Source organism: Solanum lycopersicum, chromosome 9, assembly GCF_036512215.1.
Source record: "Solanum lycopersicum chromosome 9, SLM_r2.1".
In the NCBI taxonomy this organism is placed as follows: Eukaryota; Viridiplantae; Streptophyta; class Magnoliopsida; order Solanales; family Solanaceae; genus Solanum; species Solanum lycopersicum.
Genome location: NC_090808.1, coordinates 12,456,699 through 12,528,787, shown reverse-complemented (window position 1 = coordinate 12,528,787; position 72,089 = coordinate 12,456,699).

The window sequence follows — 72,089 nt, the reverse complement described above, 5'->3', positions numbered from 1 at the left end:
ATTGAGACCCTTAGGACAAGGATCTCTGAAAACCATGACGACTGTGAAGGACGGACCGTCTTGGGTACGAAGGTCCATCATAGATGTCCGTCAGAGGACAATTAGGAAAAGTATGGAGACCCTTAGAAGAGGGGTCTTTGACCGTCATGATGGTTGTGCAGGACGGACCATCGAGGGTATGACGGTCCGTCGTATATGTCTGTTAGTGGACACTTAAAAAAAATAGAGACCCTTAGGACAAGGTTCTCTGACAACCATGACGATTGTGTAGGATGAACCGTTGTAGATGTATGTAAGAGGACACTTAGAAAAAGTTGGAGATCCTTAGGACTAGGGTCTGTGACAACCATAACGGTTGTGAAAGATGGATCGTCATTCCCACAACGGTCCGTGGCATATGTCAGTTGGTGTACACTTAGAGAAAATGAATAGTTGGGTGTTTGAAAAAACCCTATGACAGTCCGTCGTGGCTGTGACGGTCCATCGTTGGGGTTTCGTTTTGTCATTCAGTGACAAAACTGAGGATGCCAAAATCATCCTTTGTGACTCAAATGGAATACTTGATATTAACCTACAAGTTTCTAACCCAAATACCTAGCAAACTAGCAATGCTAAAACACAAATTTCGTGAGTTTTAACAAGGCAATTTGAGGGACTCTCAACCTACGCAAGCCAAAATTGGATTAAAGAGCAAAGACCCATCAAAAAGAAATAGGCAGTAGTAGTTGAAAAACAAAAATGCAGTGTAAATGGGTAGAGATCAGAGACACATACCTGAGAAGAGGAGAAAAACAACCAAGTGAGGCACTCAGCTATCAAGAGCAGAAACACAGCAGCATACTTCGACCAGTAGAAAGGAGATTTTGGGATTTGGGCATTTGGGGAAGTGCTGTGGATCAATTTATAGAGAAGAGAATGAAAAAGGCAGGAAGTTGGAAAGGGATGAAATGAGAGAAAGAGGGAAAGAAACAGTTTAAATGAAGTGGTGGGCAATTTAAAAGGTTGAAACATTTAAAATTCCCCAACCAGGTCAGGTAGGGTTTCTGGTTAATGATGCAACGAGTTTCCCATATGGTCCGTCGCGTATGAGATGGTCCATCATTGGTTGCGTCGTGGATGCCCTAATTTTGAAAAAAATTTAAAAACGTACCTCGCATGATGTACTCATGTGACGGTCCGTCGCAAGCGTGATGGTCCATGGATGTATCCGTCAATGCATATTGCGGAGAGATTTTCTGCAGAATTTCCTGGTGATGTGCCATGTATTGGGTTTCCTCCCAACCAGCACCTTATTTAACATCCCGACACGACTGAAAACAATTGATTACTTAGAGTCATAAAGATGGTATGCCTCGATGAATTCATTCTCCGATGCAGCATGCCCGAAATAGATCTTTATTCGTTGTCCATTCACCTTAAACCGCATACCGTCCTTGGTTTCCATCTCAACTGCTCCATTAGGGAATAGTTGGGTAATCAAGTAAGGGTCAGTCCATTTGGACTTGAGCTTCCCCGGAAACAAGCGCAACCTAGAATTGTATAAAAGCACCAAATCCCCAACTATAAACTCTCGTTTTTCAATTTTTAGGTCATGGTACTTCTTCATCTTTTCTTTGTAGAGGGCTGAGCTTTAATAAGCTTTCAGGCAAAATTCATCGAGTTCATTCAACCAAGTTAACCATTGTTCGGCAGCTTCGTTCCAATCCATTTTCAACATCTTCATAGCCCACGTGGCTTTATACTCTAATTCAATCGGAATATTACAAGCTCTCCCATATAAAAGTTTGTATGGGGACATACCTATGGGAATCTTATACGTTGTCCGGTAGACCTAAAGAGCATAATCAAGCCTTCTTGACCAATCCGTTCTACTAGCGTTCACTGTTTTTGACAATATCTGTTTGATCTCCCTATTTGACACTTCAACTTAACCATTAGTGTAAGGAAGGTAAGGAGTGTCAACATTATGGCGAACCCCATATTTCTTCAATAATACTTTGAACAATTTGTTTCAAATGGGTGATCCCCCATCACTAATAATTGCCCTTGGGGTACCAAATTTAGAGAATATATATATTTTTTCAAGAACGTAGTGACACTCTTCCCTTCATTGTTTGCGAGGGCGATAGCTTGCACCCATTTAGATACATAATCAACTGCTACTAAAATATACTTCATACCATGAGAACTAACAAAAGGACCCATAAAGTCAATACCCCTAACATCAAATAACTCAATCACAAGAATGGGGTTTAGAGGGAGCTCTTGCTTTCTTGAAATGTCGACATCTTTTTGGCATCTATTACATGCTTTGGAAAACTCATGAGCATATTGATGAATAGTTGGACAATACTAACCACATTATAATATCTTATGAGCGTTTCGGATACCACTAGATTGTCCATTAACGGGTGAGGAATGGCATGCCTCTAAAACACTCAACATCTCAACTTCTGGCACACAATGCCGAATAAGCCCATAGGTACAACTACTATATACGTATTGTTCATCCCAAAAGAACTTCTTCACATCATGCATGAACTTTTTTCTTTGGTGAAACGACAAGTCCGATGGAACAATATTGCTAGCCAGATAGTTGGACAAATCTGCGAACCATGGAATCAAGTCTTGTGAGGCAGCGAATACATGCTCATCAGGGAAAGTATCATCAATATAAGCATTATCCCCTAACGCTCTCATAGCTTTATCTTCTAGACGGGACAAGTGATCGGTAACTTGATTTTATGTCCCTTTTCTATACCTCACCTCAAAGTCAAATTCTTGTAGCAGTAATACCCAAAGGAACAACCTCGGTTTCGCATCCTTCTTTGCCATCAAATATCTCAATGCTGAATGGTTGATATGCATTATAACTCTAGTACCTAGGGCTTAAGTGTTCCCCACAGGTTCCTAACTTGATAATTCTAACTATAACAATTCTTTCCTAGTATCTTGCATGTAAGGTGATAAGTTATGTATCGCTAAATCCTTGGTCCGGCATATAGAAAATTTGACTCCTTACGGTTGTTCGGCTACGTGTGTTAATATACTAACTCTTACCTTTACATCATATTAAGCATTGTATCCGATATTTGACTAGGTTATTACCTCGTACAAACCGACTATAGCCTATAAGATAGTGTACACTAAATCTATGTTGATAATTCTTTTCCTACTATCTACTTCCTTGGTCTGCCAAGTAACATTAAGGCGAGTTCTAACGTTGGCCATCCATTAAAAGGACTTCTAAATGAAAGAATTATCAATACATGCAAGACACCATTCTAGAATTGCTATTTTAGTTAGATTTTACCTCATTATTCACCCATGGTTCCCACAATCCTCGTTATAAAGTTTAGTTACCCATGGTCATAATCACACTATTCATATATTTAATATAGGAATTAATGCACCTACATTAATGAGAAAGAATAAAATGCAGAAATTAACTTAATTACTCAACAAATGCACCAACAATCAATTCCTGAAAAAGTGTATCAATTACTGAAATTAATCCTTCAATACTTGAACAATAGAACTAAAGATTATCGAAAGGTCTAACAGTTTAACAAAAAGTCTAACCCCAAAACTGACTTTTTTTGAACTATTTATAATAAAAACAAAAACCTAATAAAAGAAGGATTTTAATTACTCAAAATTTGTACAAACGCGTTTGAGTCGATGGACCTCGTGACGGACTGTAGTGGTCATGACGGTCCGTCATGGCCTTTGTCGTCCCATACATCTCAAATTCTTCTGCTGCTTTCTTCATTACCCTCAACGAACAGGTATGACGAACCGTTCCAAGTACAACATTCCATCGAGGGTCTCCCTTCCATAATATTTTACCTTCTTGGAATTTCGATACGGGGTGGGACTACTCTCAAATCGTTACGACGAACCAGCAGGTTGAACTATCGTGCCTATGACGGTCCGTCATGGACTTCCGTAATCCCACACTAAGTCAGACTTCCCCATCATCCTTCAGCTGCTTTTCTTCTCACTACGATGCCCCCAACGGACCGTCACAGACTCGATGGACCGTCATAAGCTCCATAGGTGGTCTCTTCTGCATTTATTGCTCAAAAACTTCCGCGTTCATCTTTGGTCAAATTTCCTACAAATAAGGAGAAACTTACATAAAAATCAATACAAAAAGGCTTTTGGACATACACTAAACTTAAGGAAAAAGCGTTAAAAGTACCGTAAAACCACGGTACATCAATCATCAACTTGGAAACGCATAATATAACATTGAAGAAATTATTCACATTTTAAACCCACTTTACAGTAAGCCATATTCACAGTACAGTGAATTGTTTCACTGTAACAATATAATATTTTACCTTCCCTTCTAACACTTCCTAGCATGTGATTATCCCATTAAAAACTACCCTACGACTCACTAAAGTAACACAAAGAGAGACCTCCCATACAACCTCCCTAAGCATGCCTAAATGACCCTCAAGACTTACTTATAATGTGACACATACATACTTACAAAACATCAAAAATATGAGCACGAGATTTCCTCAACTAACGGTGATTCTAAGTCTGACTTGGGTGAGTTGTGAAGCAATCCCCCATATATTCCATTTCACACACACATATAGACTACCTAGGATAGAATCATTCTCACTTAACACAACAACATTTAGATAATATGACATTTTCCTTCCAAAAACTATCAAAAGACGAACTTAAGTAAATCAAGAAGATTACGTCCGTAATTGACCTCTTAAAGATAACCTAAGTAATCTTTAGGAATACCTAATTTTAGATCTTGTATACATATTCAATCATTTTCCCTAACTAGAGTCAATCTTAAAACTCATCTAGTTAAGATACGAAGTGATAATTCCTATGCCCCCTTAATGCATTAACTAGAAAACCCTTGACTACTCTAGATATGTACTTATTCATTTAAAATACTTTCTTAACTTAAGTCATTATTTCCATTAGTTCATTTAAGACTGATACATCACATAAAGGACATTCAAGTAATGGTCTTGGACAAGACCTAGGAACTCTCACTAACACCTTCAAAGCCTATTGTGTAATGTCTAGATAGCGTCTCATACCACCACCTGAACTTTATAGAACTTATATAATGCTATTAGGTATCCCATATTATGAGAATAGGCAATAAACGAAATAGACCATGATAGCGTGACATGGAATCCGGAGTTCTAACCTACTACGATGAGGGTGTTCTACTTGCAAATGGTAGGACTTAGATTCATCCCATGTAGGCACATGGTTAAGGAATATGAAGGGCATGATTTGTAATACAGTGTTATTCTTTAACTATAACTACTTCCTGTACCACACTTACTCAGTGCTAGCCTTTGTTCTCATAGAGTAGTTTACACAGAAGGCTCATATAAAGGGGTTCCATATAAAGTTCATAATCCAATCACATTGACCCTACCAAACAAAGGTCCACTAGGCCTACCTCACAATGTTGACAAGAAGCTCATCATGACTTTCCTAAGGTTTGATATGATATCGTTCTAGCCAATCAACCTTAAGTTTATCATTCCTCTACTTTGAAGGATACCATTACGACTTTCAACATCAACAGTCACAACCTTACCGCTAGGTTCAAGGTGTCACATAAAAGACCCTTAACATCATTTAAGGTCTCATGTCATTCATACCTACAATCCTAAGAGGCTTTAGCATCCTAAGTCAATACATCACATATTCACATTCATATATGCATCAAGTAAGGGACACAAGTTAACCAAGACAAGAAACATCATACTTCACCTTAACACATATTACATGTCATTTTAGAAACATATTGACCTAACCATATCCTCTTTAAGTAATTATATTCACTATCATATAATAATTATTATGACAATCATAGACTCACATAGTCAAGTAGGAATAACCATGTATAAACCCTAAGACTATACACGTAAAGCCATAGTCCTAGTTTAACATGATCATCTACTTAACATTAATAGAAGAACACATATAATTTCACATTACTTATCACGTAGATAGACATTGTCATACTTCACAGAATCATCATGATATTTCAACTAGTTTCCCACAAGGCCATGATCATCATATTACTTGAAATAACGCCGACAAGGCCACATTAATTGCAAGTAAAGAACATAACACCCCCAACATAAGTGGACTATAAGAATCAAAATATACTTGAAGTCTAGATAACATTAAAAAAGGAAATAAGGCAGAGTACGATCACTCCATCTTCAATACGTCAATTCAATGCTAATCAATCCAATTATATCAATAATCAATTAATCTAGGTTAATTCACTAAATAATAATAAATCTAACACAACTTATATAACAATTGAATACAATTCTTATATCACTAGATAGCCCAAACAAAACTACATAAGAATTCATAAACATTAGATCAATATAAAGTAACCCATAACTTAGTCAAAAACTAGGGTTCATCCAATTCCTGAGTTCATAGTTTAAATAAGTTTTGAAATCATCTAATTACTAAAATGCAATACATAATCAATGCTTAAAAACCATAAATGCAAGAACCCATAATAGATCATGAAATTTGTCAAGTTCAACTTTGAAAACTTTTGAAAACATCTTAGAAAGTTTGGCTCCTTTATGAAGAGAGTTTCAAGGATCAAAAATAATATCTCAATGAAGCTAAATCTTCAATTCATTTAGAATCTCCACTCAATTCTGCAATCCAATCCATTCATTGAGTTTTGGCTCAAATGGAGTTCTAGGGAATTCCAAAGGGATTTGGGGTTTTTGATCGGGAAGAATGAATTTTTTTAAGTGTCAAAGACTTATATGCACACTTAAAATACCTATATACGACTTAGGAACCACCAATAATCTTATTTGGAAGTGGGGTGAATTTACAAGTTCACCCCTCAACTTACATTGAACTGCACACACGGAGGTAGTCCACCAATGCTTGCCAAAATGACGGCTCGTCCCATGACCAACTGACTGTCCTATTTTACCGTGGTCTGCGACTGAGTCTGTTAATTGGAATCTCCTCTCACATGGATAATTTACAAACAAATATACCCCACCAATGGGCGTCGACTAATCCACTGCGAATTGATTGCCACCGTGGTTTGGGCTGTCTTGGGCAGCCTTGGGCACCTTTTTTTTGTCCTGGAGGGTCCTTGAGGATATTTTCCCGTACATTTCCAACCCAATCATGATCATATATGATTTTAGGACCTGTCACATGAATTTCACCCAAAATGAAAATGTAAAACTCGACGAAAGATGCTTAGACACACATGGTCGTTTCTAGGCAAACCTTTAGAACGTTGTGGATGTTCTTGGACGTTTGACCTCCAAACCTCACGAAACCTTACACACTGTATATTAAAGCCACAATAACTAATTTAAGGACCTGATAACCTCATGAATCACACATAAATACATAGAACCACATATGAGGGACATAGGTGACTTAGTGATCGAACAACTAAGTCGTCCCTTGTCGTTAGACTTCCAATGAACCTAAACTCTTAGACACTACCTCATTACAACATTATAGACACCATCATTTCCACCATTATAGGATCTATTTCACCAAAGTCATTTTTGAGGTCTTACATTCTCCCCCACTTTGACAACATTCGTCCTCGAATGACACGTGCAACTCTACGAACACTTCCAAGAATAGAGAATAAACTAGCAGCTAAGAACTATACAATATAATACATAATCAAGAAGAAAACATCAATTTTACATAGTCAAGAGATTCACCGCACAACAACAAACAAGAAGATAATTCTATGACTCATTATACTATAAAACTCACATGCTTCCAAATAGCAAAAACTTATTTTTTATTCCATATTATACTTATATACATCAGTTAAAACCACATTACAACAAATTTAGACAAAAAAATCAATTAGTCAAATTTTGAAAATTTTAACAGTGAGCAGACAGTACTTTACAGTGAATTGAGCAAATTTTTCAAAAATGCAACTTTTTGGCAATTAATGATATAAACATGCTAATATGCAAGCTAACATCATCTCAACATATCTTACAACATAATAATGGCTTCATAAAACGCATAATGCAAAAAGTTAATTAAAGTCAATTTCAACAAAACTCTAAAACACTATGCACATGCAACAACTTCTAGGACGTTCTATCCCATCTACTAACCATACTCCCCTGCTCAGAAGGAACTCATATCACTAGAAAGAGAAATGAAAGGACTTACCCTCATCATCACCACCATCATCTGGCTTCTCTCCTCTATTCCGGAGTGCATAGAAACGCCTCGTTGCTTTATCATCATCATTTAGAACACTAGGAGTAACTTTCTTACTCTTTCTTCCTCTAGAAGCAATGGTATAATAATCTTTCACCTTGTGTCCTTTACCACAACCAAAGCAACTCCCGGTACCCCTTAGACACTCACCACAATGCCTCTTTCAACAAGTGACACATGTAGGTTTGCCATTTTTAGAACCACCTTCTTTCTCCTATTTCACCTTAGCACTTCTACATTGTTCTTGAGTTTAAGCCCTCTTCTTAAACCTAGTTTTACCTTGGTCACTAGAACCACTCCTTTTCAAGTTTCTAGACATCATCTTATGTTTAGACTCTTCAATTGATTGGTCATACACCATGAGTCTATCTAGGGTAATATCATCATGTAGCATCGTCGTACGACTTTCTTCCCTCACTAAGTTGGTGACACCCATCACAAAATGACTCATTTCATCCCTTGGATTAGACACAGGGGATGGGGAATATCTAGATAACATTGAGAACTTCAAAGAGTATTCCTCAACGCTCATATTGTGTTTCTTGAGATTGATAAACTCCTCTACCTTAACTTCCTTCCTCTCACGGGAAAGTACTTGCGAAGAAAATCTTTCTTAAATTCTCTCCACTCAATAGAACCCGACTCCTCCGGCCTATTATCCTTCCTTTGTGTGTACGTTATTTTATAAACATTCCTCAATTGGTACGAAGCCGACTCCACCTTCTCCATAGATGTAACCCCCATGACACTCAAACCCTTGTACACTCCATCTAGAAACTTTTAGGGAATCCTCTCCCACCTTAGAGCCAAGAAAGATAGGTGGATTTATCCTCACAAAGTCTCTCAACCTAGATCTCATAGTGCTATTCGCAACATTCACCCTAGGCACCATACTCAAATTTGCTTGAGTAGTCATGGCTCGAGCTAAAGCAAGCAAAGCCTCTCTAATATCACTATTACTCAACTTCGGGGGAACCACCGAAACATAATTAGCTTGACCTCCTATAGGGACTTGATCACCTTGAACACCTTAAGCACCTTGAGCACTTTGAGGAACTTGCTCAACTTGAAGAAGAATTTCCTCTTGCACATCCTTCTCCTCAAATCTCCTAGCCGGTGTCCTCCTTGTATTCATCATCCTAGAAACACAACAAAAAACATAAGAAAAGAGTAGTAATAAATTTTAGTCTAAGTCACGACAAAGGAGTAGAAATTAAAGGAAAACTCTATCGTCCTATAGTCTCTCGCCCATAGATGTATCGGGACTCATACCAATGGTCAAAACTATACTAGACGTGACTTGATGACAATTTTTGATTGGTAAAACTACTTTCACAACCTATGTATGATACCAAGCTTGTCATATCCCAAGACCACACCCTAAAATTTAGGGACAATCTTGGATTTAAACTGGCGTACTTGACCTCTTGGAGGTCTATTACAAGACCTTACATATCATTAATCGCATATACATAGTGAAAAGTAGTGCAGAATTAAAAATTCTATCAAAACATATCATAGTCTTTAAAAACTCTTTGATATAAAGTCACATGAAATGCTAAGTCTCAATCTCATCAATCCTAGACACGAGAATAGTTGGGACACGTCCCATACACAATACGAATATAGAAATACTTAGTCAATTACAATACTTCAATAAGAAGCATAAAAGACATTTGTGCACTTGAGTCAAATAAGGACATGCTTCAACTTCTCTTGAACGATGCTACATTCCAAGTCTTACTTCCCAAATGCTACTCACCTGTTAACAACTGTAAGATAGATAAAAACATGGATTAGTACAACCACATGCACTAAGTATGGCGTAGTGCATGAAATCATGAAAACGTACATTTATTTGAAATATGCATTATTTCATTTAAATATCATAATATAATCATAAGAACAACATTTATCAACTTAGAAGCGCATAAGATAACATTTACAGTAATCCATATTTGCTGTAACAGTGAAGTATTTTACCTTCCCTTCAAATACTCCCTACAATGTGAGAATCCCACTAAAAACTACCCTAAGACTCACTTATGCAACATAAAGAGAGACCGCCCATACAATCTCCCTAAGCATGCCTAAATGACCCTCAAGACTTACTTATAATGAAACACATACAAACTTACAAAACATCAAACATATGAACACGAGATTTGCCTCACCAAAAGTCATTCTAAGTCTAACTTGAGTGAGTAGTGAAGCGACCGCCCATATAATCCCTTACATACACACTTCAGAGATCCTATAGACCAGCTAGGATAGAATCATTCTCACTCAATAAAACAACGTTTAGATAATATGACATTCTCCTTCCAAAGGCTATCAAAACACCAACTTAAGTAAATAAAGAATATAGTGTCCATAATTTACCTCTTCAAGATTACCTAAGTCATCTTTAAGACTACCTAAGTTTAGATCACGTATTTATATTCAATCATTTACCCTAACTAGAGTCATTCTTAAGACTTATCTAGGTAAGATACGAAGTGACCATTCTTATGCCCGCTTAACACCTTAACTAGACAACCCTTCACTACTCTAGATAGGTACTTATTCATTTAACATACTTTCTTAACTTATTTCATTATATTAATTAGTTCATTTAAGACTCATACATCACATAAAGGATATTCAAGTTATGGTCTTCGACAAGACCTAGGGACTCTCACTAAAACGTTCAAAGCCTATTGTGCAATGTCTAGATCACGTCCCATACAACCACCTAAACATCATAAAAATTCTCTAATGCTAGTAGGTGATGAGAAAAGGCAATAACCGACATAGACCATGATAGCAAGACCTGGAATCTGGAGTTCTAACCTACTTCGATGAGGGTGTTCTACTTTCAAATGGTAGAAGTTAGGCACATCCCATCGAGGCACATGATTAAACAAGATGAGGGGCATGATTTGTAATCTCATCACGTTCTTTTTCGAGAACTACTTACTTACTCTACTCACTCGGCGCTAGCCTTTGTTATCATACAGTAATTTACACTTAAGGTTCATATAAAGAGGTTCCATATAAAGTTCATAACCCAATCACATTTACCCTACCAAAGGATGGTCCACTAGGGCTACCTAACAATGGCGACAAGAAACTCATCAGGACATTCCTCAGGTGTGATATGATGTTGTTCCAGTCATTCAACCTTAAGTCTATCATTCCTCTACTTTGAAAGATACCATTACAACTTTCAACTTCAACATTCATAGCCTTGCGACTAGGTTCAATGTTTTAAATAAAAGAGTCTTAACATCTTTTAAGGTCCCATGTCATTCATATATACAAGACTAAGATACTTTAGCATCCTAAGTCAATACATCCCATATTCACATTTATACATGCATCATAAGGGACACAAGTCAACCAAGACAAGACACATCATACTTCATCTTAACACATATTACATGTCATTTTAGAAACACATACACATAACCATATCCTCTTAAATTAATGCTATAAACATTCGTACAATCATCATATGACTATCATAGGCATATATTCAAGTAGGAATAACCATGTATCAACCCTAAGACTATACACACAAGACATAGTCCTAGTCTAACATGATCATCTACTTAACATTAATATCAGAACACATACTTTCACATTACTTATCATGTATAGATACATTATTATATTTTACATAATCATAATAATACTTCAATTAGTTTCCGACACGGCCATGATAATAATATTACTTGAAATAATGCAGACAAGGTCACGTCAATTGCAAGTAAAGCACATAACACCACCATCAAAAGTGGACCATACGAATCACAATATAATTGAAGTATAAATAACGTAAATAATGGAAATAGGTCAGTGTACCAGCACTCCATCTTAAATACCTCAATTTAATGCTAAATCATCCCATTCGATATCATTAGGCCCTTACCCATGACCATAAACAACAATTCAATGCAATTATCTCAATAATCAATAAAATAGGTCAATTCACTACATATTAATCAATCTAACACAACCAAGATATTAATTAAATACAATTCTTAAATCACTAGATAGCACATAGAAAACTACACTAGAATTCATAATCATTAGATCAATATGAAGTAACCCACAACTTAGTCAAAAACTAGGGTTCATCCAATTCATGGGTTCATAGATTAATAAAGTTTAAAATAATATAATTACTTAAAATTCAATCAATAACGGTTAAAAACCATTAATGCAAGAACCCATGATTGATCAAGAAATTGGTCAAGTTCAACTTTGAAAACTTTAGAAAACGTCTTTGAAAGTTGGGCTCCATGATGAAGAGAGTTTCAAGGATAAAAAAATATAGCTCAATGAAGATAAATATATAATTTTATGAATAATATCCACTCAATTCTCCAATCCAAGCCCTTCCTTGTGTTTTGGCTACAATGGAGTTCTAGGGAATTTCTAAGGGATTTTGGGGTTTTGATTTGGAAGAATTAATTCTTCTAAGTGTTAAAGTCTTAGGAACCTCCAATAATATTATTTGGAAGTGGGGTGAATTTACCCCAAAAACGGACATCGACTGACCCACTGGGTGTTGATTGCCACCGTGGTTTGGGTTGTCTTGGGCAGCCTTGGCCACCAACTTGGATCCTTCTTCAAGGACCCTTGAATGGTTCTTGAGGATATTTTCCTAGAAGTTTCCGACCCAAACATGCTCGTCCTGAGTTTATGACCTCTCACATGAATTTCACCCAAAACGTAAACGTAAAACTCGATGAAACATGCTTAGACACAACGTCATTTCAAGGAGAACTTTTCGAACGTCATGGACGTTGTTGGACGTATGACCTTTCAACATTACAAAACTTTACACACTTCCTATTTAAACCACAATAAATCATTTAAGTACCTTATAACCTCATGAATACACATAAACAGACAGAACCACATATGAGGCACAGAGGTGACTTAGTCATCGATCGTCTTAGTCATGCCTTGACGTTTCACTTCCAATAAACTTAAACTCTTAGACACTTCCTCACATTATAGACCTATTTATGACCTTTGACTATAATGATATCCATTCTAGTCTCTACTTCACCTATGTCCTTTTTGAGGCCTTACAGACACTAATGATGACCTAGCACCACCGGTCACCACTATGCCTCATTTTGTGGAATCCATAAGTCTGACGCTCAAACGTGCAAGCATGTGCCCATCTTTTGCTTATCCTTATTTTCTTCTTCGACAGGGGAAGTACTTCCTATCGATAGCGTGCTTAAGGTAAAAACAACCATATTATCCTTACCTCGGTGGTAAAGAATACTCATGTCATAATCGTTGAGTAATTCCAACCACCTTCTTTGTCTGAGATTTAGTTCTTTCTGAGTTAACACATATTGTAAGCTCTTGTGGTTAGTGAACATATCAACATGACCTCCATACAAAGAGTAACGCCATATCTTCAAGCAAACACTATTACAGCCAATTTATGAGTTGGATAATTCTTCTGATGAATTTTCAACTTTCTGGAAGCATAATCTATGACCTTGCCATTTCACATTAATACACAGTCCAAGCCAACTCTTGACGCATCACAATACTCTACGAAACATTGATTACCCTCTGATAAGGTCAAAACTAGAGCAGTCCATCTCTTTTTCAATTCCAGAAAGCTTTTCTCACAAGCTTCTACCATTGAAACTTGATTGTCTTCTGAGTTAACTTGGTCAAAAGATAAGAGAGAGATGATAATCCTTCAAAAAATCTCTGATAATATCCAGCCCAGCACAAGAAACTCCTTATATATGTCTGAGATGTAAGTCTAGTCCAACTTCGAACTGGTTCAGTCTTCTGAGTGTAATCTCTAATAGCTTCACCAAAAATAATGTGGCCTAAGAATGCCACCAAATTTAGTCAAAACTTGCACTTGGAGAACTTGGCATATAACTCTTTATCTTTCAAAGTCTGAAGAAACGTCCTAAAGTTACTAGCATGATCTTCTTCATTCTGTTAATAAATTAGTATATCATCAATGAAGACGATAACAAACAGATATAAATAAGGTTTGAAGACTCTATTCGTAAGGTCCATGAACACTACGGGTGCATTAGTCAAACGAAAGGAGAAAACCAGACATTCATAATGCACATACCTTGTTCTAAAAGTTGTCTTGCGAATACCACATTTCCTAAACTTCAATTGATGATAGGGTGATCTAAGATCAATCTTGGAAAAGCAATAAACATCCTTAAGTTGATCGAAAATATCATCTATCCTTGGAAGAGGATATTTGTTCTTGATGGTCACCTTATTCAACTGATAATAATCTATACACATCCTAAGGGACCCATCATTCTTTATAACAAACAAGACCGGAGCGCCCCAAGGTGAGACACTTTGTCGAATGAAACCTTTATCTAACATATCATTCAGTTGTTCTTTTACTTCTTTAAACTCTGGTAGTTCCATTTTTTATGGTGGAATAGATATGAGATGAGTATTTTGGACGACGTTTATGCCGAAGTCTATCTGTCTTTCGGGACGGACTCGGGGTAAATCATCTGGAAAGTCTTCTGGAAACTCACTGACTATAGTAATTGATTGAAGGAAAGGTACCTTAACACCTGGGTCATTAACTCGGACTAAGGTATAGATACATATCATAGAAACTAACTTTCTCTCCTTAAGGTACAAAAGAAATGACCCTTGGGCACTGCTGATCGACTAACAAACTATTTGACTGGCTCATTTGGAATCTGAAACATGACCACACGAGTTCTACAATCTACTGATGCATAACAGCCGTGAAGTCAGTCCATACCTAGAATGACATCAAAATCTACCATGTCTAACTCTATTAAATCAGCCATTATACTCTTGTGACTGAAGAAAATACAATCCCGACAGACTCTTTCTTCTAGTATGGATTCACCAAAAGGTGTAGAAACACAGAAGGGTTCATAAAGCTTTTCAGCAAGAATTTCAAACCGATTTGCATTATAAGGAGTTACAAAGAATCGACTTGTTCCTGGGTCTAATAAAGCATAAACATCAAAATCAAAGACTTTGATTAAACTCGCGACAACATCTGGAGAGTTCTCTTGATTTTGACGGCTAGTGATTGGATAGAGCCGATTTGCCCCTACACGAGTACCAGAAGTGGATCCTCTAAGTGCTACCCTACTTGGTGGAGAAACTGATAAAGATTGGGCTCCTTTTCCCGAATTTTCACCCCCTTTCTTGTTATTAGGGTACTCTTTCATGAAGTGACCCTCTTAACCACATTTAAAGCAACATTTTTGGCCATCACGACATCGGTCGGATATGTCCCACCACATTTACCACACGTAGAAATCCCACTACTTCTTTGTGCCATACTACCCTTGAAAATTTGCGAGCTATGGCCACTATACTCACTTCTGTTTCTAGGCACAAGTGAACTAGAAAATGATACTGCATAACCCTTTGATTTCTGGATTGTAGTCAACTTGACTACCTTTTTGTTGGCCAGACTCATTCCCACTCTTTGCCTTCTTGTTTCTATACTCTGCTCTATCCTTCACCTTCTCTTCTTCAACTTGCTGAACATATACCATATGCCTTGATATTTGCATGTCACGTATCAACATGGCCTCCCTACCTTTCTTACTTGAAGCACAACCCAAACCCTGCAACAAACAGACTCATTCTATTCCTCATGTTTTTCATCATCTCTGGAGCATAGAGATATAGTTGGATGTACTTCATCCGGTACTCATGTACACTCATGGAGTATTGTTTCAAAATAAGGAAACCCCTCACCTTGGCTTCCTTCAGTTTGCGAGGAGAGAACCTCCCCAAGAAGGCTTCATCGAAGCAAGCCCAACATGAGTGTGGTCCATCCTCAGTTCTACCATGTTTCTATTAGTGAAACAAAGTTCTGGCCACACCCTTCAGTTGATATGCAACCAATTCAACCCTCTCCACATCAACCACACGCATCACTTCAAATACCTTCTTCAACTCTTCCCCGAAACTTTTTAGATCTTCAGTAGTTTCATCATAAGGAACTCATGAACTCTTTAAGTATTAACCTCTTCTTGTTGAGCACCTCTTTTTTGCGCGACTTGGTTGGTTACAACCTGACTCAACATCCGCAAGTTTCTAGGAATTGAGCATTGGTAACCTCTCCTTGAGGTTACACCTCCGGTGCATTAGGGACCTCTTGTTCCTAAACCTTTCTTCACGAACGAACTCTAACTGATATTCTTAGAGGAATGATTATCTAAAACAACGTGTAAGAACGAATTAGATTGATAGAGTTTTAAAGATAAAATCTTCACACGAAATAAAATGAAAGAAGTGAAAAGTTCAAAAATATCGTAGACTCCTAAAAATAGATTTGGCGCGCTTCACACTGATCACTAAGACCTCACAGACACGACTTCATAGACTCCCTAGGTTTCTTGAAACGTGGATATAACACCAAGTTTGTCAAGCCCTAAGTCTACACCCTAAGCAAAACCGACACTTGAAGACCATCGATGGTCCCCAAGCAAACCCTTGACCTGACATTCTTAACTCAACTGAAGACTAAATTCAACTTACTAAAAAAGTAAAAAAGGTTCAAAACAAATACATCATAAACACTGGACAAATGGCACTTAAGTCTCAACAAGGAAAATAACTTCAACTAAAATACTATTGTCTACGAAGCCTTAAAACTAACTAAAGAGGGATGTTGGGATAGACCCCACAACATCATAAAAGATAGACTAATCAAGCAATGAAAATGATGTCCTTCAGAATGCAAAGAGGATCACGACTGACTCTAGAGCAAAGCCTGCAACAACGAAGCGCTGCATGTTGATTCTGTCAATTTATGCCTATATTATAAAATGATGCAGACCAACAAGCATCAACAAATTGAATGTACGAGTATGCGAGTCGAAATACTAAGAAAAACTCTAAGCTTGAAGTAGAGTGAGGATCAACTTCCCTTTACTTTTCCCAACTGATAAGATAGTAATTCAACATAAAGCAATAACAAAATATGCAATATATATATATATATATAAACTCTTAGTTTAGTAAAGATAAAAGAATAATAAACTCAAATTTACTTATATAAGAAAGTAATATAACTTTTGCGGGAGATTCTTTGGCTGACAACCACCGCTATGAGCCTAAGTTGTGATAGAACGTCTTACCAACACTGCCAGAATTATCCTATACCTGGCCATCGGTATACAACCTTACTTTTGCTTAGTGGATCCACTATATAAACTTATGTGATCATCAAAAAGGTATGATCTGACAATTCCCATGATGGCTTCATGGTTTACATGCAGACTTGAGTTTATATGAGCTCTAATCCCCAGATCGGTGCTCAATACTACTCCCAAAACTTACTTTAGCTCATACTTCTAATAAAACTTTCTTTTCTTTGGGTTGAGATAATTTGTTAAACCCCTTTAGCTTTAAAAGCATCTTTTTGGAATCAATATTCCCTTTAAGTACAATCTCTTTTGGAACTCTCCATACATTTTTCATTCAATGTATAACATTTTCAAACCTTTAGGGAATACTTAGTTCCCATATAGCTTTCTAGAAATGAACTCAACCCTTCCTCTTTACATAATTTGTAACTTGAGCCTTAAAGTAAAGTAAAAGTAATTGGTTAAGAACCTTTAAAACTTTTAATAACTCATTTTTACTTGTTTCTCAACTTTTAAACTTTGACTATTAACTTCATAGTCTTTGATCTTAGCTACCCTTAAATTTGATTTTGGATTCAAGGATCATGAGCTCATGTTTATGGATGATTTCATGATGTTTAGATTTACTCTAGAGTGTTGGAAACAACTAAGAATGAAGGGTACATCACTTAGAAACTAGTACGAAAAGATAGGAAAAGAATGGGTTCTATAGGGGATTGGGGTTCTCTAAGAGGAGGGAAGCGCCAGAGCCTGATGGGCAGACGCTGTCCTCAGGCGCTATGGCTGGCACGCCGCGCCAGACCCTGACGGACTGACTTTGTCCTCACGGGCTTTGAAGGTGCGGCGCCCCAATGACCAATAGATGGGTTTTTCCATCTTTATTCTTTATTTTCCATCTCTAAGCCTTCCCAAAATCCCATAGATACAACCCCAAACACTTAGGAACCCAAAATAACCCATCACCCAATAGTTTAGACCAAAAAACAGTCCGGAAACAGGATTAAAACTAATAGAGATCAACAACAATTCAAACAATAAGAAAATCAAACTTTTCATCAAGAATTTCAAGGTATGCTTCCAATTACCTCTAAATTTCTTCAAATAATAAAGTTAGAGGGTGGGTGAAAGATCCCACACCAAATGATCATGCATAACTTGTTAGTTATTACCCCCGAAGAAACCAACGAATTGAAATCTTGGCATTCTTGCATCTTCTTCTTTCTTTTCCTATTTTCTACTTCCTTTCAAATCCCTAGCTTATTTTCTATATGAGAAAACTCATTGGGATCAGTTTATACCCCAACTTAATAACCAAAAACGAAATTAATAATTAATTTAGGAAAAGACCAAACACCCTTAACAAATCCCTATTTGGAACTTTTCCCTGCTCAACAGCTTAACTTCCGAAAGTCATAACTCCCTCATACGACCTTGGAAATTCGTAATCATGGCATTGTTGAACGATAATCCGACATATTTCCATCCATATAAAGAAATCACCCAAATTATTCCTGAGCCAAAAGTTATGGTCGTTTAAAAATGACCATAACTCACTTTTGAAATTTGGAAATTTTCAAAATCTCCCAACTTCTTTCCAAATTTGTCAATTCCTATTTTTCTTAAGTTAACCTTGTCAAATTGCAGTTACGAGATGATACGATATCTCATCCTTTATAACATTATTTCTCGAATGAGAATTCTTTCACAAAGCTAAGGGTAGTAATATCATTTCAACATTCAAAAATCAAAAGCAAGTAATAACATATTTATACAAAACCTTATAAAGTGCTAAGAAGAGAATCTTATAACTTGATTTGCATTGTCTCCTAGTTCAAAGAGATGTGGATATCTCTTCTTCATATCCTCCTCTGCTTTTCAAGTCGGTTCTTCAACATATTGGTTCCTCCAAAGGAACATGATTGAAGCAACTTCCTTTGTCCTCAACTTGCGAACTTGCCGATCCAAAATTTGAACAAAAACTTCTTTGTAGGATAGGTTATCCTTAATACCAACATTATCCACTGGTACTATGAATGAAGGTTCACGCAAGAACTTCTTCAACATAGAAATATGAAATACTTGATGGACTAATGCTAACTCTTGGGGTAGCTCCAACTCATAAGCCACTTTTCCTACTCTTTTGGAGATCCGATAAGGTTATCGGGGACTAAGTTTTCCCTTTTTACCAAACCTCATAACGCCCTTGATAGGTGAAACTTTAAGATACACCCAATCATCTACTGTAAAACTCTAATGGCTTTCTTCTAACGTTTATGTAGGACTTTTGGCGACAGTGCGCTGTATTCAACCTTTCTTGAATTACTTTAACCTTCTCCATATATTTGTGAACTAAATCTTGGCCTATCAACCCTGCTTCTCCAACTTCGAACCACCCAATTGGAGATTTGCACCATATCCTATAGAGAGCTTCATATGGATCCATTTTGAATGATAGAATGATATCTATTGTTTTAAGCTAACTAAATGATAGGTATGTGATCATACCAATTTCCCTTGAATTCGATTACACAATATCTCAATATGTCTTCTAAGGTCTGGATAGTACGTTATGCTTCTTCTTTTCTTCTTTAAAATGGGAAGTACTTCCCACGGAAAATCTGCTTAAGGCATCAACAACAACATTAGCCTTACTTGTATGGTTTAGAATATTCATGTCATAATCCTTGAGTAATTTCAACCACCTACTTTGTCTGAGATAAAGTTCTTTCTGAGTTAACACATATTGAATCCTCTTGTGATCAGTGAATATCCACGCACATGAACTCCATACAAATAATAACCCCATATCTTTAAAGCAAAAACTATTGCAACCAATTCTAAGTCATGAGTTGGATAATTCTTCTCATGTATTTTCAACTGCCTGGGAGCAAAATCTATGACCTTGCAATTCTGCATTAACGTAAAGCATGCATTACCATACACCACAAAACCTAGAGTAACCTCTTGTAAGGTAAAAACATGAGAGGTAGTCAATCTCTTCTTCAATTCATCAATGTTTTTCTCACGAGCTTCAGACCATTGAATCATAAATGTCTACTAAGTTAACTTAGTCAAAAGAGAAGTGATATATGAGAATCCTTCAACAAATCTCCTATAATATATGTGTATGAATTTTCTATAATAAAACAAAAAAATACTAAATCTAATATTACAAGGTAATCTGTGCGGATAAACTTATGAAAGTATAGAGGTTATTTAGTTAAGTATGACATTGCAAAGTATACTTAATATTAGTTAGCCCACTACTGAAAAGTGGATATTATTCAACTTGAAACTTTCATCGTAAGAGTGAAATTTTATCACTTAATGACCTAAAAGAGTGATTAGCCCTACCGTATTTATTTCACTACCTAGGTTATTGATTAGGATTTCATAATAGGTTTAATAGTAAAAGGTATTACTTGGAACAGGTCAAAAACTGTTATCCCAAACTATAATAGTGCATGATTAACATTTCATAAAAATAAGTTAAAATCGTAACTTATATCACTTAAAAAAATTTAAAATGGTTAACCCATTCTATTTCAGAGTAAATTGTATCACTTGAAGAAAACCTTAAAAGTGGTTATCTGGTGCTATGTTTCTATGTAGTTTAGTGCTCAATATCGCATAAAAGAGGCTAAAAGTAGAATTTGTATAATTTGGAAGTTCTTTAAAGTGACTATCCCACTCCATCTAACTACACAACTAATGGTGTATTAATTTAATGTCAGAAAAATAGGGTAAAATTATAAAATTCTATAACATAAAAGAAGGTACAAGTTGGAATCATACCGTTATTTTATAAGGATTATACTAAATAGGATTACTTTCATAACTATCTTTTAAAAATTCTCCAAACAAGTTGAGCAAATGGGCCCAATTAAAGAACTAGACTCACCTTTTAAAGGAGACCATTTGTCCCCGTCAGAAATATGAATACCCACTGCTATCCGAAGAAACAAAATGACAAATTGAATTTGGATCAACACGAGTGATAATTATTTGAGCACATTTGATCCGATCTGGTGACCCCTCAAACAAATGAAAATCCTTCTCTTTTTTTGATGTTCTTCAAGTTCAATTTTCAACGATTAAAAAATTATGTTTTTTCTTTTCCCATTGAAATTTGACCATGACGACAAAAACAAAGAAAAATGAAAAGACTGAGTTTTTGAAAATTTTTGTTAAAAGGGATGTGCTTAGAAATTATGAGAAAAAAAGTTACAAAAAGAGGGGTGGGATTTCTTTGGTGGTGTGATCAAGAAAAACAGTTATTCTTGTGTCTTTTTTGATTCGTATCATTTGAATTTTATAGGAATTTGGAGATTTTGAGAGGATGTATTTTTATTTTCTTGAGAGTGATTATAGAGGCTTTTTACAGGTAGGAGGGTTTTAATGTGTGTGTGTGTGTGTGTGTGTGTGTGTGCGTGTGCGTGTGCGTGTGCGTGTGCGTGTGCGTGTGCGTGTGCGTGTGCGCGCGCGTGTGTGCGTGCGTGCGTGCGAGCGTGCGTGCGTGCGTGCGTGCGTGCGTGCGTGCGTGCGTGCGTGCGTGCGTGCGTGCGTGCGTGCGTGCGTGCGTGCGTGCGTGCGTGCGTGCGTGCGTGCGTGTGTGTGTGTGTGTGTGTGTGTGTGTGTGTGTGTGTGTGTGTGAGAGAGAGAGAGAGAGATATAATGTCATCAAAATGGGTAAAACTGTAAAACTATATAACATAATAGAAGATACAAGTTGGAATCATATCGTTATTTTAAAATGGTTATACTCAATAGGATTACTTTCTTCCGCAACTATCTTTTTAAATTTCCTAGATGAGTTGAGAAAATGCGCCCTATTAAAGAACTACGCTCACCTTTTAAAGGAGCCAATTTTTCCACATCAGAAGTACGAACACCCACTTGCGTCTGAAGAAACAATATAGAAACTTGAATTTTGAATCAACACGAGTGATAATTTTTTTAACGCATTTGATCAAAACTGGTGACCCCTCAAACAAATCCAAATCCTTTTCTCGTTTTGGTTGTTCTTCAAATTCAATTTTCACCGATGAAAAATTCATATTTTTTTTCTCAATATCATTGAATTTTAATGTTGGATGATTAGGTGAACTAAATTTCTTTGAAATATTTCTTCCCATTAAAATTCACCAGAACAAAAACAAAAGAGAGAAATGAAACGACTGATTTTTGGAAGTTTTTTTTGAAAAAGAATGTGCTTTGAAATGATGAGAAAAAAAATAGTTGAAAAAAGAGGGGGGGGGGGAGGGTTTCTTTTGAGGTGAAATCAAGAAAAACACTAAATCTTGTGTCTTTTTTTTTTATGTGTAACGACTAACATTTTGTAGGAATTTTGAGATTTTGAGGAGATGAGTTTTTTTTGGCTTGAGTGTGATTAAAAACACTTTTTGATATGTAGGAGGGTTTTAAAATGAGACACGCATGCAAAGCACGTGCTAAAAAACTAGTATTTATATATATATATATATATATATATATGTATGTGTGAATTTTCTACCACAAAAACAACAAAATACTCAATATAATCTTACAAGATAGTCTGTACGGCAAACCTTATGAAAGTAGAGAGGTTATTTAGTAATTTATGACATGGCAAACTGTACTTAATATTAGTTAGTCCCATGCTGAGAAGTAAATATTTTTAAACTTGAAACTTTCATCATTAGAGTGCATTTTATCCTTTAACGATCTAAAAAAGTGAGTAACTCTACTGTATTAATTTTCCAACCTAGTTGATTAATTTGAATTTCATATAAATAGGTTCAATTGTAAAAAGTATTACTTGAAAGAGGTGAAAATGGTTATCCCAATCTACATCAGTACATGATTAAGAATTCATAAAAATAAGCTAAAATCGTTAATTATGTCACTTAAATGAATTTAAAAGTAGTTAACTCATTCTCTTTCACAGTAAATTGTATCACTTGAAAAAAACTTAAAAGTGGTTATAATGTGCTATTTTTCTATGTAGTTAAGTCCTAAATATCTCATAAAAGAGGCTAAAAGTATAATTTGTACAATTTTGAAGAGCTTTAAAGTGGCTAGCCCACTCCATTTCACTAAACAACTCATGGTGCAATAATTTTATGTCAAAAAATAGGGTAAATCTATAAAATTCTACATCATAAAAGAATATACAAGTTGGATTCATACTGTTATCTTAAATGGCTTATACTCAATAGGATTACTCTCTTCTGCACCTATCTTTTAAAAATTCTCCAAATGAGTCTAGCAAATGGATCCAATTAAAGAAGTAGGGTAACCTTTTAAAGGAGACCATTTGTCTCTGTCAGAAATACAAATGCCCACTATTATCAGAAGAAACAACATAGCAAATCGACTATGAATCAATACTGCTGATATTTGTTTGAGCACATTGATCCGATCAGGTGACCTCTCAAACAAATTCAAATCCTTTTCTATTTTTTGTTGTTCTTCAACTTCAGTTTTTATCGATGAAAAATTGATATTTTTTTCTCTCAATCTCATGTAGGTATGTGTGAATTTTCTACAATAAAAAAACAAAATATTCAATCTAATATTACAAGATAGTCTGTACAGCTAACCTTATAAAGTAGAGAGGTTAATTAGTAATGTATGGCATTGCAAAGTATAATCAATATTATTTAGCCTCATGCTAAAAAGTGGATATTTTTAAACTGTAAACTTTCACCGTAAGATTTATATTTTATACATTAACGAGCTAAAAGAGTGATGAGCCCTACCTTATTTATTTTACTACCTAGTTGATTGATTAGGATTTCATAAAAATAGGTTCAATCGCATAAGGTATTACTTGAAAGAGGTTAAATACAGTTATGCCAAACTATATTAGTGCCTGATTAAGATTTCATAAAAATAAGCTAACATTGTAAATTATATTACTTAAAACAATTTGAACGTTGTTAGCTCATTCTATTTACAGTAAGTTGTATCACTTAAAAAATCATAAAAGTGGTTATCTTGTTCTATTTTTTTTAATGTATTTTACTCCTCAATATCTCATAAAAGAGACAAAAAGTATAATTTGTATAAATTGGAAGATCTTTAAAGTGGCTAGCCCATTGCATTTCACTAATCAACTCATGGTGTGATAATTTTATTTAAAAGAAAGGATAAAACTGTCAAATTCTTAACCATAAATGTCACGACCCAAAACGAGCCGCGAGTGGCACCCACACTTATCCTACTATCTGAGCGAACCAACAATTCTAAACCCCAACATTTACCAATATTTCAACCATAACGAACAAAAATATAAAGCGGAAGACTCAAAATCTTATTAATATAACCAACAAATAAGCTTCAAAAAGTTTATCAACTATTATCCCCAAAATCTGGAAGTCATCACACCAAGAACATCTATCCTCAAATTTCTAAATCTAAGAATATTTAAGAAGCTAAAAAGTAAAAGAGATGGCCCATGTCCGAGCTTCAAGACATCAATACGTGTAGGAGAGAATCCAGTCCGAGCTAGGAATAATAGCTCACCCTGAAATCTGATATACTGGAGACTAGCTAGAGTTGCGGACGAGTTGAAGTTGATGGTACGGTTGTTGCACTCCACAAATGACAAAGAGAAAAATACAAGTAGGGGTCAGTACAAGGAACACGTACTGAGTAGGTATCATCGGCCAACTCAAAATAGAAAGCAATATTTATCGAATAATAACATAAAATCAACTACAATACTCAACAGGTGACAACAACAAGTACAAAAATCATCGGCCACAACACCGAGCACACCTATGAGGACTCAAGCCTCCACACCATACTCATTTGGGAAATAGGTTCTTTAAATTGAGTATATTAACATAATTCCATATTCATTCTCTTTATTCTTCTTGTGTCTGAACGTGACACTCCGATCCCTTAATACAACGTATCGGTTCGTGACACCCGATCCCCTAATACTACGTGGCGGTTTGTGACACCCGATCCCCTAATACTATGTGTCGGTTCGTGACACTAGCTCACTCTGAAATCTAATATATTGGAGACTGGCTAGAGTTGCGGACGAGTTGAACTTGATGGTACGTTTGCTGCACTCCACAAATGACAAAGAGAAAAATACAAGTAGAGGTCAGTACAAGGAACACGTACTGAGTAGGTATCATCAGCCAACTCCAAATAGAAAGCAATATATATCGAATAATGACATAAAATCAACTACAATACTCAACAAGTACAAAAACCATCGGCCACAACACCGAGCACACCTATGAGGACTCAAGCCTCCACACCATACTCATTTGGGAAATAGGTTCTTTAAATTGAGTATATTAACATAATTCCAGATTCATTCTCTTTATTCTTATTGTGTCGGAACGTGACACTCTAATCCCCTAATACTACATGTCAGTTCGTGACACTCGACCCCCTAATACTACATGTCGGTTCGTGACGCCCGATCCCCTAATACTACGTGTCGGTTCGTGACACCCGATCCCCTAATACTACGTGTCGGTTCGTGACACCCAATCCATTAATCTCATTCTTTTATTTCATCAAGCCTTCTTTATATTAAGGCATCATCATTAATAGAGTGGATTTAAGATTTTTAAGATTCCACGGTATCATCATTATAATCCATCACCATTTACATAATCACAACATGCAACAACACAATTAAGCATATAGAAGACTTTACAATACAACCCTATACATATCAATCGCTATTTAGAGTTTACTATGAAATAGCATAAACCATAACCTACCTCCACCGAAGAATTCGTGATCAAGCAAGCTACTTCTCAATGCCTTTGCTTTCCTCTTCACTTCTCCCTCTCTCATTCGTTCTCCCCTCTTCTCTCTGTTCTTTCTATTTTTCCTTATTCAAACTCTTTTTCTTTTACCCTAATTATCATATAATTAAGTATAAAAGATGATAAAAGTAACCCACTATTTATTTCAAGGTTATCTCCTTTAGCCCCCAAGTAATTAAATTATTAAGCTTACCCCACTAATTTCCTAATTATAATCAGGAATAGTCCAAAACACCCCTTAAAACTTTTAGCAGAAATTCGACCCAATCAAGGTTACGCCACTCGTGACGGCCCGTTGTACCTGTGACAGTCCGTCCTGCATGTCCGTCACAAAGTTCAGAGACTCAAATTCAGTAAAAAGTTTTGTGATGGTCCGTCGTATCTACGACGGTCCGTGCTGCAGTTCCGTCGCGAAGTTCAGAGAGTTGATCCCCGTACCCAAATTTAGATTTTTAAGTGTTTTGGAGCGGAGATCCTCGATGGTCCGTCGTGACCATAACAGTCCGTCGTGTGATCCGTCGACATAGTAAGTTATTACCAAAAGTAATTCTACTGCTCGAATAGACTAAACAGGTCGTCACAATAAAAGAAGATACAAGTTGGATTCATACAGTCATTATAAAAGGTTTATAATCAATAGGATTACTTTCTTCCGCAACTATCATTTCAAAATTCTCCAAATGAGTTGAGAAAATTGGCCCAATTAAAGAACTAGGGTCACCTTTTAAAGGGAACTATTTGTCCACGTCAGAAATATAAATACCCTCTACTATCAGAAGAAACAATATATCAAATTCAATTTGAATCAACACTACTGATAATTGTTTGAGCATATTTGATCCGATCAGATGATCTCTCAAACAAATCCAAATCCTTTTCTAATTTTGGTTGTTCTTCAACTTCAATTTTTATCTATGAAAAATTGATATTTTTTCTTTCAATCTCATCGGACTTTAATATTAAATGATTAGGTAAACTCAATTTCTCTGCAATATATTATCCCATTGAAATTTCACTAGGACAACTAAAATATATATGTATATATATATACATATGTGTGTGAATATATATATATACAACAATAACAAAAATAAAATACTCAATCAAATATTACAAGGCAGTACGTACGACTAACCTTATGAAAGTAGAGAGGTTATTTAGTAATCTATGACATTGCAAAGTATACTTAATATTAGTTAGCCCCTTGCTAAAAAGTGGATATTTTAAACTGCAAACTTTCACCATAAGAGTGACATTTTATCCATTAACGAGCTAAAAGAGTGATTTGCCCTACCTTATTTATTTCACTACCTAGTTCATTGATTAGTATTTAATAAATATAGGTTCAATAATAAAAGGTATTACTTTAAAGAGGTTAAAAACAGTTATCCCAAACTATATTAGTGCATGATTAATATTTCATGAAACTAAGCTAAATCGTATATTATATCACTTAAAACAATTGAAAAGTTTTTAGCCCATTCTATTTCACAGTAAATTGTATTACGTGAAAAAAGCATGAAAGTGGTTATCTTGTTCTATTTTTCTACGTAGTTTACTCCTCAACTGATGTGGCTAGCCCACTCCATCTCACTACACAACTGATGGTGTATTAATTTAATGTCATAATAATTAGGGTAAAAACTATAAAATTCTATTACATAAAAGAAGATACAGGTTGGAATAGTACTGTTATTTTAAAAGTCTTATATTTAATCGGATTACTTTCTTCCGCAACTATTTTTAAAACTCTCCAGATGAGTTGAGCAAATGGGCCCAATTAACGAACTAGGATCACCTTTTATAGGAGACCATTTGTCCCAGTATGAAATACGAATACCCACTACTATTAAAAGAAATAATATATCAAACTGAATTTGAATCAACACGTGTGATAATTGTTTGAGCACATTTGATTCGATCAGGTGACCCCACAAACAAATACAAATCCTTTTCTCTTTTTGGTTGTTCTTCAACTTCAATATTCAGTAATGAAAAATTGATATTTTTTCTCTCAATATCTTCGGATTTTAATCTTGGATGATTAGGTGAACTCAATTTCTTTGTAATATTTCTTCCCATTTAAATTTTACAAGGACAACATAAACAGAGAGATGCAATGACTAAATTTTGGAAGGATTTTTTGAAAAAGGCTGTGATTTGAAATGATGAGAAAAAAATAGTTACAAAAAGAGGGGGGAGGGGAATTGAAGCGTGAATATGTCAACATAAGTGTAAAGACCCACAAGTACACCCTAGGAGTTAGAACATCCTTGTGTCACCACACGGCAAAAGAGACTTCAAGAAGTCTTATCAAAGACACTCGTATTATTCATTGCATAATAAACATTCTAGAATTAGTAAAAATTTATAACTTTCTTCACACACGAAGAAATCGTTCCCAAATCAATATGCAAGCGGAAGACTTTCATTTAAAACACCGAACCTTTACAACATCTCATTGAACTATCTAAACTTTTGCTTATACAACACTTTGGCTCTAAGCCCATACAAAGACATAAAATGATGACAAAGACATAAAGGAACATGTGGATATTGTCCTCGAATTGATTAGGACTCACCAATACTCCATCTTCAAGCCTTACAAACCTATCCATCCTCCATGGCATATTCATACTTCCAATTCTCTATACTTTATTCAAAATGGGAAAAGAAGGGGTTAGCACATTAGATGCACTAAGTATGGAAAACATGCAAAAAATATGAAAAGGGGACATTTAGTAAATAACATGTCTTTTGTGAATTTTGATTAAAACATCATACGATAAGCATAAGAACAACATTTAACAACTTAGAAACACATAAGGAATCATTTAAGCAATTTGTCACATTTTTCAGAACACTTTCCAGGGAACTACTTCATTGTACAGTGAACTCCTTCACTGTTCGAGTGAAGTTCCTTAATGGCACATTAGACACTAGTTAACATGTAATTCCCTCACTAAAAGTTATCCTAACACTCACTTAAGTAAGAAAAGGAGATACTACCCATACACCCTCTCTAGGTACACCTAAATGATCCTTAAGACCACCTATAATGAGCTACATACACTTACAACACATCAAGCACATGAACATGAGATCCTCTTACGAAAGGTGATTCTAAGGTTCACTTGAGTGAGTTGTGATACGTCCGCGCATAAAATCCTACACACACACTTAAGATATCCTTTGGATTACCTACGATACGATCTTTCTCACTTTTTAAAACAACATACATATAACATGACATTCTCCCCTACTAGGGTTATCAAAAGATTTACTCAAGTAAATCGAGAGGATAACGTCTATGATTGACCTCTTCAAGATTACCTAATTAATCCTTAAGATTACCTAAGTTTGGATCACGTCTACGTTTTATCTAAAGTTTTCGGGAAAAAGAATATTTTATAAGTTTCTGACTTTGTTAGAGTCCCCACTTAATTTTTAAAAAAAAATCAAGAAAACATAGTTTTCAAAAGACTTGAATAGAAAAATGATTATGAAAACTTTAAAGGGGTTCGGGGATCCTATTTTATTTTAGGAAGGTCTTACGGCACCTAAAATATTCACTAACTCGTAATTATCCAACAGCTAACTTTGTTTGGCTAAAAATTTAACTTAATCTTTGAGTTGAAAATTTAGTATTTGTTTAAAAATGTGACACTAGCCTATCTTTGAAGTTAAAATAATTAACTCGCGAAATTTATTTGAGTCATTTTTAAGTTTATTAATAGGCAATAAATTTAGTTTAAATAGTTAAATATAGTGGTGTCTTGCGGGGATGTGGTGTTTCTAACTTCAAAACTACCGACAAATAAAAGAAAATAAACAAAAATAAGAAAGAGAGAGAGAGAGAGAGAGAGAGAGAGAATTGGGTCCAAATCTGGGTTATCTGTCCGCCTGGACTTGCATTTTGACCCATTTTGTTTTGGGTTTTCATGCCCATTTTATTTTTACCTTTCCTAAACTAACAAAACAATAATAACAATAAACTAAAAAAACTGACAGTGGCTTAGGCCCAAAACAACAAAATACAAATTTTCGGCAAAATACAATTTAGGCTCTTGTGGCCTAATTGCTTCAACTTCATCCACTTCAAATTCCTTCACTACATTGCATGTACATCGGTTTCACTGGCTGACTCGATAAAGGGAGTTGAGCATTGATGACACTCTCTCGAAATGCGAAGAGAGGAAAGTGAGAGTTCATGGTGAACTCAGGCAGGTTTACATGTGACATAAAGATATAACTTGTAAATAATCATTCTTAAAAGTTTGATATAAGCAAATAAATTAGGAACCAAAATAGACCACTGCCCAAGAATTACAGTGAGGATGAAACAAGTTTAGAAGATCTCAAGCCACCGAAATCAAACATACTAAATTAGGTAGATGACTATCTCTTAACATTATGAAAGAAAAATGATATAGTCTTATGAAATGACTAACCCAAAGACAAAATAAGCGAACCAAATCACGGATCTTTTCCAAACATCAAATATAGTAAAGACCAACTAATCCATCAAGAAAAAATCATGGAAATAACACGAATAATGAAAGATAGAATAAAGCAAGCAAAGGGAGCTTATACTTGGATTACATATAGCAAGCAATATAACTAAAAAAAATAGGCAAATAGTGAAATCTAACCTGATTTAAATAGACCAACAAATTCATAAACAAAACAATATAAAAGTTCATTAACTTTGCGGAATATTCTGACATGAATAAGAGAGGGGATTAGCATTTTTTGTAAAAACCGATAGATGAACTCCAAATAGTTTTTAAGCAAAAAAACACATATTATACTCTACAAATTCAAAGAAGAGGTAAAAATTAATTATATGACATTAAAGTGAAACCTTAAAATTTTACACTAAATATTTTCAGAGAAAACAGTACTAAGACAACAAGATGAAATTAAAGAGTAACTTCCATATTTTTGCGTCTTTGGGTAAGGAAAGAAGGCAAGAGCAAATGACATGCTTAATAATCTGCGACATACAAATTACTGTTTTTACTCTTATTCTAACTTTTATTAAATATATTTTTTCATGCGTAAAATAAAATAGCATCAAAGGAAGGAGTTTTCGAGGTTAATAATTCAACATGCAATGTGAAGAGATTCGACATAACCAAATCGACACACGAGAATGAAAATCACAATAAACTTGAAGACAAGAATTAAAGGGACTATAACTAAGCACATCCTCATGAAACTTGTAACTCGATAGAGTGGTTAAATCTATAAAAACTACAAAGAAGAACACACACACCGAACCATCAATAAGCCAACTGCGACTATCAATAAATAGCCATGTAACAAAGCTCTCCAAAAATCAAACAAATCACACAGAGATGTAAATAGAAAATGAGAAGAAAACTAAAAAAGGAAAAAGTATTACCCTTTTCAATGCTGCTGAACTGGACAGTAGCGAGCAGAAAAATGACGCCTTCCCAATGAAAACTCAAATCTTTGATAAAACTGAGCAAAATCGATGCAAAAACAGAATAGGAAACTTGACACTCCGATGAAACAAAAATTTGTTATCTTGGATTGTGTCACTATATCCTTCTCTATATTGTTCTCTCTGCATTCTCTCCTAAAGACATTTTTTTTACTAAAACTGTTTGTTAACAAAAAAAAAGTTGTATCTCCCCCCCCCAAATTGGTAGAATCGAGATTCCTCCACTCAAATCTCAATTCAAAAATCTCTCCCCTCGGACGAGAGACTGGCTTGATATCCCAGATTATCCCAAAATATTGCTAAAATGCCAAAAAATGGAAGGGACGCGGACGAGTGTGATCAATCTCTCGTCCTTGCAGTCCAACGTGTCGCACATCTTCACATGTAAGGACGAGCAAGTTTCCAGCTTTGCCTCTGGTGAACTCGTACGGAAATGAAAAAGGGAAAAGGGAAAAAGGCGACGCAATTCGCATTGCGTTTGGCTCAAGAATGAGAAATTGTGGGTCTAATCCCCTTCGCGCGTGACAGAGGTGGAGACATACTAGCCTGCACACTCCATTTCCCTGGGTTCTTCACGCATGAGGGAGATAAAGGAAAAATGAAAGAGGGTCGATTTCTAAATGGGTATTGGAATCGGGTCGGATGGTATAAGGGTGTAGGCTAGCTATGGGAATTGGGCTGGCAAATTATAAAATTGATTCAGCTGATTTGGGCTAGGAATTGGGGTGAAAATTTGTATCACTAAACGAGCCAAACTGGTTTATCCAAAAGGATTAAGACTATATAAGGTTATTTGGTAATTAGACAAGATAAATTAGTACAAATTAATTAAACAATCTTCTCAATGCAATAAAATGATCGGCATAACTATAAAACAATTAGTTCAAACAAAATTTCAACTAATATATAACCAAACTAATCATTATAATATTCAAACAAAGGAAAATAGAATTTTTTAGACGAAATTCAAATAATTATAAAATAAACTAATCGTATACGTAATTATACAAATCAAATATATTATGAAATTAATTTAACATAACTTAAACATTTTAAGCTTTATAAAATCTAGTTATTTTAAATCATTTGGAATTACGAAGCCTGCTAATTAATTCATATTGTCGAGGGTGAAAATTAGGTGTCAATAACTGTCTCACATTTCACTTGGATTGATGCAAGAAATTTGAGGAAAATGAAATTGACCAATCCAATTTTGGTTGACCACATCTTCATCTTCTGCAAAGGGAATTTTGTACAGATTTTAGGAATTATGGCCGAACCTAGGAAATGTGTTTCCTAGATATCTCAAGCTATATAATAATTTAGGCCAATTGTAGTTCGATATGCTTGATTTAACACACGATTTCATAAGAGTGCAAAGACATTTTGATACCGAATTATGAAGGGATCGAAATGCTCAAGAATAGGATTTAAGAACAAATTGTTGAGTACAGTCGAGTTTTCAATGTTGAGTCTTCCTACATATCCTTAAGCCTCAAGAATCAGGTTGTTTCTAGTTCGACCCGATCGGTTGAAAATGAAATCTATTATGATAGATAACCTTTGGTTTTGGATAAGTGAAATTAAGTTTAGCATGAAAAACGGGGTTGCAACCTCTTAGCCATGAATGTGGCACTTCACACCCATAATTAAGAACTTACACGGATATAATTCCCAAAGTTCTTGGTGCATTGTCGCTAATATTGGAAATTTGCTTCCGATAGACACCAAAATCCGGATGCGAAACTGAAACTTACAAAATCTGAAGAATAAAACCACATGCCTTCTGATAGGGTGTGGTATGATTGTGGTGGAAGTCGCTTCTCTACTAGCGTCCTAAGAGTTTTACACTCCTCTTTGGACTGTGTCTCAGTTTGCTGCTAAGAAAAAGTTCCACATTGTGTTGCATCCTTTTTTATGTCGTCTTCACCTGTGGTTTGTTTTTGGAGAATTCATAATTTCGGATGCTCTTGAAAAGGCTGAGAAAAAACTCGTCAGCATAAAAATGCAATTCAAATGGGAGATAGTGTCTTTTACCGTGTTGAAACTTAGCCTCTCTCCTTCAACCTATGACGCCAACCCGGTCGAGTTTGATGTAAAGCAAATAAACATTGTCTTATGTTTGCAATATAATCTTCAATATACTCTTCATTTGATGTGAACATAAATGAAAGTTGATACGGTGCGGATATTTCTCTTCATGTTGTCTTTGATGCTCTACTTGACGTTTACTTTTGTCAAAATAAAAGTATCCAGTTTATGTCGATCTGTAAATACTTCTCTTGAGATACACGATTTCCTTCTATGACAGTGTATGATTTCTTGCGGGGCATGAATATTTTCCTACAATGCGTGATTTTTTGCGGGACATGAATATTTTCCCGCGATGCATAAATTTATACGAGGCATGAATATCTTCTTGTGATTTATAACTTTCTGTGAGGCATGAATATCATCTTGTGATGCATAAATAGCTGCGAGGAATGAATATCTTCTCATGATGCATGAATATTAACTCGCGATGCATGAGTATTAACTCGCGATGCATGATCTTCTGTGATGCATGAATATTGACTCGCGATGCATGAATATTGACCCACGATGCATGAATATTGACTCGCGGTGCATGATCTTTCACGATGCATGAATATTGATTCGCGATGCATGATCTTTCGCGATACATAAATATTGACTCGCGATGCATGCTCTTCTGTGATGCATGTATATTGACTCGCAATGCATTATATTCCGTGATGCATGAATATTCACTCGCAATGTATGATCATTCATGATGCATGAATATTTACTCGCGATGTCCTCCATGGTACCAAATGAAGATAGTAATCAAGCACCATAGTGATCTTCTGGGTGTCTTCTAGATAATCATATATTCTCAATTGAAAATAATGGTAAAAGGACTTTCCAGATAGTGTATCGTCTTGATCAAAAATAAAATAAACGACCCTTTCCGGTAGTGTGTTGTCTTGATCGACATTAAAATGAATATCCTCTCCGGATAGTAATAATATCATATCTGATAATATGATGCAGATAACATCCTTTACAGAAATCGTAAACTCTTTCTTGAGATTTTTGCTTGATTCATCTTTGACTATAGCTGGACGTTCCTTAGATTTCATGTTGATGAGAATCAAAGTAACGTAGCACTCCCAAGTCTACGATATGTGCAATATAAAATAAGTCTTGCATCTGCAGCAAATTCATAGATTTTGGGGAAGAGCTTTTTACCCCCCCCCCCCTTGACTTCCCATATTCGTAAATTGGAGAAATTTGATGATTTTTGAGCAATACTATAAATATGCATCCAAAAGAAAATTTGTTAGTTTTAAAACAGACTTATCTGTGTCGATTCTTCAGTTGTCTACTCATTGTCCTGCTATAACCGGTTGATCTTCCTGATCTCCCAGTTCTTGATACGTAAGAAAAATATTTTATGCCAAAACAAATGAAACATAAAAGGAAAATTTTAAAGAAAATAAATTTTGAAGATGTAGTATTTGGTAAAAGGTCGCTGACGATGTCATGTCACGTCAAGCTTAGCAAACTTCTTTGAGCTTGATGCTTGAAGGTATAACTTATTATTCGCTGAGGTGATCCTAAAAATTTCTATCCTGATTACATGTTTCAACATATCTTTAACTTCTTGTGAGTAAATCACAAGATTTTTTTAGATCTTTTCAAAAAATTTATCCCGGTTTCAAATCTCGAAATAACTTCAGTCTTCGCTTATTGAGGAAAAATCTTCTTCTCAAGAATTTTTGAGACCCTCTCAAAAATTCTATCCTTGTTTTCATTGTAAAGATGAATAGAAATCTTATGGGAAATACGACCGAACCCTTATGGCGCCTAAGTATCCTGTTGAAGCATGAATTAGGTCAAACGTAGTTCCCCCTCAAAGGTTAACAAAACAAGAAACTTACAAAGAAAACCGACCGAGGCCTACATAGGCCGCCTTCATATCTCATTCTAGAGAATTCAGGTCGAACGTAGTTCAAATACAAAGAAATATTAAAAAGGGATAAATAGGGTGACTAAGGCCAACATAGACTGCCTACGTATCTCATTCTTTGGAATTTAGGTCAGACGTAGTTCATCACAAGGAGGGATAAAATTTTAAACAAACTAAATACGACAATTATAAGGAAATAACATATATACAAACTGAAGCTTCACACGTAATATCTCTTGATAGCATCTGAGTTGATCGGTTTTGGCCATGTGGTACCATCCATCTCTGACAGGACCAAAGCACCTCTTGATAATACCTTGCGAAAAATGTAAGGGCCTTGCCAATTCAGTGCAAATTTACCTTTGTACTCATCTGGATGAGACAAAATGCACTTAAGTACCAATTAACCGATCTAAAAAATTCTGGCTCTGACTCTCTTGTGGAAAGCACGAATCATTCTATGTTGATACAACTGACCATGACAGACAGCGACCATTATCTTTTCATCAATTAAGGTTAACTGGTCAATCCGTTTGCTCACCTATTCAGCATTACTTAACTCCATCTTCTTGGATAATTCTCAAGGATGGTATCTCAACTTCAGCAGGTATGACTGCATCTGTTCCATATACTAGCAAATATGGAGTAGCTCCAATCGATGTTCTGACGGTCGTTCTGTAACCCAATAAAGCGTAAGGAAACATCTCATGCCAACCTTGATGATTGTCGATCATTTTGCTCAGAATCTTCTTGATGTTCTTATAGGCGACCTTTACAACTCCATTCATTTGAGGATGATAAGCAGTTGAGTTTTAGTGAGTAATCATAAATTGCTCAAATATATATCTCATCAAGTGACTGTTGAGATTTGTACCATAATCAGTAATGATGGATTCTGGCACTCCAAATCAGCATATCATATTGTTTCGAACACAATCAGCTACAACATTCTTGGTTACTAACTTGAAAGAAGTTGTTTCCACCCACTTGGTAAAATAATCAATGGTAACCAAAAAAATCTGTGTCCATTAGAAGCGGCAGGCTCTATCGGACCGATGACATCCACACCCCTCGCTACAAATGTCCAGGGTGAACTCATGGCAATGAGTTTGTGAGGAGGCACTCTTATAAAATTACCGTTCTCTTGACATTTATGATATCTCTGCACAAACTTGCAAAAATCACGCTCCATAGTCATCAAGAAATAACCGGCTCGCAGGATCTTACTTGCCAAAGTGAGTCCATTCATATTTGTGCAATAAACTCGAGCATGTATTTTTTCAATAAGCTTCACAGCTTCAACAACATCGACACATCGGAGAAGACCCAAATCTGGAGTCCTCCTATAAAGGATTTATCTACTTAGAAAGAAATTGAGAGTCATAAGGCATATTGACTTCTTCTGGTTGGATGTTGCGACTTCAGGATAACTTCCAGTTTCTAAATACTTCTTTATAAAAAAAATACCATGGAAAATCGTCTGCTTCTACTTCAACATGGGAACAATGGACTGGATGTTCTTTCAGCTCTATGTCCAAGGGTTCAATATAATTAGTATCTGGATTCTTAATCATTGAAGCAATTGTTGCAAGAGCATCATCCAACTCATTATGTATTATGGGTATATGTCTGAACTCGATCTTATGAAATCTTTTGAATAATTTATGTACATATTGTACATAAGGTATAATATTTGTGTTCTTCACAACCCATTCTCCTTGAACTTGATGAATTAACAAGTCTGAATCTCCAATAACCAGCAACTCATGGACATTCATGCCAATGACCATTTTCAAACCAAGAATAAAGGCCTCATATTCAGCCATGTTGTTTATGCAATTAAATCGGATCTTAGAGGCCATGGATAGTGTTGACCAGATTCTGATACTAAGACCGCTCCAATACCTTTACCTTGGTAATTTTCTGCTCCATCAAAGAATAATCGCCTGCCAGGATATATTTCAGAAATATCTTCACCCATAAACAACACTTCTTCATTGTGGAAATAATTCTTGAGCGGTTCATACTCTTCATCAACAGGATTTTCTGCAAGATGATCAGCCAAGGCCTGTGCCTTTATCGCCTTCTGAGTCACATACACAATATCAAATTCACTCAACAGCATTTGCCACTTAGCTAAATTGCCGGTCGGCATCGCCTTCTGGAAAATATACTTCAGCGGGTCAATTCTGAAAATGAGGTATGTAGTATAAGAAGACAAATAATATCTCAACTTCTAGGCAAGCCAAGTCAAATCCCAACATGTTCTCTCCATCAGGGTGTAGCGAGACTCGTATGGAGTAAACTTCTTGCTTATGTAATAGATAACTCTTTCCTTCTATCCTGTCTCATCGTGCTCACCAAGTACGCATCCGAATGCATTATCTGAGACGGACAAATACAGCAACAATGGACTCCCTTCTCGCGGAGAAACCAATATCGGTGGATTGGACAAATAGTTCTTGATAGCATCAAAAGCAGTCTGACACTCTTCAGTCCACTTTGTCGAAGCATCCTTCTTCAACAACTTGAATATACACTCACAAACCATAGTTAATTGATCTATGAATCAACTGATGTAATTAAACCTCCGTAAGAAACTCATCACCTCCTTCTTAGTATTCAGAGGAGGTAACTCATGAATTGCCTTAATCTTGGAAGTATCGAGAATGATACCCCTAATATTGACTATGAACCACAAAAACATGCCGGCTAGCGACCCAATAGCACATTTGGCAAGATTTAACTTCAAGTTATACCAATCCAGACGATCAAAGAACTTCTTCAAATTTGAGGTGGACTGAACTCTCACGGGACTTGATTATGAAGTCATCCACAATCATCTAAATCTCCTTATGAATTATGTTGTGAAATATGGTCGTCATAGCCCTCATGTAGGTAGCACCGACATTTTTCAGGACAAATGGCATCACTTTGTAATAATATACACCCCAAGGTGTAATAAAAGCTGTCTTTTCAGCATTTTCCTCGTCCAACAAAATGTGATGATAGCGTGCATAACAATCAACAAATTATTGCATTTCATGCTTATCACAATTATCAATAAAAATATGAATATTTGGTAATGGAAAATTATCCTTTGGACTGACTTTATTGATATCCTTGTAGTCGACACAAATTCTAATCTTGTCATGTTTCTTGGTGACCGGAACAACATTGGCCAAACCAAGTCGGGTAATGCATTACTTCCACCAATTTAGACTCGATCTTCTTGGTGATATCTTCCTTGATCTTTAAACTCAATTCAAGCTTGAACTTCCAAGCCTTCTTTTTCCCTGGACTGAACCTAGATTAATTAGCAATTTGTGACACACGAAATTGGTACTCAACCCTAGCATGTCGCGGACTTACCAGAAAAACACATTATGGTACTCGATAAGTAAATGAATCACGCCCTTTCTTTGATCTTCATTCAAGTGAATGCTAATCTTGACCTCTTTGACACACTCTTGGTATCCGAGATTTACACTTTTAATTTCTTCTAAATTCGGCTTATGCTTATTTTCGAACTGCAGAAACTCTTCAGCAACATATTCCGGTGCCTAAGTTTCTTCTTCGTATTCATCAACTTCTTCATCACCTGCCTCATTCTGTTCATTCAGCTCGTGACATGACATGACATTGGATGGTTTAAAAATTACATTACTGAAATCATAAACAGAAAAAGTTAGAAAATGAAAGTATAGTAGATGAGTAAATATAAAAGAGGATTTCATTCAAATTGGGAAATAATGCAAATTTGGCTACGGCAAAAAGAAGGGGAATTTTAAAATTCAAGAAATTAAGGAAAATGCAAAATGGTGGTACACGGGACTATTCTGGACTACCACCTATTTAAATATGCATAAATGATGCCCTTCTACCAAGGAATTCGGGGAATCAGAATCGACATGGAGGTCCGATTCTACAGTATCTCTCTAGGATCAGCATCTCTCTAGGATCCAAGCTACGTGGACCTCTTCCTCAATAACAGCATTGATCTCCTCGAAAAGGCCACAGATTCCTTCCCAAGGTCGTCATGATCGGCATACTCCTGGACTGGAAATGATTGATATAGATGAGGGATTGGCGTAGCCAATGCTTGGTCACTGCTCTTCTTCATCTTCATATCATCATCTACGAGGGTGTACCCCTAACCATATCTAGCTCCTTTGACGGGGACTGGAATAGGCTCAATAGTCCCGTGGGAATTCTTTCCCAATCCGAAACCTGTTTCGAACCCATTCTGCAACATCACAGTGGCTATCATCTTGTACACGGCATCCATAGGAGTTTGTAGGGACAAATCTTCATTGGTGGCATTTACCAGCTCCACCATATAGAAATTAGTGCATCGCAAAAATTCATCAATAATGGGTGTCTGTCTAGAGGATGACTCCCTTTACTGTGAATAACCAGTTATTTTTCCTGCCAAACGAGTTTCATTATCTAATGAAGAATAGAAGGCACAACTCTAGCCTTATGGATGAAAGGCCTTCCCTGAAGAAGGTTATAGATGGTATCGATGTCTAAGACTTGAAACAGTGCACTGAATTCTACTGGACCTATTTGGATGATCAGATTCACTACTCCCAACGTATCTCGCTGTTCTCCGTTGAAGGCTCTTACATTAACTTGGTTTCGTTCCAGCTTCCCCAAGTCAAACCTTAACTGCCTAAGTGTCGACAACAGGCAAATGTTCAGACCAGATCCATCATCCACCAAGACACGGTTTATGACCTTTTCGCGATATACGATAGTGATGTGCAATTCCTTGTTGTGTGACCTTTCCTCAAAAGGCAACTCATCTTCACAAAACTTAATCTGATGCCCTAGGATTACTTGATTGATCATAGCAGGCACATTATCTTTTCTTGTGCCCACAGGCACATATGTATCATAAAGAGCCTTCAGCAAGTCCTATGTCTGTAATTGATATCACATCAGCAAGGCCCACACGAAAATCTGGGCTGGAATCTTCTCCAAATGTTTAACAATAGAATAATCTTTTGGCTGCATCTTTCTCCAAAAGTACTCTGCTTCGCCTTTCATTATCCTCCTTTTACCCTGATCCTTCTTCTCTCATCTAAGAGACAGCTCTTCGGGAGTGTAACACCTTCCATAATGGGTCATACCCTGAGTGGCAATAGTTTCAGTGACAAATTTTGGCCTGACAAGAGTCTCTAATGGCACCAAGGAAACAACCTTTGCGGGTGTCAGGATCACGAACTCTTTTTTCTCCTTGACATTCAATGAGGCCACGACCTTTTCTAACTCCTCATGAATAAATGAGATATCATCTTGGTCACACACCACTCATTATCTGTCTCTATCATATTAATATTGCCGCCTCCATAATTTGGCAAAGGGTTGGTGTTGACATTAGGCATGGGTGGTTGTAGAGAGACTACCTTTTTGTCTATCAGGTCTTGAATTTTGTGCTTGAGGTTGATACAGTCCTCAATATCATGTCCACTACTGTTGGAATGATAAGCACACCTTTAATCATGCTTGTATAATTTAGAACTTGTATCTATTGGTTAGGGCCCCACTGGATGGATATATCCAATCATAGCTAGTCGCTAGTACAACTTTGTTCGACTTTCAGTGAGAGATGTAAAGTTCTGGGGAGGACTCTTCTTGAATCTAGGTCAAGGTGGATCATAACTGCCTTTTGGAGGAGGCATCTGTTGATAATTTCTATTATTAGGACGGGGAGCTTGATATATGTGATAGGATTAGTTTTGTAGTTTGGCGATGGATTTTGGTAATTGGAGGGGGATTTTTGTATAGTAGAGCTTGGACATGATTAACAGGAGGGGGTGCTCTATAGCCCGACGGCACATTAGCACAGTTGTGAGCAATATTTTTGAAGTAAGGGGGTGGAATTCTGTCAAGTGGGGAAGGATTTTGATATACGGGGAATGGACATTGGTAGTTTGGAGAGGGGGCAGTTGGATAGGTGGAGGTAGTTTTTATAGACTTGAGAATGATTATTTGGATGAATATCCTACCTGTAGCAAGCTTTGTAGGAGTTATGGGATGGTCGAGGACGACTTTGGGAGGATGACGATTTTCTAGGGTTTTTCTTCCGCTCATATGAAACAATAGTAATTTCTTCTCTTTTTCTTTAACAATCCCAACGATACGGGCGATGCGGAAAAATGGACCATTTTCCCTTTTTTAAACCATCTTCGATAGTCTCACCAACATTGACTATCTCAACAAATTTTCCTCCAATGAGCAACATGATTCTATCATAAAATTTGAGCTCTTGCACCCACATAAACATTTCAACTATTTCTTTCTCAGACATAGGCAGCCTTACCCTTGCTGCTTCCTTTCTCCACCTATAGGCAAACACTCTGTAGCTCTCAGTGGATTTCTGCTTCATCTTTTCAAAAGAGTATCGATCATGAACAATTTCCTCATTGTAAGCAAACATATCAATAAAATATTTCGCCAGCGAATTCCAGTTGGGCCATTGCCTGGTTTTGTGGGAGGTGAATCATTCCAGAGCCTCCCCGCACTAACTTTGGCTGAAAAGCCGTATCAACAGAGCTTCATCCCTACCAACTCCCACGAGTTGATTGTAGTAGGATCTTAGATGAGCCATGGTATTTCCCACTTTTCCAAAAGTATCAAACTTGGGAATTTTTAACCCTTCTGGAATGTCCAGATTTGGATAAATTCACAAATCTTCATAATTAAGACCGGTGATATCAGGGACGCATTGGAGATCTATCATGGCTTTCTAGATCTCTTCATTATTATCTCCAATTGCAGTTTTTGTTTTTCTAAATCTTGTCTGGGAAAGAAATCTGTACGACCTTTGGATCTGGTGAAATAGGGATGATCTGTCAGCTTAATCGACACAAATCAGTTTAAAATTACGTGAGAAGGAAAACAACTCAAAGGCAGATTTTTCAGTTTAGATTCAGAATACAAAATGCATAATATCACACAAAGAGCATATTAACACACAAGTTGCTTTGTTTGAGGATATCTTTAACCCACGAGTAAGGATGGAAACAAGTTTTTAACAAGCAGGAGTTTGCTTGTTTTAGATTGACACTATCTTAGAAAGGCTAAATCACGTTGAGCTAAAGTCTTCTTTCGGCTGCTCATTGACATCCGTTGATCTTGTGTTTATATCTTCTTGTAATATGAAGGGGGGAGAATGAAAATATTTAAAGATAGGGGCCGGGTCTGGGAAGGCTGCCTACGTATCTCACAAGGAGAATTCAGGCCCAACGTAGTTCTAATACAAGATAAAACATTGCTTTTCATTCATTCATTCTGGACGGTTACATGGAAATTGAAAGACAACAACAAAGCTAAAATGATGACTTCATCTTAGTCATTCTTCTTCTCTATGTCATCTCAGCCACAGGGAACGAACTCAACTTGAATCTTTCCCATGTTGACGAGGGATTCGAGGTTATGGCAGATGTAAAGACAATTTTAAATGTAGTGGTCTGTGGCATTGTGATAGGGACAACGATTCCAAACTTCGTGCTGGAGAGAATACGACATGTCCATTCCGATGTAGATTTAGGTGAAGACTCCATTCTGAACTAATTCTGAGTAGATTTCCATCATTGTTTTCTTGAAAGGCATAAATGAGCAATGATAGAATATGGTCTTCTCTTTGACTGGTATGTCAAGCCGCGGTTCATTACATGCAAGGGGGACGCCATCACCCCAAGTGTTTAGAGTGTTGTCCATACTGAACAAACGATGGACTGCGTCGTTAAACTCTATACACTCTTCTATCATACGACCTTTCTATTTGGGATGACACTCACAAGCCTTGTGGCGGTAACCTGATCCCACATGGGAGGATTCTTTTGAAGGGCCCCATAATATATATAGATCGATGATGCTCGAAAATGAGGGCACACGAAATGGTCTCTATCCTTTTTCAGCATTTCAATGGATATGCTTCGAGAGAAATTTTGTTGTCCCCTTTTGCCAAACGTCCATCAAAAGAAGGTTTGTGAGAAAGTGCTTCCTCTTAACTATATTCGTTGATTTCCTCCTCGGGGCTCCAAGGAGGAAATAGTAAGTCATACAGACGCTTTTCGAGCTGCTTTTGTATGTAGATCCTCTCTTTTTCACTTGGATTAGTCTGGATACTCTTCCCCTTGTCATTAGCGGTGATCTTGCCTTTCCTGAGATAGTAGAGTACGAATTTACGACTTGGAGTATGAGAAGTGTTTTTATGGTGAGAAACTCAGGTGTCAGAAAATTTTGGTCGAACAACTTGTAGTAGTGACTTGTGTATATATCTTCTAGAAATTTCGTGATAGGAGTGGGCCAATGATATCCTCATTAACAGAAACATAGCATATAAGTAGTTTAAACATACATACATCCGTCATAAATATAGGGGACCCTTTTGTGCCAAGGATAGGCCTAGCGCATTCGAATGATGTACACATGAATTTAAACCAGATAATCAACCCCCACAAATTTCACAAAAATAATATTAATGTTCACAGGGGAAATAAATGAACAAAATACAATGACAAACCTACACAACTTCCATTTAAATTTATGAAAGTTCAATAAATACAGACCCACGTAGAGGCTGAAAATTATAGAAATACAAATAAAAAAATAGCATAGGGGCAAAATCCACTATGTTGTCCTTGACGATCCTGAACCTTCGCTTCATTCCTGAGTCTTGTAGTGCTGAAACATATATCGTAGCATCAGCAAGAATCCTTCACGCAGGCATCCTTTGTCTTCCCAGCTTTTGTATCGCATCCTCTCAATCTTATCTTTGACCCACAAGTAAAACTCATCATGACCACGTCTCAGTTTTTCCACTTCTCGATTTGGTTTCTCAAGAGACTCTTGATTCTCAACAAACTTGACGTACATTTCTTAGGCTTACCTTTTTACTTCTCTTGTTCCACCACTGCTTTGGAATCTTGGTCTATTACGCTGCAAAAACTTCGCGGGATTGGTGAGGAGATACTTTGTATGTTATCTCTCGCCAAACTTTGTAATCCTTATCATATTTGGCGTTAAATTGGTCTGGGGAAATAGTGTCTTTATCCATCCATTTGGCACCTTTCCATTCCCTCAGCATTTATGATGCTTCGCCTACTGTGTCATCCCAAATATCATATACATAGGCGCTATATAGTTCACCTCTCCGGGTTTAGTTTGCATCCTCCCGAACTGTCACAAGACTCTAAAAGGTGCATAAGGGCGGATTCTCTGAATACCTTGTAGAGGAAGCACAAGCTATATATGGCCCTCTACAATGACTTCTTTTAAGATAAAGCGGTCAAGCATACATTGGAGATCTTCTTCTCTCCATTCGTAAAAGATCTGAGGCCATCTTTCCCTAGTTCTCCGATTATCCATATTTGCAAAGTACAACATGTCATTCAAATCTCTAAGGATGTTCTTGTTATAGAGAGTATGCAATCCTGAGTCCAATCCCCCTTTGCCAAGTGACTCAGAATACATAACTGAAGGAGTAGGTTGCACCTTTGGATGTATCGATGCCCCTCTTTACATGTTCCCAGGGCTCGGTACATGTCTGACAATATGACCGGGGTACCTGAACTCTTGGTTATAAATGTCCTAGAAGCTTCAGTGCCCAAATATTACATAAATGAATCCGAATAATATGTGAGATTCCTAGCACTAGTAGCAAAATATTTCCCCAAATTGAGCCAGTTTGCGATATTTTCTATGGAAGGTTTATTAGGATGAAAATATTCTCTTGTTTTCTTGCCTTTGTTTCTATCCTAGTACCCATTGTGTCGATGCAATCTCGGATCTCCTCGATAGTCAGGGTAATATCCGCGATTCCGAATCGGAATACCATTCTTTCATTATCCCAATACCCTATGAGGACCTTAATCAGTTCCAACAAATCGTTCATGTTGATCAACTCGATTAGTGCACCCACATATTTGTTGAGGGTTCTTCTATGATACCTATCGAGATCATTGTACCACATTTTTAGTTGAAGTGATTCATCTATAATCATGTCGAACTTTGTGAATCTGTCCATACCTACAAAACAAAAACTAGTTAAGTTTACCCACCCCACGTTGGTATCCCATGTAAATCATTCAAATGTCATGAAAAATGATGTGTCGTGAGGTCAGAGACCTTGGACGCGGTTTTGGCGGTTTCAACTAATGGACTTAATACGCCTTGGGTATTAAGCCGTCTTAGCTAATTCTTAAGTTTGGTTTTGGTTTTTCTCTATCATAGGCTTACTAGAATTTGGTTCAAAGTGATGGTTACCTGAGTCGGACAGACAACGGGGTGAAGCTATCAAACAACGTTGGATGACTGCATTCCATCTATTTGTTTGATACTTCCAAATGAAACTTTTGTATTTTTATGAAAGAAGCTGTGGAAAGCCACATAACTTCTGTTTTCCTAATGCAAACTATTTGTCATTTGGCAGAAGCATGCTATGAAAATGCAAGAATACTTTAATAATACGATAAAGCAAGCAAATAAGCAATTATACCACATAGCCAAATAAAGTAGTTTTAAGGTTAGAAACCTCCAAATCCCTAGAGGAGTCGCCATTTCTGTTTTATCTAAAGTTTTTGGAAAAATAATATTTTATAAGTTTTTGACTTTGTTATAGTTGCCACTTAATTTTTTTTAGAAACCAAGAAAAACATAGTTTTCAAAAGATTTAAACAGAAAAATCGTTTTAAAAACTTTAAAGGGGTTAGGAGATTCCTATTTATATTTTAGGAAGGTCTTACGGCACCTAAAATATTCACTAACTCACGATTATGCAACAACTAAACTTGTTTGGCTAAAAGTTCGTTTAACTTATTGTTTGAGTTGAAAATTTAGTACTTGTTTAAAAATAGAACACTACCCTATCTTTGAAGTTAAAATAATTAACTCGCGAAATTTATTGAAGTCATTTTTAAGTCTATTAACAGGCGATTAATTTAGTTTAAATAATTTAAATATGGTGGCATCTTGCGGCGATTTGGTATTTCTAATTTTAAAATTACCCACAAATAAAAGCAAATAAATGAAAATAAAAGAGAGATAGAGAGGGAGAGAGAGAGAGAGAGTTGGGTCTAAATCCAGGTTATCTATCCGCCTGGACCGGTATTTGGATCCATTTTGTTTTGGGTTTTCAAGCCCATTTGATTTGTACTTGTCCTAAACTAACAAAACAATAATAAATAATAAACTAAAAAAGGGGGCTTAGGCCCAAAACAACAAAATACAAATTTTCGGCAAAATAAAATTTAGGCTATTTTGGACTAATTTCTTCAACTTCTGCCACTTAAAATTCCTTCACTTGAATGCATGTACGTCGTTGTTGCCTGCTGACTCGATAAAGGGAGTTGAGCCTTTACGTCTCTATCTCGAAATGCGAAGGTAGGAAAGTGAGAGTTCATGGTGAACTCAGGCAGGTTTACATGTGACACGAAGATATAACTTGTAAGTAATCATTCTTAAAAGATTAATATAAGCAAATGAAATAGGAACCAAAATAGACCACTACCCAAGCATTACAGTGAGGATGAAACAAGTTTAGAAGATATCATGCCACCGAATTCAAACATACTTAATTAGTTATATGACTATCTCTTAACCAGTATGAAAAGAAAAATGATATAGTCTTATGAAATGACTAACCTAAAGACAAAATAAGCGAACCAAATCATGGATCTTGACCAAACATCAAATAAACTAAAGACCGACTAATCCATCAAGTGAATATCATGGAAATAACACGAATAACAAAAGATAGAAGAAAGCAAGCAAAGGGAGCTTATATTTGGAATACAGATAGCAAGCAATTTAACTAAACAAAATAGGCAAATATAGAAATTTAACCTGATTCAAATACACCAACAAATTCATAAACAGAACAACATTAAAGTTCGTTAACTTGGCAGTATCTTGAGACATGGATAAGAGAGGGTTTTAGAATTTTAAAAAAAAACAATAGATGAACTCCAAATAATTTTCAAACAAAAAATAAACATGTTATACTCTACACATTCAAAGAAGAGGGAAAATGGATTATATGACATTAAAGTGAAACCTTAAAATTTTACACTAAACATTTTCAAAGAAAACAGTACTAAGAGTACAAGATGAAATTAAAGAGTAACTTCCATATTTTCGCGACTTTGGGTAAGGAAAGTAGGCAAGAGCAAATCACATGCTTAAAAATGTGCAACATACAAATTATTATTTTACTCTTATCTTTGACTTTTATTAAATATATTTTTTCATGCATAAACTAAAATATCATCAAAAGAGGGAGCTTTTGAGGTTAATAATTCAACATGCGACGAGAAGAGAATCGACATAATCAAATCGAAGAAAAGAATTAGAGAGACCATAACCAAGCACATACTCATGAAACTTGCAACTCCATAGTGTGTCTAAATCTATTGAAACTATAAAGAAGAACACATACACACCGAACCGTCTACATGCCAATTGCGATTATCAGAAAATAGTCATGTAACAAATCTCTCCAAACATCAAACAAATCACACAGAGATGCAAATAGAGAATGAGAAGAAAACTAAAAACGTAATAAGCATTACCTTTTTCGATGCAGCTGAACTAGACAGTAGAAAGCAGAAAATGACGTCTTTACCATGAAAACTCGAATCTCTGATGGAACTTAGTAAAAATGATGCAAAAACATAATAGGAAACTTGTCACTCCGACGAAATTAAAATTCATTATCTTGAATCGTCTCACTATATACGTCTCTATATTGTTCTCTCTACCTTCTATCAAAAGAATATTTTGTACCTAAAGACTTTTTTTCATCACTAAAACTCTCTGTAAAAAAATTGTATCTCCCCCCCCCCCCTTCTAGAAGGGAAAAAGTAGCTTTTATACTAAGAAATTAGGGTTACGAAATTGGGAGGGAAAAGGGTAGAATCGAGATTCCTACACTCAACTCTCAATTCAAATATCTCACCTCCAAGATGGGAGATAGGCTGGATATCCCAAATTATCCCAGAATCTGGATAAAATCCCAAAAGATGAACATGATGCGGATGAGTGTGATCAACCTCCCGTCCTTGGAGTCCAATGTGTCGCACATCCGTACGAGTAAAAGATACGCTCAAACTTACTTCTCAAATAGGAAGTAAAGCGGTTGTGTCAAGTAAATAACCCAACTAATGAGGTTGAGATCGTTCCCACGAGGAAAATAGTTTAGACTTAACTTCAATCTATTATTACTATTGTTCAGTCAATTACTTCCTTGGAAAGCAAAAATGATAAAAGGAGTGTTTCTATTTCTAAATAAATGAAAATAACTAGCGAAATTAAAGAAGACAACTAACAGCTTCGAATGTTGGAGTTTAATCAATTAATCAAAGTAACTAGGGTTTACGTGTTCCCCACAGGTTCATAACTTCATAATTCTAACTATAATAATTCTTTCCTAGTATCTTGCATGCAAAGTGATAAGTTATGTATTTCTAAATCCTTGGTCCGGCATCTAGAAAATTTCACTCCACACCTTGGTCCGGCTATGTGTGTTGATATACTAACCGTTATCTTTACCTCATATTAAGCATCGTATTCGATATTTGACTAAGTTATTACCTCATACCAATCAATACTAGCCTATTAGATAGTATACACTAAATCTATGTTGATAATTCTTTTCCTATTATCTACCTCCTTTGATCGGCAAGTAGCATTAAGGCAAGTTCTAACGTTGGCCATCCGTTAAAAAGACGTCTAAGCGAAAGAACTATCAATACATGCAAGACACTATTCTAGAGTTGATATTTTAGTCAGGTTTTACCTCATTATTCGCCTATGGTTCCCACAACCCTAGTTATGGAGTTTAGTTACACATAGTCATAATCACAATATTCAAATATATGGTATAAGAATTCATGTACTTACTTCAATGAGAAAGAGTAAAATCTGAAAGTTTGCTTGATTAATCAACAAAAATCACCAACAATCAATTGCAAGAGTCTCAAAATATTCAAGAGTCCCATTTAAGTCTAAAAAATAATCAAGAATCTAACAATAATCAAGAGCCTAACCAAATAATCCAGATTCTAACCTCAAAAATGAGGTTTCTCGAACTATTTATAGAAAATAAATAAACTAATTAAACAAGGACTCTATTTGCTGGAAATCTGTCAAAACGCGGCTGGGTCGACAGACCTCGCAATGGGACGTCGTCGTCACGACGAGCCGTCATGGACTCCCCATCCTATACTTTGCAAATTCTTCTACTACTCTCTTCATTACCCTCAACGGAAGGTATGACGGATTGTCATAGGCACAATGGTCCATCAAGGGTCTCCGTTCCAAAACACTTGAACTCTTGGAAGATGGGTACTTAGACTACTTCTCTTATCTTCATGACGAACCTGCAGGACCGACCATCATGGCTACGGCGGTCCGTCATGATTTTTGTAACCCCTAACTTGGTCAGACTTCCCCATCTTCCTTCAGCAGCTGCACTACGCTGCCACCTACGGATTGTCACAAGCTCCATAGGTGTTCTCTTCTGCATTTCTTCGCTCAAAAACCTCCGCATTCATCTTTGGATAGATTTCCTGCAAATAAGGAGAAACTTATAGAAAAATTAGCACAATAAGGCTTTTGGACACACTAAACTTAAGGAAAAAGTATTAATAATACCGTGAAACCACGGTATATCAACACCCTCAACTTAAATTCGTTGTTTGTCCTCAAGCGACGCACTATGACTCAATACAAAATCTTTGTACAATAGTATCCATGTTTTATCCTTCTCAATCATTTGGCTATAAATCCCGATCAATCTCATCATTTTTATGCATGCTATAACTATTAAGCTTGAATTATGTGGAATCAGACCATGACACAAACTCACCATGCACTAACACCTATCCTCTTCAATTTCTAACAGTGGTGCTGATATTTCCGGTATTGCAACTAGTGTCCTCACTTCAAAAAAAATCCTCATTTTTCACACAATGATTTCAGTTTGAGTATAAGGATGACTTTTCAACACTCACTCTCAAAACAAGCTCACACTCATTCATACATATTGCCATAAGCTTGCCCTTATTTTTACTGCTTTAATTTTGCTATTACAACTCTTAGGATGACGATAGGACTTTCTTAGCTTGTAACACAAGCTCAGGGTCAGGTAGGGTATATTTAGGTATACTTTAATGACTTGTTGCCCTCCTTGACATATCGGCTAAACATACCATTTTCTATCATTTTATTTGCCCAGTTTCTCATATGCTTTCACCTTGCTATTTTCCCTTCTTTCTTCATTTGTGTAAGTGACTCTTCTTTTCTTGCTTGTATTTCTTATAATTTATTTTTATTATTATTATTATTATTACTTTTCTTTCCAGTAATTCTTGAGTTACTTTACTTTTGTTCTTTCTCTCTCTTTGTTCTTTCAACCCCACTTTCCAAAGCATTCCTCATAATAGCCACCCTCAACTTATGGCTTTGCCATGAGTCAAAGTAAACAACACCCAAAGTTGGGTCAGGGCCATAAAAGGGTTGTTTATTGCATTATCCACCCTCAACTTATGCTTTTGGCATAAGCTGAGGTGCACATGTCCAAGGAGGGACCAGGGCCAACACATTATTCTTTGAAAAGATCAGTTAGGGTGAAAAAGAAATGTCTAGTTTAATCTCAAATCATTTGGATCAAAGAAGGATAAATTTCATTTGGTTTTCTTTTATTTAGGCTAAACAATGGGCTATATTGAGTAATGGCCTATTATAATTTCCTAATTGTCTATTACAACTTACTTTTAGCTGTACTAACCACGCAAGTTCTAGCTCACTACAAATAGTGGACTACCCAATCTTCCTCACACTCACTTGACATCTCATTACTCTACCAGGTTATCAGACACCTAGTTCGAATTTTAGACTTAGGGTCATGCAGTGGTGTACCTCTATGTCATGCTTAGAGCCACACATCTATCAATCACTATGTCTAGTCATGCATCATTTTCCATTTTATCAGGATATCATATTAGCCATCATGCTTCAGAATTAAACTATGTTCACAAGATATAGACATGCCGGTTCAACAGAAAAAGTAATCAGTCTCTTGGGGAAAAAGAACACAGGCAAAAAAACCCCAAAAGAGGATAGTGAATTGGGCTACTCAGACTTCACCTAGCACTCAATTTCCATTTACCCCACCCCCAACAAAAAGACATGCAATTGTCCCCCAATGCATAAAATAATTGAAATACTAGAGTGGTAGGTGAAGCAAACCTTGGGTGTAAAGCGCCGACGACCAGCAAGCTGGTGGGTCCGGTTCCCCGGAACCCACTACCTCTCTAACCTGGACACCCTCAGTGGTGGCCTCAACATCAACAGCACTATCAGCAGTGCTCCCTCTATCTCCACAGTTCTGGAGCTAGACGCCCCAGAAACTAACTCTCCTGCATCATCTGACGCGCCTCCTCCTCAGCAAGCGAGGCTTTTCTCGCAACCTCCATCTCACGGCGCTCCTTCTTCCGTACTCGAGCTTCATCCTCCTCTCGACCCCTATGCCTCTTGGCATGATCTCGAGGGAGAGGTGGTGGAATCTCTGAAGTGGCGAATAGGACCGCCATCTTTTTGTCTTCAGCAGGATCTGCAGAAAGGGCCTCAGATTCAGGCACCCTAGCCTCTAAGATCATATCAATATCTGCGCGAAGACTAACGACCGTAGCGTGAAGGGTCGACACATCCACCGGAGGGGCTGGACGGGCTAGAACCCGCAACTCAAAAGCGTCCAAGCGCTGATGAACCTCAGCGATCTTCCGCTCAGGGTGCTTGACCATTCTCCGCTCCAAGCGCTCTTCTGCCTCGGCAATAGACCTCTGCATCCAAGGCTGGAATTGATGCAGAAGTGTAGCCATTTGCGCCTCTAATTTCTGGACCCTAGCAAGCGGGACCAAATAGGTAAAGGGGCTAAGTGAGAGGAGCTCAGGACAGTGCTACTACCAGGGATAGACTCAACCAGGGTAGTCTCAGTGGAAGCCGCCTGTGTAGGCGTGCCCTGTGCTACCGTATCAGCCAGATTGTCACCAAGTGGAGGCAACTCTAGACGGGGCCCTCTACGTGGATCCAACTCATTAGCCTCATTCCTGATGCGGCCGATATCAACAGTGCCCAAGGGGGTCTTGAGCTGATCAACGCCCCATATAGGCACACATGCGGATCTGCATAGGGAAAATATCATGCACGGGAAAGGGTAAGTAGTTGTGACCTTAAAAGTCCTCTCGTGCATGACCGCTTGTAGAAGCCAAGCAAAATCAACCTCAAACCCGGTTATCATCGTTGTCATCAAAACTGATCGATCCCATGTGACGATATTATCAGCGGTTGTGGGGGAAAGGCAGTGGCGGACAATCAACCATAAAAACTTTGCCGTGAAAATCAGGTTGGCCTTCTTGATGGCCCCCTTCGACTCGATCACCCACTCAGCATCCTCTCTATCAATGGACAAGTGCAGGGCCATCCACCTATTGGTGGTCTCTCTCAGCGATGGCTCACGCAGGAATTGGCCATCTTTACCAATCTTCCATCGATAGTCAAACTCAAATGTGAGAGGGGTCCGATTAGCATCAACTTTCTTGCAGTATAGAAACTGGAGAATGGCAGGTAAGGAGATATCAACCTGAACGCCACGTACTCGAACCTGCTCCAGTGGGGCCTATTTGGTGGGGGCAGCTCGCCTATCAATCTGTGATCAGAGAGTCGCAATGTAGGATGTGCAGAACTCTCGGACCAGCTCTTCACTATAATGTCCCAACAAACGTGTTGTCCACTCCATCCGATGTCTGGTGAATAGATTGTGGATCCCTGGCATCGTCGGGAGGCTTCGTAAGGACCCGCCGCTCTAATGTAAGTATCCTAGTCATGACTCCTTTGTCATTCAAGAATTTTGCATCAGAATAGACTTGATACTGCCCATCTACACACCACCGGTTGGGCATGTCGGTCACCAGGGTGAGAGCATGATTCAGTGAACCGGGTGTGGATTCTGAACTGTTAGCCTCATCAGACGAGGTAGACTCTGCAGCAGGGGCGGGTACGGGAACCCAGAGGCTTCCTCCGACCATGAAACTCCTAAGGAGCCAGACGCTCCTTCTTCATTAGTAGCTGACCTAGAAGGTGTATCGGTCAGTGTGCACTCCTCATCAGACTGGGAGGAACTGACTACGCCACACGCCACCTTTTTGGGTGTGGCTCTGGTAGCACGTGCAGCTCGGGATGGGGTGGAAGTGTCTCGGGGCACATACTCGGGGTCACACTCATCATCAGAGCCAATGACCAGGCGGGCAGACGGGGCGACAAACTTTGATCGTCCGCGTGCGTAGACTCAATCTTTTTTTGGTGCCATAATAGATAGTACCTGTTAAGAATCGATATTAGTACTACAAGGAGCAAACACGACAAGCAAAACCACACAAAAAAATAAAAAAATTAAAATAAAATGACATTGCTATAGTAAAAGTGAAACACAACGGACCAGGTGGCGGCTCATCGTGAGTACGACGGACCGTCATGGGGTCCGTCGTATCTTACTTAGACTATGTTTATATGGAGAACCCTAAAGGAGAGTCTCTGATAAGTATGACGGTATGTTCAGGACGGACCGTCACAGGTACGACGGTCCATCGTAGGTGTCCGTCAGAGGACACTTGAAAAAAATATGGAGACCCTTAGGAGAGGGGTCTTTAACCATCATAATGGTAATGCAGCACAGACCGTCGTGGGTATGACGGTACGTCGTAGTTGTCCGTGTGAGGACACTTAGAAAAATGGAAAGAGACCCTTAGGAACAGGGTCTCTTACATCCAGAACGGTTGTGCAGGATGGTCCGTCGTGGGTACGATGGTCCGTCGTATTTGTCCGTTGGAGGAAACTTAGAAAAAAAAAAGAGACCCTTAGGAACAGGGTCTCTGACAACTAGAACTGTTGTGCAGGACGGACCATCGTGGGAACAGCGGTCCATTATTGGGGTCTCGTTCTGTAACTCAATGACAGAACTGGGGATGCCCCATTCATCCCCTATGACTTAAATCGAATTGGTAGTGTTTTAACCTACATATGTCTAATCCAAATACCTAGTAAACTAGCAATGCTAAAGCACCTATTTCTAGGGTTTTAAGACGTTAATTTCGAGGATTTTCAACCTAGGTCAGACAAAATTTTATTAAAGAATGAGCATATCATGAAAAACTAGGCTAATACTAATTGATAAAAAAAATACAATATAAATGAGTAGAAATTAGAGACACATACCTGACAATTTGAGAGAAACAAGAGAGAAAGTACATGGTGATCAAGTAGAGACCCACAGCAGAAGCTCTTACTAGTAGAAGATGAATTTTAGGAATTTGGAGAATTTGGGGAAAATGATCGGTTTAAGAGGGAGATGATTTTGGAAGTTGAAAAGGGAGGAAAACGGGAGGAAGAGTGAAGGAATGAGGTGAAATGAAGTGTTGGGGGTTTTAAATGTACCCAGTCGAGTCGGGTCGGGTACGCTTCATTAATGACGCAACGATTCCCCGACAATGGTCCATCTCAGTTGTGACGATCCGTCGTTGGTTCCATCGAGTGTTCCCTAGTTTGAAAATAACAGAAAGACGTACCTGGCACGACGGATTCATGCGACGGTCCGTCGCAGGAGCAACGGTTCGTCGCTGTATCCGTCAGTGACTGCTGCAGAGTAATTTTCTACAGAATTTCCTGGTGATGTGCCTGCAAATTTAAAACCCATTAGTAGAAAATGCTACCATTACTAGAAAGAAAAAAGTATAAGTATTGGCTTTCCTCCCAACAAGCGCCTGATTTAATGTCGCGGCATGACTGTAAAAAACTTGATTACCTAGCCTACATCAAGATGGTATGCCTTTATCACTTCATTCACCGATGCAGTATTCCCAAAATAGAGTTTTATTCGTTCTCTATTCACCTTAAACCGCACTCCCTCCTTGGTTTTTAACTCAACTTCTCCATGAGGGAATACTTGGTTAATCGAGTAAGGGCCAGTCCGTTTGGAACTGTCTAAAAGCACCAAATCCCCAACCATAAACTCCTGTTTTTCACTTTTTAGTTCATTCTCCTTCTTCATCTTTTCTTTGTGGGATATGGAGGATACCGATTGGAGCTCTTCACTATTCCTCATGGACCTACAAATGTTGAAGGTCTCTTCTTCATTGTGCAATAGAAATTTCATCTGCCCCTTTTCCATATCAACTAAGGATCTACCGGTAGCAAGGAATGGCCTCCCAATAATAATAGGCACTTCAAAATCGACTTCACAATCATGAATAACAAAATCTGCCGGAAATATGAATGACTCCACTTTAACTAGCACATCATGGAGTATCCCTATAGGCCTTTTCACTGTTCGATCAGCCATCAATAGCCGCATCGCAATGGGTTTTGGGTCACCCAAACCCAACTTATTGTAAATCGAGAGGGCCATGAGATTTATGCTTGCCCCCAGATCAGATAATGCTTTCGCAAAATGTAATGACCCGACTGTACAAGGAATAGTGAACACACCCGGATCTTCTTTCTTTTGTACGAAAGATCTTGCAGCAATAGCACTACAATGCTGCATTCTATCATCATTCTCGAAAGTGACCGATCTTTTCTTTGTAACCAGATCTTTCATAAACTTGGCATAACCGGGCAGTTGTTCTAGAGATTCTACCAAAGGGACATTGATAGAAAGCTGCTTCAGCATTGCTATAAAACGCCCATAATTACCATCCTCGGTCTTTTTTCACTAATCTCTAAGGGAAGGGTGGTGGTGTTCTAGGCATGGGAATTACATTCATAGGGACTTCTGCATCTTTTCAAGTGCTCTCTTCTGCTTCACCACTATTCTTTACCACCTTATCATCATCCTTTCTCACCTTTTTCTCATTAGACGACATAGGTGGGTCAATGGTTTGCTTACCACCCCGAGTAGTTATTGCCATTAAGTGTGCATCATTTTTTGGATTTTGGAAAGTGTTGCTAGGAAGAGTGTCTGGTTTTCGTGTGTTCACAGTCGCAGATAATTTGGCCATTTGCAACTCAAACTTCTTAATCGATATTGCATATGTATCGACTTTTTGCCCAATACCTGATAAATCATACCTTAAATCTTTAATGTGCTCATCACTAGCATCGAACCTCCTTATTATTTTGTGCAACATATCCTCAACTCGCGCCATACTTTCTCCACCATCCCTAAGAGTAACTTCACGATTTAGAGGAGGGACATAGGGCCCATTTCTATCAGTTCTGTTACCGTAGTTACCCCTGTTGAAGTTGTGGGGTTGTAGTTTCTATCTCAGACATAATGACCCTCACGACTATAGTTACGATAGATCTAACCTTGATTCCCTTGACCTTGGTGCCAATTATCATGATTTGAGCCTTGGACGCTCAGTCGGAAACCCACCCGTCTGCTCATTTACAGCATAGGAGTCCTTCGCATAATAGCATTCATCATTAGGAGTTGGTGGTTTAGGCATGTAATTAACTGCATTTATCTTTTCTACACCCCCAGTGATATGTTTTAGTACCAACCCAAGCTCAGTTCTCATCTGAGCCATTTCTTGACGAATCTCATCTGTGGCTGGGTTCTGAGTGGACTGCACTGTGAAGGTATTTCTCCCAGTATCTGACTTCCTAGTACTCCAAGCTTTATTATTCTGGGAGATTTTCTCTAATTTTTCAGCAATTTTAGCATAAGGACACTCCCCATAATATCCACTTGCTATAGTGTCCAACACCGTTTTATTATTATCATCCTATCCCCGATAGAAGTATTCCTTCAGTGACTCATCAGCTATACGGTGATTTAGGAAACTTCTCAAGAATGAGGTTAATCTATCCCAAGAACCACTAACTGACTCTCCTGGTAGTGCCACAAAGTTGTTCACTTTGTATTTGTGGTTTAGTTTCTTGGAGACCGGAAAGTAGCGTGCTAAGAAAACAGCCCTTAGTTGGTTCCAAGTGAAAATTGAGTTGTAAGGGAGCTCAGTGAACCATATAGCAGCCTCTCCCGTCAGTGAGAGAGGAAACACTCTAAGACCTATTACATCCAAGTCCAAGTCAGGCCTCCTTACACACCTTTTACACACTTCCCTTACCTTAGCTATATGGGCATGTGGATCCTCAGAAGGTAGTCTGAAAACAAACATCTGGCAGTGAGCATTTGCATCAGGCTACTAGTTACCACGAAGGTGCGGCCTGGTGGTAGAGGAGGCAAGACAAGTGGCTCATTGAAGTCTGCTATGTTGTCATAGACTCTGTAGTATGCTTGGGGATATGGAGCGGGATTTTGTCCCCTCTGTTGGTGTTCACCCAGAGCATCGGGTAACGACTGACCATAAACATCAACCAGAGCTGGGATATTTTTGTTTGGATCATCATCATTTATTCCCAAATTTCTATTCATGTTGTGTAGAGTACGCTCTAATTCATGATCGTAGGGAAACAAGGGTTCTCTTCCTCTCCGTTTATTTGGCATACAAGGAGGGTGGTTCTGCATGAATCAAAAAGAATGAAACAAAGTAACATCAAGAAAATACCAAATAAACTATAGTAATAAGTTTAAGTTAATCTAAAAGCTACTTTCCCCAGCAGCAGCACCAAAATTTGATACGCTCAAACATACTTCTCAAATAAGAAGTAAAGCGGTCGTGTCAAGTAAATAACCCAACTAATGAGGTTGGGATCGTTCCCATGAAGAAAATAGTTTAGACTTAACTTCAATCTATTATTACTATTGTTCAGTCAATTACTTCCTTGGAAAGCGAAAATGATAAAAAGGGGGTTTCTACTTCTAAATAAATGAAAATAACTAGCGAAATTAAAAGAGACAACTAACAGCTTAGAATAGTAGAGTTTAATCAATTAATCAAAGTAACTAGGGTTTACGTGTTCCCCACATGTTCATAACTTTATAATTCTAACTATAACAATTCTTTCCTAGTATCTTGCATGCAAAGTGATAAGTTATGTATTTCGAAATCCTTGGTCCGGCATCTAGAAAATTTTACTCCGCACCTTGGTCCGGCTACATGTGTTGCTATACTAACCCTTATCTTTACCTCATATTGAGCATCGTATTCGATATTTGACTAAGTTATTACCTCGTACCAATCAATACTAGCCTATTAGATAGTATACACTAAATATTTGTTGATGATTCTTTTCCTATTATCTACCTCCTTGGTCCGGCAAGTAGCATAAGGAGAGTTCTAACGTTGGTCATCCGTTAAAAAGACTTCTAAGCGAAAGAATTATCAATACATGCAATACACCATTCTAGAATTGTTATTTTAGTTAGGTTTTACCTCATTATTTGCCTATGGTTCCCACAACCCTAGTTATAGAGTTCAGTTACCCATAGTCATAATCACAATATTCAAATATATGGTATAAGAATTCATGTACTTACTTCAATGAGAAAGAGTAAAATCTGAAAGTTTTCTTGATTAATCAACAAAAATCACCAACAATCAATTACAAGAGTCTCAAAATATTCAAGACTCTTACCAAAGGTCTAAAAGATAATCAAGAATCTAACAATAATCAAGGGCCTAGCCAAATAATCGAGAGTCTAACCTCAAAAACGAGGTTTTACGAACTATTTATAGAAAATAAAAAGCTAATTAAACAAGGACTCTATTCTCTGGAAATCTGTCAAAGCGCGGCTGGGTCGACGGACCTCGCGATGGGTCGTCGTGGTCACGACGGGCCGTCATGGACTCTATCGTCCCATACTTTGCAAATTCTTCTGCTGCTCTCTTCATTACCCTCGACGGCAGGTATGACGGTCACAGGCACAACGGTTCTTTGAGGGTCTCCGTTCCAAAACACTTGAACTCTTGGAATATGGGCACTGGTACTTTTTCTCTGATCTTCATGACAAACCTGTAAGGATGGACCATCATGGCTACGACATTTCGTCACGATTTCCATAACCCCATACTTGTTCGGACTTCCCCATCTTCTTCAGCAGTTGCACTACGCTGCCACCTATGGACTATCACGAGCATGACGGACCGTCACAAGCTCCGTAGGTTGTCTCTTCTGCATTTCTTCGCTCAAAAACCTTCGTCTTCATCTTTGGACAGATTTCCTTTAAATAAGGAGAAACTTATATAAAAATTAGCACAAAAAGGCTTTTGCACACACTAAACTTAAGGAAAAAGTATTAATAATACCGTGATACCACGGTATATCACTAAGGACGAACAAGGTTCAGGCTTTTCTTCTCTGGTGAACTGATACGGAAACAAAAAAAAGGGTAAAGGGGAAAAGGGCGATGTGATTCGCATCGTGTTTGGCTCAAGGTAAGAAATTCTGGGTCTAATACCCTCCGCGCGTGACGGAGGTGGATACATACTGGAGTGCACACTCCATTCCCCTGGGTTCTTCACGCGTGAGGGAGAGAAAGGAAAAATGTAAGAGGGTCGATTTCTAAATGGGTACTGGAATCGGGTCGGATGGTATAAGGGTGTGGGCTTGATATAAGAATTGGACTTGTAATTTTAAGAATTGATTCAGCTAATTTGGGCTGGGAATCGGGGTCAAATTTTGTATCAATAAACGACCCAAATTGGGTTATCCCCAAAAAGGATTAAGGCTATATAAGGTAATTTGGTAATTAGACAATATGAATTAGTACAAATTAATTAAACAAGCTTCTCAACGCAATAAAATAAATCGGCGTAACTAGAAAGTAATTATTTCAAACAAAATGTAAACTAATATATGACCAAACTAATCATTAAAATGTTCAAACAAAGGAAAATAAAATTTTTTTAGACAAAATTAGAATAATTATAAAATAAATTAATCTTATACGTAATTATACAAATAAAATATATTATGAAACTAATTTAACATAACTTAAAGATTTTAAACTTTATAAAATCTAAGTATTTTAAATTGTTTGGAATTAGGAAGTTTGCTAATTAACTCATATTGGCGAGGGTCAAAATTGAATGTCAAAAGTCTACATAACCAACCATCTTCCCTAACTAGAGTCATTCTTAAGACTTATCTATGTAAGATATGAAGTGACCATTTCCATGCCCCCTTCACACCTTAACTACTTTAGATAAGTTCTTATTCACTTAACATACTTTCTTAGCTTAAGTCATAACTTTCCTTAGTTCATTTAAGAGACTTTCATCACATAAGGACATTCAAATAATGGTCTTGGAGAAGACCTAGGGACTCTTACTAATATCTTCAAACCATATTGTGTAATGTCTAGATAGAATCCATACCATTACCTAGACTTCATAGAGTTTCTCTTATTCTATAAGGTATCCCACATGATGATAATAGGCAATAACCGACATACACCATGGTAGCAAAGCATGGAATCTGGATTTCTAACCTACTCCGATGAGGGTTTTCTACTTGCCAATGGTAGACTCGGACACATACCATGTAGGCACATGGTTAAGGAATATGAAGTGCTTGATTCGTACTCTAGCCTCATCCTTTAACTAGAGATACTTCCCTTACCATACTCAATCGGTTCTAGCCTTTGTTCTTATAGAGTAATTTACATTAAAGGTTCATATAAAGGGGTTTCATATCAAGTTCATAACCCAATCACGTTTACCCTACCAACCAGGTCCTCTAGGGATCTGTACAATGGAGACAAGAAGCTCATAATGACTTTTCTAAGGTTTGATATTATGTCGTTCCAGCCAACCAACCTTAAGTCTATCATTCCTTTACTTGAAGGATACCATTATGGCTTTCGACTTCAATATTCATAACCTTACCACTAGGTTAAAGATTTCACATAAACACCCCTCTTGACATCATTCAAGGTCTCATATCATTCATACATACCAGACTAAGAGGCTTTAGCATGAAGTCAAGACATCTCAAATTCACATTCATACATACATCAGGTAAGGGATACAAGTGAACAAAGAAAAGACACAACATACTTCACCTTAACACATATTACATGTCATTCTAAAAACACATCGGAATATAACCATTACCATCTTTAAGTAATCCTATACACTACCATATCATCATCAATACAACCATCACAGACTAATATAGTCAAGTAGTAATAATAATGTAGCAACTCTAAGACTACACTCACTAAGACATAGTCATAGTCTAACATGATCACCTAATGTCCATAGAAGAAACACATACTTTCACATTAATCACAAGTAGGTACATATGATCATTCTTCACATAAAAAAACTACAGAAATCATCATAATTCTTCAACTAGTGCCGACAAGGCCATGATCATCATAATACATAAACTAACACTTACAAGGCCATATCAATTCACATAGCACCGCCACCATAAGTGGACCATACGAATCAATATTATAATACAAATATCTACATAATATTAATAGAGTTAGGGCAGCGTACAACCCATTCCATCTCACCACTTCAATCCAAAGCTAAATCATCCAATTCAATACCATAAGGCACTTACCCATGGCCATGAACATCAATTCAACACATAAACTATAACACTCAATGAATCTAGGTCAATTAAATATAAATTAATCAATCTAAGAAAACCTATACATCAATTGAGTACAATCCTTACATCATTCAACAGCCCATAGAAAACTACACTAGAAATCATAAGCATTAACTCAATATTATTTCAATAAGCTAATATTCAATAGATCTAAGAATATAAAATACTCAATTGAACAAATTGAAACAGGCTATAAAACATAAAATCATAATCTATACATGAATCAAAAAACCATTACAATCTACGAACAAATTACGCATGAATTCATTGACATCAAAGCACGATCACATAACCCATATTTTTTTCAAATTGAGATATTTGAGAGGGTCAAGGGTTCATGGAGAATTTCATCGGAAAACATTGATTATACATCAATAATATCATATCTTAATATTTGAAAATCTTTCATGCAAGAAACCAAGACTTAGAGTAGAAATTGGACTTTTTCATCTTTTTGAAATCTTCGGAAATCGTCTTTGAAATTGACAATAAGTGATAGAGACCATTATATGAAGAACTACCATACCTTATTAGAACAATCCAATGATAATTGAAGAAGAAACTCCATTAAAGATTCATGTTCAAGCTCTATCTTTACCCTGAGATCTCATGGAGGCTTTTGAAGAAACTTTGGGAGGGAATGTGTTTTTATTTAGGTTCTAGGGTTTAAAAGAGAGTTTAATGAATTATATACTCTTAAAATACCCATAAACACCCAAAACAACTGTCTTCCTATTTTATAAGAGTTGGGGCGAATTTCCCCAAAACCCTAAGCCTTAACAGAAAAGTTGGCAGTTTACGTAGCACCATCGACGCCCAATATCGACGATCCATGGGTGAGACCACACCCCATCGATGGGGTCTCGTTGGTTGCTTCTGCAACTCCTCCATCTGCACATCAACACCCCAAGTTGATGAGCCATTGTTCCATCGAATGGCCGTTGTTTGGGTCGTCATTGGGCACTACATGCAAGCTGCCATGCAACTTCAAGTCTTGAATTAGGGCCCTCCTCTGGGGCCCTTGTGGGTCCTACTTGGAATTGTACCCGGAGTTAAACCTCTAAAACGTATGTCTAGATATTAGGAACATTTCCACATAAGTTCAACATCAAACAAGCCACACAACATGCTAAAACATATCCAAACTCACAAAGACATCTAAGTTTACCTTTCGAACGTCACCCGACATTCTTGGATGTTTGACCTCCAAACGTCATAAAACTTGACACACTGCCTAAGTAAACCATAATAACTCTTTTACGGACCTCGTGAATCACACATAAACACATATGAGCACGTAGGTGTCTTACTCGTGAAACGTCTTGGTCATCCCTTGACGTTTGACTTCCAATACACCAAAACTCTTAGAAACTGCCTCTAACCCACATTATAGACTAATTTAGGGTCTTATACCATCATGACAATCATTTTAGACTCTAGCTTCACCTAAGTCAGTTTTGGTGGTGTTATAAGGAGAAGTGATGAAATTTAGTGTGATTGTCTTACTTAGTAGGTTATCTATATTCAATTATATAAAAGGCACTTACTTATTTATAATTATTTCATAAAGTTATTTTTCTTCAGTTTTTTTAGTTAGAAGGTCACTTAACTTTATTTATACCTTTTCAAAATTCACCATATTAAACATTTGAAGGAGAAAATGTAGTCCATGTACATTTTTCTATTCAATCTACACAAAAATAATCAATTCTACAACTCAATACTAACTCATAACTTAAATTAAACTTACTTTCTCATAAAATTATTATTGAAAGTAATATAGGGATAGAGAAACTCAGAACATAAAAGATGAGGAACTATTGATTCAAATCTATCATCTTATTTTAGGAAATAACGTTGCCTATATGTATGATGAAAACATAACAACGTTAATAAAACTTACGCTAACCTATTCCTAAATAACTTCTAGTTATTCTCTCCTACAAGTTAGGAGTTTTAGGTATCCAAAGACTAGGAAAAACAAACTTGGTTAAACACAATCTTTAATATAGTAAAATTGTTAACAAATCCTCCATTAAATTGATGTTTCTAGCAAAGTTTACAGAGCTTCAACTTCTTCAAATGAGTAGATACCGAGTATTCTTCTAAAAATGAGAAAACGTTCCTTCTTCAAAGCCTTAGTGAATATACCTTCTACTTGGTCTTGACTCTTGCAGTAACACAACTCAATTACACCATTATTTGTAAGGTCTCTTAAGAAATGATATTTTACATCTATGTATTTGCTTCGCCTGTGAAAGACCAAATTTTCGGACAGTTTGATGGCTGAGCTATTGTACTATATATGGGAGTTTCATAACCCTGCTTGCAGTTAACTTCCTCAAGCAACTTCCTAAGCCAGATGGCTTGACTGGTACATGTTGTTGCAGGAACAATCTCTGCTTCAGTGGTGGACAAAGTTACAATAGGCTGCTTCTCGATGACCAAGAAATGGCATTTGATCCCAGCATAAACAGTTCACTGCTAGTAATTTTTCCATCATCTAGATCTCCAATATATTCACTATCTATAAACCCCATCATTAGTAAACCCTTACCTTTTATATAGTAGACCATGGATGATTGTGCCTTGCAAACATCTTAAAATGCGCTTAGCATCTAGGAGGTGATATTGCTTAGGATTGTCCATGTATATACTAATAAGGCTCACATCATAAATTATGTCTGGCCGAGATTTTGTGAGATACATCAAACTTCCTACTAATTGCTTATATTAGGTTCCATCTACAACCTGGCCATCTGGATCCTTATCTAACTTAAAACTTGGGTCAATTGGTCTATTAATCGGGTTTCCCTTCTCTATATAAAATGTGAGCAACAAATATTCAACATATTTTATTTGAGAAATGAAGAACCATCACTATATTAGATAACCATTAATCCTGGGAAGTAATGCATTCTTCATTAATCAGTTATATCAAACTCCTTCATCATGGATTCCTTAAATTTCTTAAACATAGTCTCACAACTTCTAGTTAAAATTAGATCGTCAACATACAGACAAACGATAAAAATATCACCTTTATTGTACCTGATGTAAAGAGTGTGCTCATATGGACATCTGTGAAAAACTTCCTCCATGAAATAAGCATCTATGCGACTGTACCAAGCTCTTGACGCTAGTTTCAATACATATAATGCCTTTTTCAATCTATACACCTTATGCTCTTCACTAATTCTAATATTATAACACTTCAAAAATCCAAGACAAGTTCTACAGCCTAACATAAGTGTACTAGGGTCTATAAACTGTTTCAAGTTCCATTTTATTGAATATAAGTAATTTAGGTAGTCTAGAAACCAAAACGTCCAAGAACGTTCATGACGTCTGGAATCTAGTTCAAGGAGGCATTAGCATGCCTTAGCCTATTTTACTAGCTTTTAGAAGTCATAAAATGATAAAAATTGGTGAAAGGGTGTGTAACATTTGTTTAAGTTGATTTATTGTCGAAACTTGTAGGTACGACTCCCCAAGGACCAACCAAGGGCCCTTGAGGAGGACCCTTACGTTTGGGGTCAATGGACTGCCCAAGGCAGTGTCCACACACCAGTGCCATCATGGGGCGTGCGTCAATCGATGCAATGTCGATGGTAACTTAGACGAAATCCATGAGGGGTCATTTTGCATATCTCTGACCAAGACGAGGATGTGCAGCACGGAAGGGCAAAATGGTCGTCGATTAACCCAGAATCCGTTGATCATGGTGTCTTCTCTGGTCACTGTAATTTTCTGCACAGTTTTAACAAGTTTCAAATAATTAATTAAGGTGTTAGGTGATTATTTAGGTGTTTAGGGAATCCTAATTAATTTAATTAACACCCCCTATAAAGACTCCAACCCAATTAGACTAATCACAACTTACAAAACAAAAATCTCTTCCTTCGCTCTTCTTTCTCTCTCTAGTGAAGAACGCCATTGAAGACAAAACTAGGGGAGGGTTTAAGGGCTGCAAAAAGTAAATTTCTCCATCAATATTCATCAATTAGTAAGTTATGGGAACTCTTTCACCTTTGAGACCTCTTTCTTCAAAGGCTTCCATCAAATTGATTTCAAAAGTTGAGTTTTCGAGTAGGTTTTCTTTCAATACGAAATTGATGTTATGAATTGATTTGTTTGTGATTTCATTTGTATATTATGAATATATTAACATGTATTATAACTTAATTATGAAATATCTTGACGGTTTGGTCTAGTTTGTAGAAGATGCCCTTACCCCTTAACCCTAAGTTTTGATCTTGATATGAATTAGGTTGTGTTGGTTAAATTGACTTTATTATTGGTTGAATTGTTACTATATGATGTTGTTACGCTAATCATGGATGAATTAGGGTGATTTGTAGTGTTTCGTGCTAGTTCTTGAGAAGATGATCTAGGTTATAAAGTATATTATGAATTGATCTAAGTATGTTGTATTAAGCTATGATCTAGTATAGAATCTAGCATTGTTTCATGTTTGCTATAAGCTTATGATGATGTATACCCAAATTGGGTTGAATTTATGGTTTGTGGTAAGACGTTGATGCTGAACTATGAAGGAGACTTGGTAAGTCGTATGATCCCTATCCGTTATTTCAAATTATGATTGAGTCATGATGTTGTATTGAATTATGCCTTGTATAAGTATTGATAGGGTGGTATGATGTTGAATTGAAATGTCTTGATTATGATTTTGAGGTGTTAGCTTAAGATGTAAGTGTTATAAGGATGGTGAATGATTTACCAATGTTCATTATCATGATATGAAGATGTTAATGTTCTAACCTTATCTATATAAATTGTAATGAAAGGACAATACTCATGCAATTCCTATTGAACGATGACGATGATGATGTTTATACAAGGATTATACCCTATGACATACAATAAGTTATGATAATTAATAAAGACATTAAACAAATTTCAAAAAGGACTCTAACTTAGAACCAAGTGATCCTGTATGTGAGGGGGTGACACATTCCCAAATAAGAAAGGCAGGGTTCACTATGGTCCTCACGGGGTGGATAGCCTCATGAACCAAATAGGGTGTAGACTGATGTTTCCAAGGCAACCCCATAATCTTTAAACTATGTTTCCACCATAGGAATACTAGCTAGTGGATCCACATAGAAAGTTATGTATATGTTTTGTTTTATTTAGTCGGTAGACAACCTTCTGCACTGTAAGGTTTTACTACACCGATTCCACACTTAGATCTTGTGGTATATGTCGGTTAGGGAAAGTTGTTCCCAAAAGGTAAAATTAACTAAAGGAATGAACTCTAACTATGATAACCTAAAGGGTCTAGCTTAGTCTAGGTACGGGTATGGGACTCTACCAAAGCATTGCACTAGTTAGCCTTGAGGGGAGTCTAAGGAGGATCTTCTTATGTATGAACATGCTTATGATGATGATATATATATATATATATATAATTAACTTGCAAATTTTTTATACTATATGATGATTAGTTTAACTCATGTATATGTGTTGGTCTATACGGTTAAAGTAAGATGATATGTACTCTTAATGTTTTGTTATGTGATGTAGGATGTTGGTCATGATTCTTGTTTGGTTACTTGATTGAGTAAGGTTATGGGGCTTTGCTTTGTCATTGCACTTGTTAATTTGATAGTGGTTCATGGGTAATTATCTTGCTTTGGGTATGTTGAAATGTACTTTTATACATGCTTGTTGCTATTATGGCTTGATGATGGAGTTATTTGACTATGTATTCAATTATATGATATGCATGATGACTTGACTAGCATTGATATTGTTTGTCTACTGATATACATGCCTATGACTTAATGAACATATATCATTGGTTAGTATGGTCGTGTTGAATATGCATAAAGGGTTTTAATGAAAAGTGCATACTTTATGAAATGTCCATTTTTTTACCATGATTTCAAAGTATGTGTGCATATGGTCTCATATTTAGGTACAAGTGGTGAACTAACCCTATTTATTCCTTTTCCCCAACATTTTAGGTTCCGGTCGTTAAAGGGTTTTTAGAGATGACTTTGAAGAAGACTTGGAATTCCTGATCATCCAAGTTGGGTAAGTCCTCACATTTCAAGGGCAATTCCAATATCAAGCTATGAATTTGTTTTAGTGTAAGACTATTATGTTTCTTTTCTTTCATTTGAGTACTGAACATTTGTGTGACCTATATGTGGTCTTATTATATTGACGTATGGACTAGGCCCAATTTATATATTTTTTTAGATGGTTATGAGATAAGATGATTATTTTGAGACTATGTTATTTTCTATACATCTATGTGCAATAAAAGTACAAGGCTAAGTAATCTTCCTATACAAAGGGTCTATGTATACTCGATAAATATATATTATCTGTCTGTGGATGTCTATGTAAACCTCCAAGTAGAAGCAATGAAAAGTTTTAAGTTTTTCTGCATTTTTGACCTATGAATGTAATAATGTAAGCTAAGAGGCTAGTCTTAGTCCTCAAAAAGGACGACAACGCTGGTTACATATAGGGGGTATTCCCGAATGTGACAAATTTGGTATCAGAGCATGAGGTTGAATATCTTTAAGTTGATTTTTGTCTCAACCACATTTGTGTAGGTTTGTATTTATATTTGTAAATTGCCTCACACTTATGAATAGGAATCTATAAGATGCTTCAGAAACTCTCATTTTCTTGGAAATCCAATATCGTGCCACTAGAGTGTACTTATTGTTTGCTTTTGAATATAATCCTCTTATTGTGATTATAGGCAATGAATACTCGAAGGAATGCCGCACAAAGACTTGAAGAAGAGATTTCCAATGAGGGTGTGATCAACTTCCTCCTCTTAAGGAAGATGTGAATAATGACCAAGCCTAGGTGAATCCTCCTCCTTTGAGGGATGAGAACATAAGGGTCTCTATCCTCCAAATGTTCCAAGCCATTACAAACCAAGAACTATTTGCCACTACTCAATCCCAAAGCATGAAGGCCCAAGCTCATCGGTAGGTTATACCCCGAACACAGCAATAAGTTGCTACTATGGCCTCTCACCTAAGGTATTTCACTGGGATGAATCCTCTTACTTTTTATGGATCCATGGTTGAAGAATACCCCCAAAGAGTTCATTGATAAAATATATAAGATCCTATATGCTATGGGGGTTTCTACTAGTGAGAAGGTTGAGTTAGCCATTTACCAACTTAAGGATGTAGCTCAAGCATGGTATGTCCAATGGAGGGATAATAGGCCGTTAAGGGGTTGGTTAGTGACTTGGGAGGTGTTAAAGAAGTCTTTTCTTGATAGGTACTTTCCTAGGGAGAATAGGGAATCCAAAGTGGTGGAGTTCATCAACATTCGCCAAGGAGTTATGAGTGTGCATGAATACTCGTTGAAATTAACTAAATTGTTAAAATATACTCCTTCATTGGTCTCTGATCCTAGAGATGAAATGAGTCATTTTATGATGGGGGTGTCGCATGATTTGTAAGAGAATTGTCATTCGGCTATGCTATATGACAACATGAACATTTCTAGCCTCATGGTTCATGCCCAAAATGTATAAGAGTAAAGGGCCATGAGGAAGAGTAGAGATGCCAAGAGAGCAAGATCTTCTATTGGTGGTTCTTCAAAGAATAGGCTTGAGATACAATTCAAGCCTAGGCTTAAGAAGCTGGTTTCTAATCAAGTTACATCCAAATTTCCTAAGGCTCGTGTTGATAAGGTTGCAAACCCAAAGCCTTAAAAGGGAAGAGGTACTAGTTCCCCAAGCAAGAAGCCAACTTGTGGTGAGTGTGGCAAGAAGAACTATGGTGATTGCCTCAATGGGATGGATAAATGTTTTAGTTGTGGTAAAACTGGTCACAAGGTTATTTATTTCCCTAATGTGAAGAGTCAAGACAAGGGTACTGGTCAAGCAAGTGGTTCAAATAAGGTTCCAAAGAAGAATTGATTATATGCTCTTCGCTCTAGGGTTGAGCAAGAGACTTCTCCTGACATGGTGACCGGTATTTTGAAAGTCTTCTCTATTGATGTATATGCCTTACTTGATCCCGGTACTACCTTATAATTTCTTACTCCTCTAGTAGATATAAAGTTTGACAATTTGCCCGATATTTTGCATGAACCCTTATAGTGTCAACCCCGGTGGGTGAGTCGGTTATTGCAAAAATGGTGTATAAAAATTGTCCTATAATACTTTTCAATTGAGTTTCTTATGTTAAACTAGTAGAACATGATATGATTGATTTTCATCTCATTTTGGGTATGGATTTGTTGCATGCATGTTTTGCCTCTATTGATTGTAGAACAAGGGTGGTGAAGTTTAACATTCCAAATGATCCCATTTTAGAGTGGAAGGGGGGAAATTCTATTCCTAGAGGTTAGGATATACCAAAGATGACATTTTGAACTATATATGGTAACTATGAGTTCTTAGCAAGGTATTTTGGTCTCATGAAGGCCCCGACAGAGTTTATGGATCTCATGAATAAGGGTGTTTTGCAGTTTACTAGATTTATTTATCATTGCCTTCATTGACAACATCTTTGTATATTCTAGAAATGAGGTTGATCACATGAACCATTTAAGGGTAGTGTTACAAGTGCTTACGGAGATACAATTGTTTGCCAAGTATACCAAATGTGAGTTTTGGTTGAGGTCGGTGGCATTTCTTGGTCACATCATTTTTCGTGAGGGGGTTGAGGTTGATCCAAGGAAAACGGAGGTGGCAAAAAATTGACCTAGACCATCGACTCCAACCGAAAATACTAGTTTCTTAGGTCTAGATGATTATTATCATAGGTTTGTAAATGGTTTTGCGTCCATTGAATTTCTTTGATTACTTTGACCCAAAAGAGTAAGAAATTTGAGTGGTCGGAGTCATGTGAGAAAAGCTTCCAAATTTTGAAAAATAGGCTTAATTCCACTTCGGTGTTGACTCTACATGAGGGTACAAAGGGTTTAGTTGTGTACTGTGATGCATCCCGAGTTGGTTTAGGGTATGTGCTTATGCAACATGGGAAGGTAATATCCTATGCTTCTAGGCAACCTAAGGTGCATGAGAGAAACTATCCAACTCATGATCTTGAATTAGAGGCTGTGGTATTTCCCTTGACAATATGGAGGCATTACTTGTATGGTGTCCATATTGATGTATATACCGACCATAAGAGTCTCCAATATGGTTTACTTAAAAGGATTTGAATCTCCGACAAAGAAGATGGTTAGAAATGTTGAAAGATTACGACATGAGTGTTCTCTATCACCCTGGCAAGGCCAATGTGGTTGAGGATGCTCGAAATCATATGACCATGGGTAGTATGTCCTAGTTAGAGATGTTCATAGGTTGGATAGACTTGGTGTGAGGTTGAAAGATTCTCCGAATGGTGGTTTTATGGTCATCATAACTCCAAGTCATCTTTGGTGGTTGAGGTAAAATCCAAACAACACATTGATCAACCATTGATGGAGTTGAAGGAATCAGTTCTTGATAAGATTAATGAGTCATTCTCCTTAGTGGGGGATGATGTCTTGAGGTATCAAGGAAGATTATGTGTTCCGAATGTAGATGGATTAAGAAACTGGATCCTTGAGGAAGACCATGGGTCCCGTTACTCCATTCATCCGGGTTCAACAAAAATGTACCATGACCTTAGGGAAGTATTTTGATGGAAAGATTTGAAGAATGGTATATCATAGTTTGTTGCTAATTGTCCAAATTTCCAAAAAGTGAAAGCCAAACATCAAAGTCGGGTGGCTTACTACAACAAATCCAAGTTCCTACTTGGAAGTGGGAAGACATCAATATGGATTTGTAGTAGGTTTGGCTCGGACTCAAAGGCAATATGACTTTATATGGGTGGTTGTGGATAGGCTTACCAAGTCCACTCAATTTATTCCCATCAAGTCTACTTATTCGGTGGAAGATT